At 42.6% G+C, this 72,089-nt stretch overlaps 1 long non-coding RNA gene across 1 annotated transcript; it reads right to left on the bottom strand.

Annotated features, from left to right (window-relative positions):
• Positions 1 to 13,945: 13,945 nt before the first annotated feature.
• LOC112847898 (uncharacterized) lies at positions 13,946 to 45,552 on the bottom strand. Its single transcript, XR_003221731.1, has 3 exons — positions 44,632 to 45,552; positions 17,251 to 17,324; positions 13,946 to 14,253 (listed from the first exon to the last, which is right to left on the bottom strand). It is a non-coding gene; the product is annotated as an uncharacterized LOC112847898 (long non-coding RNA).
• Between the last annotated feature and the right edge of the window lie 26,537 nt (positions 45,553 to 72,089).

Genomic DNA, 72,089 nt, shown 5'->3' on the forward strand with positions numbered 1-72,089 from the left:
TGTTTTGAAAAGTTGATTTAAGATTTGAACAGAAACATCTGTCCTTCTAAAAATCGCCCAAAGGCACCGAGACAAACTCAAAGGATGCAACCTGTAACTTTCTCTTCCTTCATGTCAGTACCATCATCGATTATTTATATTAAATACATATAGCAACAGTAACACTTTAGTTTGGATTTCATGATTTCTGTAACTGGAAAATATTATTTTGTTTAAAGACAGAAGTGACCGCATAATTACAACATTAAAGTGAAATATTTAATAGTCTAATAACAGATTAAATGCTGTGTTGAGGCTGTCGTTTCAGGAGGAGAGAAGCTGCAGAGAGGCGTGTAAGACTGCAGCTCTGCTTCCTGGTCCCAACTCTGGATAGTCATATTTTAGGAGGTTTAATAAATTTGTCCACATTTCTAGAAATGAGAGCTGCTCCATCCAAAGTGGGATGGAAGACGTCTTTCCTAACAAGACCAGGTTTCCTCCAGAAGGTTTGCCAATTATCTATGAAGCCCACATCGTTTCTTGGACACCACTCAGACAGCCAGCAACTTAAGGAGAACATGTGGCTAAACATGTCACTCCTGGGCTGTATCCCAATTCAGGGTCTGCAGCCTTAAAGGCCTCATTTTAAGGCCGATTACATCACAGCAACGCAACGAAGGCTGTCTCAATTAGAAGGCTGTTCGAAATGCGGCCCTCAAATGCGTCCTTCATTACCCTGAATTCTAAGGATGTGGCGGTGTAGACTTCGTGGCCCAACATATCCCAGATTGCATAGCGCGGCAGTGGGTGTGGATAATTTTGCTGAAAGAAAAAAAAAACAACGGTGGAAGCGGAGCGGCCAAAGAGTAAACGTTTAAAAGTAAGTACTGATATGTCTCAACAGGACCTGGAAAAAGTAGCTCATACATTCATTTTTAGTAGGCTTGATTACTGTAACAGCATCTTTACAGGTCTAGCTAAAAAAATCAGTCAGACAACTACAGCTCATTCAGAACTCTGCTGCTCGAGTCCTCACTAAGACCAAAAAAAGTGGACCACATCAGTCCAGCTCTGAGGTCTTTAGTCTGGCTGCCTGTCTGTCAGAGGATAGACTTTGAAGTTCTGATGCTGGTCTATAAAGCTCTGAATGGTTTAGGACCAAAATACATCAGTGACCTCCTGACCCAGTATTAACCTTCCAGATCCCTCAGGTCACCTGGATCAATTTTTTTTTTATCAGTTCCCAGAGTCAGAAGCAGACACGGAGAAGCTGCATTCAGCTTTTATGCTCCATATCTCTGGAACAAACTCTCAGAAAGCCTCAGATCAGCTGAAACACTCCGTTTATTTAAATCCAGGTTGAAGACTTGGACTCACTTATTTGTTACTTATTTATGCACAAATGTTTAATAATGAAGAACATTAAAACATTACTGTTGGCCACATGTCGGCAAAGTTATGTGACATTAGTGATGTTTGTACTAACGTGGTTTTAAAGCCTTTACCGTTGACAGGGGATTTCTTTAAATCACAAATAATACAAACATTTTTAACATACAATTGGCAAATTAGCCAATGCAAAATTTTATCTGCCTATTAAAAAAAGAAGATAATCTTCTCACAAACTGGTGTTTGATTTTGAAACAGGAAAAAAGTGGGGAAACAAATGAAAAGACTAACATTTGAATGAAACCTGAAAGCAAGTAAATACTTTCTATGCTGCCTTATGGTAAACTTTGGTAATATTGATGTATAAAGAACAACACTGGCTGATGATGAAATACAGTCAGCTGGCATGGTGACACTGCCAGTATTAACCTGCAGGGCTGGACTGGGACAAATTTTGACCAGAGACCAGCCCACCAGGTATTAAAGCCATAAAGCCTTTGAATGAAAACAAACGCTGTTGTGACAGTGATGTACACTGTCTTGTTGGTATATGTATGATTTCTATACATTTTACATCAGATAAAAACTTTGTTCGGAAGATTCAGATAATTATTTAATAAAAGCGAGATATTTTAAATGAGAATAAGTAAGAAAAGTATTTCTTTGTGCCCCCCTTTCCCTGTTAATGCCCTACCTGCCCCCCTGGCATAACTTTGCTAGATCCGCCCCTGCACAGTTACCAGCTGTCAGCTACTCAGAAAAGGATCCTGGTGTTATTTGTCTCTCAGAAACAGTTCATAACTTCCCTTCAACTCATTCATGTCACCTAAAAGGTAAACCTGTTTCTACATCACCTGTTCAGCTCTGATGATTCAGTAAGGACATCTCCTGGTTTCATCTTCATCTTTCCCTCTCACCACATATCCAAACCGATATCATGATCAGCAGCTTTACAGCTGTGGCTCCAGCAAACATCAGCTGATACTAGAAATTAATATTAAATAAATTCTAACAACAGCTGATCAAGCTTAAACGTGCTGCTGTTGTTCAGAGCAACATCCGCTGGTTTCCTCTTTATGGCGCAAAGTGGGTGATAAACAAACAAGAGAAAAGCCGATCAGGTGATCATTGATCAGTTTCATGATTGAAGTAGCAACAGGAGAGAGAGGGGGAGAGAATGAGAGAAGAAGAGGCAGCTGTGCAGCAAAGACACAGAATAACTCCAGCTTTGTGTCTTTTTCATTCTAGCTGAAGTCCGGGACAAACTGTGTCTCTTGTCAGCTCAATACCAAACCTGTAATATTGTCTCTGAATGAGGGACCATTCCATTTTTAAGGAGCGGTTGGCAACTCTACTAACTAACCTTGTGAATAAAATAAAGTTCGCCATCAGTAACATCATAGCACCCACCCAGCTGTATAGAAACTCCGTCATGCTAGCTAGTACGCAGTACGAGTTATTGTAACTGACTGTAAAAAGTCAGCACAACGAAAATAAACTCCACCTAAACTTGGTTTATATCTGACCCAGATAGACTGCAGGTCATAACTTCTTACCTGAAGTTCAGTTCACCTGACACTCGGACTGGCGGCTGCCTCGGGTCTCTCCTCCTCCTGCCTACCCTTCCCTCATCCACCTGCTAGCCGCCGTGGAAGCTCCGCCATGCTCGATGGCCAGTCCAGCTATGTTAAACTGTTAATCTTTCGCCGAAAAACTGTTTTCTTTGGTGCTGTCTTTCGTGCTTAGCTCTCCTACCTTTGCTAACATGATGCTCATAGCGCAGAAGCCGATGCTGCATTCACTTACACTCAGATATGTGAGCTTCACTGTGAAAACATAATCGTACATTTGATATTTCATTGGATTTTATTGTTTTGGCTTCGGGGTGGCACCTGGGGTGGCCAGTCTGGTTGGGGGGTGGCCTGTGCCAGGCCACCCCGCTGGACACGCCACAGTGTTTACGTGAAGTTACAGACTGTGGATTTAGAGGAAATTACACGACGCTGAATAACGCATTTAAGCCTTTATCTTTGTGCTAAATGTTAGCCGCGCGCTAGCCGACATCTAATGTATTACGCCCATTTCTAGTCTTTTCAGTGGCTACAACTGATGATTGCGACATTAGCAATTCATGTTGTAAATCCAGGCGCCCATGCACCTCGTCAGCAGGCCTGGTGAGAAGTATGGTCTTCACCAAACCTGCACAAAGCAGCTGCTCAGCCGAGCCGCTGCCTTCACTCACGCACACGCGCCTTCAAGTCAACATGGTGCTTTCCGTGGCTCGTTACAAACGATCTGAGATATATGAAGTAGTAAGTGTATTTAATATCATACTAGGCAGATTTACCTCACTGCCATTTACTACACATTTACCCGTGTTTGGCTATTGTCAGTACATCTCGCTCGTTGTAAACTTTCTTGTGTAACATTCACAATGATATTGTTGATGGTAACGTGTATGATTCCAGCCTACCTGATAGGCACTTTTGACTTTTTGTAGTTCAGTTCACTGATTGACAGTGCCGTTTTCCTGTATTCCTGTTTCATCCACTTTAATAAAGTGTCCTGTGTTACAGTAACAGTGAGTTGTGGATTTACTTAATGAATGCCCAAGTTGGGCTTTAATCTGCCTTAGACACGTAGACAACTATGTAGAAGCACATAACAGACCTGAACCAAAGCAGCAATGTGTACATGCAGGCAAAGACAAGTTTTGGAAGTATTTGTACAACACATGCCTCCGCAAAAACTTCAGTGTTTCCTGGAATTGATTAGGAAACACTAACAGAGCTATTATCTGTTATGTGAGTCAAATTTCCAGATAGTCTTGGTTGACATCAGGTGACTGTGAAAGCCATGGTGTATGATCACGCCGTTTTCATAATCAACTATTCAGTCTATTTGTCACAGGACAAACATAATCTCTCATAGCAACTTTGTAATGATTTTACAACTCTTTTACCTTTGACAAGTGAACCCTAACATGGCAGCAAAGTGCAACGTCTCTCTGTGTAGGGGTCAAGAGTTCAGGGCATGCCTTTAATTTCTTGCCTGTCTGTAAATGACAGTGTCATGGCATGAATAATCATTCAGATTTTACCAGTAGGAAAGTAAAACAATTACATCGTCTCATCAGGACAACCTAAAAGACTCCTCTTATGGCTAGTCTAAGCACATAATGATCACAGAAGAAAAGAAAGGAATTGATTTTCAATTGCTCTTAATTTCAGGGGACCTTCCAATCTGTTGGTTCAAAAGAGCCAAAAGAAAATCCTCATCGATGTTGGAGTAAAAACTAGATGCTTTTATTGGAATATACACTGATAATGCTTACTGTCCTGTCATTGTAAACCAGTCAAAATGCATAAATAACACATTGTGATCATGCTGAAGACCACAGACAGCAGTCCAGGCGTCAGGTGGGATAAAGGAGCTGGAAACATCACCTGTCAACGAAAAAACAGACAGACTGAATGGATGAAAGAAGTCTTTTTCATTGCACATTTTTAACCAATCACAAGCCTCTTCTTCCACTCTAGACTTTTGACCAATCACCGATCAGGATGAATTGCACTACTGTACTGTGCATCCCCGTGCGGCAGAGAGTGTGGCAGAGGAGTGCTTTTGCACTCTCAAAAGCATCTTGACACTCACTTGACCATATAAACTCAACCTTTGGGCTGAGTAGGTCAGTCAATGGCTTGACTACAGAGGAGAAATTTTTACAAGAGTTTCTGTAGTAGCCCACCATCCCTAGAAACCCACGCAACTCACGCCTGGTGGTAGGTGTGGGAAACTCTTTAATCACTGCCACTTTGGCATCAATAGGCTGGACCTGTCCACGTCCCACCTCCCTGCCTAAGTACGTCACTGTCAGGAGTTTTCCTGTATTGCAACCCAGGTCGGAATAAAAAGGCTCAGACAGGTTTACGTGTACACGGTCGAGACTCAGGGAGACTGCCACCGCCGCAGTAAAAAGGAAGAGTCTTTATTCAGAGAGCACATACAGGAAGAGAGAAAATAGAACTGCAGGCTTCCTGTGTAACTTCCCCATTTAGGAGTCTGCACAGAGTTGCAGAGTTTATGTTTAAGCTGAATACTGAAAAGAGCAAACACATTTAGATAATGAAACGTACTTTTAAGCATAACATAATAAAAATCCCAAAATCCTAAGAAATCTCTTAACAGTCACTGTAGCTTTGGCAAACTCACACTTAGCTAAGTTGAGAGTTAGAGTAGCTTGAGCCAAACGGTGAAATACCTGGCGTAAGGTTTCCAAATGATCTTGCCATGTTTCAGTGTAAATTACTAGATCATCTAGGTAGGCACTGCAGTTGGACAGGCCACGGAGGACTTTATTTACCAGCCTCTGGAAGGTGGCCGGAGCATTACACATGCCGAAAGCCATGACTGTGTACTGTAGAAAATCATCAGGTGTAACAAAGGCAGAGATGTTAGAGGCACGTTCAGTTAAAGGGACCTGCCAATAACCTTTAAGAAGATCTAATTTAGTGACATACTGAGCAGTACCAATACTGTCCACACAATCCTCAACTCTTGGGAGAGGATGCGAGTCAGCCACAGTCACAGAGTTCACCTTCCGGAAGTCTGTAATAAAACGGGGCGAGCCATCTGGCTTAGACTCCACTATACAAGGCGAGCTCCAGGGGCTTTGACTGGGCTTCGCTAAGCCATGTTGCAAGGTTTAGCTCCCTGGACATCAATATCATGCTCTAGCACCATAGTGCAAGTTGGCACATCCCCGAATAAACAGGTGTATTCCCTAATCAAGACAGTGATGTCTTCTTGCTGCTCCGAAGACAGATGCTCAAGCAAACTCGGCAATGCTTTCAGCATTTCTGAGTTTGACAGGCGGGGTCTAGAACAGGGGGGATAACTTAGCTTTAAACCACCAACCTCGTCCACCCCTCCTTCCTCTAGGTGGCTTGAGGCTACAATAGGAGCACAGACCCCAGCAGGCTCTGGTGTTGACCGAGGATGGTATAATTTCAACATGTTTATGTGGCAGACGCATGTATTGCGTCTGCGGTCGGGAGTGCAAATTACATAATAATAATAATAATAATAAGATAATAATAATAATAATAATAATAATCAGTGTTACGTCCCCTCTGGAGGGGTCTAGGCGTGCAAGTGAGGGGACCAGTAACAAATGGGTCCGGAAACAGAATGAAAAGGAAAACACACAGTTGTTTCTATGATAATATAGCTTTATTACAAATGAAATAGTTCTCTTACAAACAACATTAACTTAAAGAGCCGGCAACGCCGTTTTACCTTTAATGCCAAAAAAACAAAGGAAACACTCGCAGCAACAAAAGACGAGAAAACTACTAAACAAAAAAGGAAGGCACTTTCCACACTTCCTGCTTAACTCCTCACCACGAAGAAGAGACACTCTCTGGGCCCACAAGCCCGTCTACTCACTAACCAGAGGGAGGCTGTCTGTCCAAGAACCTAGCACCAAGAAACCATGTAGAGCCACCAAGGGAAAAAACCACCCTGCTCACAGCTCATCCCCAGTTTAAGTAGCCTCAGTGGTGATTGCTGTCACGGCTCAGGTGGCAAACGAGGCAAATCAAGGGCAGCTGTGTCCTGGGGAGAGAGGAGAGTGAGAGAGACAGAGGGGGTAGGAGTGGCAGGAGAGGAGGAGGCGGGGAGAGCAGGCAAAACACCCCACCCAAACACTCCCACAGCCTCACAGGATGTAACATTCCCCCCCCCTTACATTAAAGCTCTACCAAAGCTTTACAACAACACCTTATCGCGAGCTGCGTGAGAGTGCATCAGCCACTATATTGTCAGTACCTTTTTTGTGTTTGATCACCAGATTGTAATCTTGGGCCAGGAGTGCTCAGCGCATCAGTCGCTGGTTGTGGTTGTACATCCGGTTCAGAAAAACGAGGGGATTGTGATCTGTGAACACTGTCACCGGGGAAGCGCTAGAGCCCACATACACTGCGAAATGCTGCAGAGCTAGAAGCAAAGCTAAGGCTTCTTTCTCTATGGTAGAGTAGTTCAGCTGATGGTGTTTGAACTTTGCAGAGAAGTAACAGACTGGATGGCACACACCCTCCTCATCATCCTGCAGTAGAACTGCCCCGGCTCCGGTGGCACTGGCATCGACCTCTAGCTTAAAGGGCCGAGAGAAGTTAGGAGCCGCCAAGACAGGGGTGCTGCACAGGAGGGATTTTGCCGACTCAAAGGCATGCTGGCACTCAGCTGACCATTCAAAAGGCACCTTTGGGCTACACAGTTTGGTTAGTGAAGTCACGACCACAGAAAAGTTTTTACAGAAACACCGGTAATATCCAGTCATTCCTAGGAACCGCCTTAGTTCCCGTCTGGTGGTTGGAATCGGGTAGTCCAGGATTGCCGTAATTTTCGCCTCCACCGGGCGGACCTGTCCAAACCCCACCTGCTTACCTAGGTAAGTGACTGTTGCCTTACCAAACTCACACTTAGCGAGATTGAGGGTCAACGAGGCCTCGGCTAGCCGCTGAAACACTGTCCTCAGGAGGGACATATGATCTGCCCACGTGTCTGTGTATAGCACTACATCATCTAGATACACATTGCACTGGGGCACATCTCCCAACACCAACTGCATCAAACGCTGAAAGGTAGCTGGGGCATTTTTCATGCCAAAGGCCATTACTGTGTATTGCATGAAGTGGTCAGGGGTGACAAATGCAGAAATATGTGAAGCTCTGGAAGTGAGAGGCACCTGCCAGTAGCCTTTAAGGAGATCGAGTTTGGTGATGAATTTGGCAGGGCCTATGCTGTCGATGCAGTCTTCCATACGAGGAAGCGGAAACGAGTCAGAGACCGTTACAGCGTTTACTTTCCGATAATCTGTGCAGAAACGGGGTGTGCCATCAGATTTAGGCGTCAGTAGACACGGGGAGCTCCAGGGGCTACAGCTAGGTTGTGCCAAGCCGTTTTCTACTAAGTACTCAACTTCCTTTTTCATCACCTCACGTTTGGCGATGGGGCAGCGGTATGCATGCTGCTTGATTGGGGCTGCGTCACCAACATCAATGTCATGCTCACAAACATTGGTACGGGAGGGTACGTCACTAAAGAGAGACGGATAGGAGCGCAACAAGCCAAGTACATCCTTACACTGGGACGGAGGAAGATGGGACAGGTGGGTCTCGGCCTTAGCTATAAAAACAGAATTTGACAACCGCCCACATTGCTGTCCCTCAGAAAGATCATCATCGCCCTTAACTTCTACACTTAGCAGGGTAACAGGGACTGAACTGAGGACAGCCGTCCCAGCGGTGTCTGATGGTTCTGTCATGCCGGTGTCTCTGGCATGGTATGGTTTCAGCATGTTAACATGGCATAGGCGAGTCTTCCTCCTGCGTTCTGGGGTGTTGAGAATATAGTTGGTGTCAGACACTTTTCTCACTATCACATAGGGGCCTGAGAAACGAGCCATGAGGGCAGAATTAGGCACGGGCAACAACACAAGAACTTTGTCCCCAGGCTGAAACTGTCTTTCCACTGCTTTTTGATCAAATCGTCTTTTCATGTTTGCCTGGGATACACAGAGAGCCTCTTTAGCTAACAAAGCAGCCCGTTGCCACCTGTCCTTGCAAGTTTTCACAAACTCGACCACATTAGTTTTAGGCACACAACCACTGAGAAAACTCTCCTTCAGCACCTTTAGTGGACCCGCACATCATGTCCAAACACCAGGGTAGCTGGGCTGAACCCCAAGGACTCCTGCTTCGCATCACGTATAGCGAACAACACAAAAGGGACCCCCTCATCCCAGCTTTTTCCTGTGTCATGGCAATACTTACTCAACATTGCCTTGAGAGTTTGATGCCACCGCTCAAGTGCACCTTGTGACTCTGGGTGATAAGCACTAGACACTGAATGAGAAACCCCAAAGGACTGTAAAGTCCGTTTGAAATCCCTGGACATGAAATTGGTGCCCTGATCTGTCTGCACAGTTTTCGGGAGGCCAAAGGTGGTAAAGAATTTGACTAGTGCTTTGGTAATGTTTGCTGTTGTGATTCTCCGCAGAGGAATTGCCTCGGGAAATCGAGTGGACACACACATTATGGTTAACAGGAATTGATTCCCGGCCCGAGTCTTTGGTAAGGGGCCAACACAGTCTACCAGGATATGCTCAAACGGTTCACCGACAGCAGGGATAGGACGTAGAGGGGCGGGGGCACCGTCTGGTTTGGTTTACCCACAAGCTGGCAAGTGTGACAGGTGTTACAAAACTGCACTACATCTGCTTTCATTGCCGGCCAAAAGAAATGCTGCAGTATACGGTCGTACGTTTTAGTAACACCCAAATGACCTGACCATGCATGATCATGTGCTAACTGTAGTACATGCCGCCGCAGACTTGTCGGAACCACTATCTGCCACACTGTACTCCAGTCTTCTCCAGGCCTTGGGGTCCACTTGCGCATCAATAAACCTTCCCAAACGAAAAATGTCTGCTTCTTGCTCCCCTCACCACCCTTATCCTGAGCTGCAGTGGTAAAACACTTAATTAATGAAGGGTCTTCTTTCTGAGCCTTCACAAGCGCTCCGCGGGTAAGCAGAAAAGGAGCTCCAGACTCAGGAGCTGGCTCAACCACACTTTGAGCCGACTCTAAGGCTCCATTATCTCCCTCATCAGTACGGGGCATCACATCCTTTTCTAGAATAGAGCCAATCACTGAATCTGACAAATCAACCCCCCACCTTGTTGCTGGGCGCGTGAACGAGTCAGAACGCTCACCGGGAACACATCCGGGTGCTGCTGGCTGAGGGCATCTAGCACCGGCTCTATAACAGGATTGTTGGTCACCTCAGGGGTAGGATAAACTTTCCCACCCGCGATATCATTTCCCATTATAAAATCCACCCCATTAATCGGGAAAGACGGCCGCACACCCACTGAAAAGAAACCACTCGCTAGCTCACTCTGTACCCAAATACGATGGAGGGGAGCAGGCACAAAACTCATCCCAACACCTCTCACAATGATGCTAGCGTCACAGTCAGACTTCTCATCAAATTCAAGCACACTGGCTAGCATGAGGGACTGTGAGCCACCGGTATCACGCAGGATGGTCACTTCACGCTTGTCCTCGGGCTTACCAGACAGCGAAACTGTCCCCTTAAAAATGAAGGGCTTAAAACACTCATCCGGGGTCTCAGGGGAGGGGGGCCTACTGACAGGAGGCATGGTTTTAATCAGCCCCACCCCTTTTGGTTTACGTGAAGTGGAGACTGATTGTTTCCGTTTATAAGCTTCACAATCTGCGATCAAATGGCCAGACTTAAAACAGAAAAAACACTTCCGGTCTGCCTTGGGACAGGACACAAGTACCTCACTCCTCGGGTGCTGTGCAACTGGCATCTCGCTAGCCTTCACTGGGGCATCGCGTCTGTCATACCTGCTGACACTGGTTTTGTGGACGAGCGCGAACTCATCAGCCAATGTCGCCGCCTGCTGTAGTGAGGACACCTTTTGCTCATTAATATATACTGCAATGCGCTCAGCAATGCAGTTCTTAAATTCCTCTATGAGCATTAGTTCCCGGATCGAAGCCAGGTCAGTGGCTTTGCAGGCTGCACACCACCGATCGAAAAGAACTCCTTTTTCCCTGGCAAAATCAAGATAAGACTGACCCTGTCCCCTTTTCAACCCCCGGAAACGCTGCCTATAGGCTTCTGGGACCAGCTCGTAAGCCAGCAGGATAGCACTTTTCAGCTTATCATAGTCCAGGCTGTCCTCAGCTGACAGCGAGGAACAAACTTCCTGAGCCTTGCCTGCCAGCTTACATTGGAGCAAAATTGCCCACGAATCCCGTGGCCAGTGCAAAGCTGTGGCTATCCGCTCAAACGAGTCAAAGTAGCTGTCAACCTCAGTGTCACGGAACACCGGAACCAGACGACTGTTTTTTCCTACATCAAACGGTGTGTCTGCCTGGCGAATGGAGGCAGTCGGAGGAAGGGAAGCCTGCTGGAGTTCCAGCTGCCGCAACTTAACAGCTGTCTCCGCCTCCACCTCCATCTTTTTCAGTTCCACCTCCCTGGCTCTGGCAAGCTCTGCGTCTAAACGCCTAAGCTCCAACTCCTTCCTTAACTGGAACTCCCTCTCACGTTCCTCCTTTTCCAACTGGAGACGAGCCAGGCGTATACGGAGCTTAGCATCCTGCTTTGAGCCTACACTTGATTCAACGGAGAGGGGTTCAAAGCGAGGCAATGTCATGGGTGGGTCCTCAGGCAGCCCCTGAGCAACAGGTGTAGACACCGACGGACCTACAGCTTGAGCTGGCACCTGCGGAACAGGCTGAGATGCTACACCATGCTCAAGTGGGCTGGCAGACACTGGCAAGGCCACTATCCCTTTTTCCACCAAGCCAGACACAAGAGCAGCTTTCAGCTCAGCCTTACGCAAAGCCGTGGAGACAGAAATGCTATAAAACGACGCCACCGCATGCAAATCCCTCTTCCTACATGCGTCCAGCAGGACAAGCGAAGGGTTTTCCTTAAACACGGCAATATCAAAGGTAGCCATTAGATCCAAAACAAAAACTACCTGAGGCTAACAATAACAACAAAGAAGCACCACCTCCAACACACAAATGAAAAACAGGTGGGAAATATGTGTGGCCACAGGTTAACCAATAAATAAAAATACCACCGACCCTCTCCCCAGACCTACCTACTAAAAACTTAGCCTAGTTAGCTTCGGGAGTGTACCAGGCTCGAGGCAACTTTAAAGGCAAAGCATCAAGTGCACAAAGCACCGACTAGCCTACCCCCGACAGGGAACCAATCCCCACCCGGGATTACTCCGAAAATAAAAAGGCAAAATAAAAATGAGTGCCTGAAGGAGGAGCTCACGCTCAGCTAGACACTCCCCTGTGCTAACTGGAGAGAGAGCGCAGCAGATACAATACAACTAAACAAGCCACCGGCAAACAACTCACTAATAATCAATTGCCGTTCCTTCCATTCATATCCCGGACGAGCCCCACATTGTTACGTCCCCTCTGGAGGGGTCTAGGCGTGCAAGTGAGGGGACCAGTAACAAATGGGTCCGGAAACAGAATGAAAAGGAAAACACACAGTTGTTTCTATGATAATATAGCTTTATTACAAATGAAATAGTTCTCTTACAAACAACATTAACTTAAAGAGCCGGCAACGCCGTTTTACCTTTAATGCCAAAAAAACAAAGGAAACACTCGCAGCAACAAAAGACGAGAAAACTACTAAACAAAAAAGGAAGGCACTTTCCACACTTCCTGCTTAACTCCTCACCACGAAGAAGAGACACTCTCTGGGCCCACAAGCCCGTCTACTCACTAACCAGAGGGAGGCTGTCTGTCCAAGAACCTAGCACCAAGAAACCATGTAGAGCCACCAAGGGAAAAAACCACCCTGCTCACAGCTCATCCCCAGTTTAAGTAGCCTCAGTGGTGATTGCTGTCACGGCTCAGGTGGCAAACGAGGCAAATCAAGGGCAGCTGTGTCCTGGGGAGAGAGGAGAGTGAGAGAGACAGAGGGGGTAGGAGTGGCAGGAGAGGAGGAGGCGGGGAGAGCAGGCAAAACACCCCACCCAAACACTCCCACAGCCTCACAGGATGTAACAATCAGTCTCCCCTCTCTTTTCACAGACTTTAAAGGGGTCGCTATACCTAGCAGACAAGGCTGAGCCTGGAACAGGCAAGAGCACAAGAACCTGGTCACCCACCTGAAAGGTTCTTTTAACAGAAGCCTTATCATAATGGCGTTTCATCTTTCCCTGTGAAATGGCAAGGTGCTGTTTAGCCAGAGCGTTGGCTTGGTTCAAACGCTCACGGAAGTGTTTTATATACCTGCTTACATTTACTTTGGAAACCCCATGTGGGCTCAAAAACGCCTCTTTCAGAGCTTTGAGGAGTCCGCGTGGCCTATGGCCAAATACCAGCTCAGAAGGACTAAAACCAAGTGACTCCTGAACAGCGTCACAGACAGCAAATAACACAAATGGAACACCCTCATCCCAGTTCTTTTCGGACTCTAGGCAGTATTTGCGTAGCATCGCCTTTAAGGTCTAATGCCACCGCTCTAATGCACCTTGCGATTCAGGATGATAAGCAGAGGACACGACATGCTTGACACTTAGCGTGCTAGCCACTTGTCTGAATAACCTAGACTGAAAGTTTGAGCCCTGGTCAGTCTGTATGACCTTTGGCAGGCCAAACACTGAAAAGAATGTTGTCAACGCCTTAACAACTGATTTTGCTGTAACCTTAGGTAATGGGACAGCCTTGGGGAAACTGGTAGCTGCACACATGATCGTGAGAAGGTATTGCTTTCCTGATATTGTTCTAGGTAGTGGACCCACACAGTCTACTATGACATGGTCAAATGGCTGGTCCACTACAGGAATGGGATACAACGGAGCTGGGGGTATGACCTGGTTAGGTTTACCTGCAATCTGGTATACATGGCAACTGCGGCAAATTTTAGAAACATCACGCTTCATACCAGGCCAAAAGAAATGTTTTAGTAGTAGCTGGTATGTTTTTGTGATGCCCAAGTGTCCCGACCACTGGCTTTCATGGGCAAGAGTCAGGATATTCTGCCGGTACACAGAGGGCATGACAATCTGCTTAACTTTACTCCATTCTGCACCTTCTGCACCTGGTGGAGACCACTGACGCATTAGAACATCATGTTCTACAAAATAGGCTTGTTGCTCTTTATTGACTTGCTCAGCACTTACCGTATGTTTGAAACAGCTCTGCAGTGTTTCATCAGCTAATTGAGCTGCTGACAGCTGATCTCTAGTCAAGGGCAGCGAAGAGACCTTTGGAAATGGATCAGGCTCCTCAGGTTTCACTGAGTCTGGGGGTGACAGAACATTGTTTCTGTTAGTCAGTACATCATTCTCCTCTGAAAATGAGGACATCAACACCGAATCAGAGAGGGCAACAACAGTATCTTTACGAGCTTGTGCTCGAGTAATCACACAGGCTGGATACAACCCAGGGTGCACGGAAACATCAGAAATCTTTTGATTTAGGGGGTTGTCTAAAACCTCCAGACGAGGGAGCACTAACCCTCCTGCAATATCATTGCCCAACAACATGGCCACACCCTCTATTGGCAAGGCCAGGCAAACAGCAACAGGGAAAAACCCTGTTACAAGTTTTGATTTTATAAAAACTCCGAACAGGTCTGGGTAGAACAGAATTAAAACCACATTCACTTTCAGCAGAAAAAGTTAAAACACTCAAGACGATGACAGTTTGAGAACCTCCAGTGTCCCTTAAAATACGCACAGGTTTTAAGTCAGATGGAATGTCTGTTAGCGATACTGAGCCATCAAAAATGAATGGTTCGAAACAGGGGTCCGGCACCTTACCCCCACAACCAGGGACCTCATGACGGGCCTCAGCTCTTACAAAACCCACCCCTTTTGGTTGCTGAGCATTTGATGTTTTGCGTTTTAAGGCTAAACAGTCAGCAATCACATGTCCAGTTTTATGACAGTAAAAACATTCACGGTTTTCCCTGGAACCAGACACTTTAGCCGTGTGGGGCTGTTGCACAGTGCTAACCCGTGGCTTCTCACTGCCAGTAAACGAGGCTTTATGAGTGAGCACGAACTCATCAGCAAGAACAGCAGCAGATGCGAGTGACGTCACTTTCTGTTCATTTAAATATAGCACAACACGCTCAGGAATGCATTTCTTAAAATCCTCTAACAAAACTAATTCGCGCATAGCGTCATAGTCACTCGCTTTTGAAGCAACACACCACTTATCAAAGAGAATCCCCTTTTCTCTAACAAACTCCATATAAGTTTGGGTTGGCAATTTCTTTTGCTGGCGAAACCTCTGCCTACAGGCTTCGGGGACTAACTCATATGCCTGCAAAACAGCTGTTTTAACACACGAGTAATCTAAACTGTCCTTTAAAGAAAGCGCAGCCACCACCTCTTGGGCTTTGCCGGACAGTTTTCACTGTAACAAAAGAGGCCAAATCTCACTAGGCCACTGCAACGCGCCAGCGATACGTTCAAATGCTGCAAAGTATGTATCAACCTCAGTTTCTCTAAAAGTGGGCACTAAAGAAATGCACTTATCGATTTTAAAAGCAGAAGCGGACGAGGAGGTGGGAGAGGAATTGTCAGCAGAGACAGATGAGGCTTGAGACTGAGACTCCAGCTCAAGCTTTCGGAGCCTAACGGCTTTGTCTGCCTCTATCTCCAGCCTTCTTATTTCAAGCTGAACCCGCCTGTTCTGAGCCTTGTCCTCAGCCTCCAATTGGAGACACGCCAGCCGCACCTTCAGCCGAGCTCCTTCTCTGCCCTCTGAACTCCCAGAAGAGAGTGGATCATAGCAAGGAAGCATGTGCGGCGTTTTTCCCCGCTTATCCCCCTCACCATCCCCACAAGAACCATTTTGGCCCTCTTCAACTACGGCAGCTTGGCTTGGCACACCAGAGACCACAGGCGCTTGAAGCACACCAGCTCCCACCAATTTGTCCACCACTAAAGCTTTTAAATCACGCTTATGAAGGGTTTTTGAAACCTGCAGCTGAAAGTGATCCACAATTTGCAGCAAATCATTTTTGCGACAGCTACTAATAACCTCAAGAGATGGGGCATCTATAAAGTGCTGTAAACAAAACGCAGCCGACATAGCGCCTAAAGTGATAGAGATACTCTAAAACAAACACCCCCCCCCCCCCCTTTTTTTCCTCTTTTAACCCCCGTCCCAGGAACGGAGACCCCTATGAGGGATCCTGGACGAGCCCCCACTTATGTTACGACCTCCTCTGCTAGGCGTCAGGGGAGGAGTAACATACACAAGCCCCCAACACAAAACTGAGTAAAGAAAGGTTTTAATTTCAAACTTTAAACAGAAAACCGACAGGGCTGTTCAACAGACCGCTGGGCAAACGTTTACTAAATTAAGACCAAAAAAAAAAGACAAGAGTAAAAGTCAAAGGAGTTTGCAAAGAAAAAAGCGTCTGGACTTCTTTAAGTTGCTTGAAGACGTTTCACCTCTCATCCGAGAAGCTTCTTCAGTTCTAAGGTCAAATGGCCGAGAGTCCCAGATTTAAACCCAGTGGGAGTATCCCCCCACTGGGAGGGGGATACTCCCCAGTGGAGTATGCAAACTCCTTTGACTATGATGACCTGGATGACTGAGAACCTTCACAGACAAGAGTAAAAGCTAAAGGTTAACTAAGGCAAGCTGGCAGCACACAAAATAAAAGCTAAGGGTTAACTAAGGCGAGCCAGCATCACAAAATTCTACTCACAGCCAGCTAGCAGCTCAAAGCTCTAATCAGGCTAAGTTCAAGCATGCACCAAGGTTTGACAAAGTTCAGCAATATGAACAAGTTCAACAAAGATTGAAGAGGGAGGCACGAAGGGCAAACTGCATGTTCAGTCCTAAGCAGCCGCCACTGAGTGAAGGACCTCCAGCCTTTTGTAGCCACAGGTGGGCACGATCAACCACTGATTGCCTCTTGGAGCATCACGGGATCCCCGGGCAGCCAATCGTCCGTGTGGTCTGGCACACTTCATTCTACATAAAAGAGGGTTGGCACAGGTCCGGGCCAGCCAATCCCCCTTGAGTCCTGGAACACTGTGATTTCCATAGAGGAAGGCGGGGCCACCTGAGGCCGTAACAATTTTATGGATAATTAAAGTCAGTCATATATCCACAAACACAACAAGCTGAATATCACAGCACAAGCAAGATTCACTGCACTGTTAATGTTAGCTATGTTATACTGCTGCCTCTGTTCGGTGGTGTCGAGCCAAACGGACTTTAATGTGTGTTTGAACGAGCTGACGGTTCACTCATTAAGCTGAAAGAAAGATACCTCCGTGCAAGCTTGAACATGTTGCGTGTGCTGTCGGAACTGGATTTCAGTCTAAACTGATGTCCATGTTGGTCCTGCAGAGAATCAGAGTTGGAAAAGTTGTTAATGTAGCAAAAAACAAAATGTAATGCATTTTGTTCATAATCTCTTTAAAGCCATGATCTTTTTTTATTGCTGTCACTGGAGTGGGTAAATGAGTCTGCAAAGTTAAAAAAACAGATTTACATTTATTGTTTATTACTCTTATTGAACATCATCCCATCCCATTTATACACATTTAAGAAATAACGTGGAAAATATCCTTTTGTTTGCATTTGGAGACTCGGCATTTGAACCATCCCAAATATCTGCACCAGGGAACCAACTCCTCAAGCCGGTAAAAAGGTCAAGGACACAGTTACATGATCGCTAAACAAACCTGTTTTTGAATAAAACAAAACCATATAAGCATGAGCCCTGGAATCTCGGTTAAAAAAAAGAAGCACTACAAATTACTTTTCTTATGTTTAGTATACAGGAGTTGCTGCTCACACTCTGAGTTGCACTAATGTATCTTTCAGACGCCCCAACTAGACAGACCGCACGCGCACTCACGCCGGACACCTCCTGACCTTATTTCCACGAGCCCTCGACTCAGCTGCAAAGTGCTTACGGGGTCAGTTTCATCAGAATTATCTGCCGTCATTCAGACATAAGTTGAGCAATGGTTTAACCAATTTTCCATCAAACCATAAAGGGATGCCGGAATTAAACAGAACATAGGATGTAAGTTAAGGAAATATAAGTTTGACTATGGAGCACATCTCCTTCAGCGTTCACAATAATGGATTGCATTTCTCTCAGTCAACTGACTGTTTAGGGGGGAAAGCAGCTAATAGTTAGTGGGCTCTGTGTCTGTGGTTGTTGTTTTTTAATCATACTAGGAGTGAACAAAAGCAGAAAACAACCCTGTAAAGATGCAGACTGTGAAAGTCTGGTTTATACCATAAATCGTGCCAGCTGTTAGGGCTGGGCCATATTATACCGTTCACGGTAATACCGGTATAATGTTAGGCAACGATAGGAAAATGAAATATCGCGATAGAATATGGGTCAAAAGCGCATGCGCAATGCCTTTGTTTTCATACGCACATGGCCGATTGTTGAGTGAAACAGATGAACCAGAATTGGTTTGTAAAAATGGTGCCACTTCAATGATGTGGAACTGGTTTGGTGTTTGTCCGTCAGATACACAACAAAGCACATTTTTTTGTAGAACATGCAAGTGGCCGTCGTTATTGCCGTATTTGTCGGACTAAGATGCTCGTAAATCTGGGAGGAATCTGGGTCCTAAACTCCCTCACTTCAGGTCCCAAAGTCAAACAAACACTGCAGCATCACTAAGAGTTAAAAACGGTCTAAATTCTTTCATCTTTAATAAAATGATCAGCATTGCTGCTTTACCAGGTGTAACTATGAAGTTTAAGATCCAGGCACCCATGAAAACAGAATTTATTACATTTAACGGAGTTAGAAGTTAGCAGGAAGCTAGCGGAAGTTAGCTCGCTAGTTTCGCTAGTTACCTAAGCATGATATAGCATGTTCTGACTGAGAGATTTCTGAAAAAATTCAAACGTACAGCTCTGCTATCACTTCCAACATAAATGAAGACAGGAAGCTACACAGCAGTGAGGTTTGTAAGGTTACTGAAGTTGGGCTAGCTGGTATATAATGATGTGCTACGTGATCGCTAGCGACACAGCTATGTTAGCATAACATAAACAGTGAAGCTGGAGGATGAACGCTAACACTTTTCCACTCAATAAAAGTTAACGTGAAGTTTCCTGATGGTTAGAGACAAATGCAATCGCATAGCAGGATGCTGTAGACGGACCAAACTTTAGTCAGGAGAACAACTGAGATAATCCATCTACAATAGAAGGTTAGTCATTAACATACTGCAACAACATGGGAATAGAGAAGCTGTGATAGAATACAGCATTAATGAATCAATGGTACAGAAATGGAGGAAGCAAGAAGAATAAGTTGAATAAAGTTTGATTTATCTGACTGCTTTGTTTCGCTTAATGTGCTTTATAATCCCGTGCACCTTATGGTCCGAAAAATATGTATTTGACTTTTTTATTTGGCACACTGCAGTTTAATGTTGCAAAGTAACTCTTTTTAACTTAAGTGGATATTATACATGGTCATGCTCAGGATATGTCAGCCCATTTCTACTGGAAATGCCTTTTGGTTAAACTTTCGGCAAGGAATTTGCATTTGCACTGTTAAGTTTTTATATAGCTTTAATGCACATAAAAAAAACAGCTGCTTGTTTAAGTGAAAATAAATGGATGGTGTTTTTTTGCGCTAGTAAAGTTGTGGAGTTGTATTTTGTCTCGCATCAATTATATCGTCAGTTATATCGTTATCGCAAATTTTCAAATATATATCGTGATAAATATTTTTGGCCATATCGCCCTGCCCTACCAGCTGTAACTGAGTTTTTTGTGTTTTAAGTTATAAGCATGTGTCAAGACTTCTGTCTAACAGCAACATTGCCGATGTGATCCTTCTTTTTTGTTCCCTATTAATGATCTACGGTAATTTGTGATATTGCCCCCATAAAATAATAAGGCTTTAATGAAATCATTGTGATACAGAGATTTGGATTCTTGTGCATGCAATGTGCATGAAGTAGATAAACAAGAAATTTTGTCAAGATCGGATGTACTTATGTGTCTACCAACTGCTCCTCAGTCCAAACTGACTTTATGGTTCATACGTGTCAACTCAGGGAACTCCTGTCGTGACCTCCCCTCTGTGAGAGCGCGCACACACACACACACACACACACACACACACACACACACACACACACACACACACAGAGACACAGAGATCATTATTGCAGAGGATTGCAGCAGCTCTTGGATTTTCACTCTCTGCTGGATTTTAGATGAACAGTCACATAAATTTCGCTCCAAATTTTTCGCCTTTTCTTCAGTTAAGATGTGTCTTTAAATCCTTTCTAGTTCGAATAGTTTATTCACATAGTAAAAAAGTAGCTTGGGAACTCAGTAAGTAGGAACAGCGATAGTTTGAAGACATTTTCTAAAATAAAGAGGATTTCATCATCCACAGTTCGTGAAAACTGCAGTTAAAAACAAATCAGTAAATTCACAAATGATGGAGTCTTTTCAGAGCTACGCTTCATGTACTGATTAACATACAGTTCAAAGATGTACATTAGGGTGCAGACTGGTTATGTGGATTTGCTATATGAATATGCTCAAGAGTCTGTTTGAGCTAAAAAACTTGAAATATATACATATATTTTAAATCAGTAACATAGATAAAATGTTTTTGGATAACAAACGAGTCACATTTTAAACACTGTTTGAATAATCAAAGAGACAATTATAAAGCGCAGGCTACAACAGACATGCTTACCAGGGGCAGAGAAACACGCTGTATTGTCTCTTTTGCATAAGCCACACCAGAAACGCTCTGTGCGGATAACAAAGTCTGCGCTGTGGGAGTGTCTGGACCCTCCACGCCGGGATCTGCCGCACAACAAACTTGTAAGCCCTATTTCAGCTCCTGAAAAATATGCTCGAGTCGTTCTTATGTCCAACAAAAATGAGTTCTGGTATGTTTGATTTTTAATGTTACTGTGTTGAAGTTAGCACAATTTAAATTCAAAAAATTATTAAACTCTTAAATGAATGGCATCTTGACGTGGACTCAGTGAACGGCTTAAAAAACTAATACATTGTTTTACATCTTGTGATGTAAAAGTAAAAGTGGGATAAATCCAGACAGATTATGGAGATGATGACTCGGCATTTGTTAGGGAGGAGTGTAAGTATAGAGAGGAGGAATTCCTACTTCCCAATCATGTACTCTGCACTGGGCATTGCGTCAAAACTGTCCTTGTAACACGTTTAATTTTTTTCAGAATAAATCGCTGTGAAAAAACCCCCCATCAAAGTTGAGGTAAGTGTTCACCACAGTATCGTGTTTTTTTATTAGGCTCAAATTTCTCTTTGGGCAAAAATTAAGCCAACATCCAAGTGTCAAAGGTTGGTTAACATTTATAACGTGTATAACGTTTTGTAGAAAATTTTGATCGAGTCTCCCTCTCTCTCTCTCTCTTTCTCATTCTTACAAAAATAATAAATTCTCTGGGGTTTTTTTTTCCCCTCATACGTTTATGGTACCCGGCGGAGGAAACATTGACAGGGATGAACCGACGGTCGTCTGACTCCTTCTTGATGTGTGTAAAACAAGGACATTTTCTTTTAGGGTTTCTGTCTATTTTCTGTTAATGAGAAAACCCGTTGTAAAAGTAGCTATAAAAATGAAGAAAAACTCTTTACTTTTATGGAACGCCAGGACTGCCATAATGAATTAATTAAATACACCATTAAATAATTAGTTAAATGTGGCAATAATTAATTAAAATCGGAAATAATTAACTACATAAATATTTATGACACATGTAATTAATTAATTATTGACACATTTAATTAATTGACACATTTAATTAATTAATAACACATTTAAATAATTATTGACAGTTTTAATTAATTATTTAATGATTTATTTATTTAATTTATTTTGGCACTTTTGTCCCCTTCATCTCTCTCTTTGAAATACTTTTATCTGTCACCCTCACCCATCAAACTAAGTGGGCGGGGTTAACGCTGCCATGCAGCTTCTCTAACATTTGATTGGTTACCGTGCAAAGTAATTCAAGACAGGTCGATCCTAGATAATCGATTGCTTGTGTAGACTTGGGGCAGCCAGGTATCCCAGAATGCATTTCAAATCACAGGCAGCAATGGTGGTGGTGTAGTTTTAAAATACCCCGTTTTTCTGTCACCAACTAAGTTCAGTTCTGTTAGTTTTATTTTCTTTTGTACTTTGATGAGCTAATAATCAGCTCTCTTTTTTCTCATTTTTGTTCTAAGCAGGCCTGGAAGAGAGTGAAGTAACAGCGCTGACAAAATTTCCGAGAACAAATATAAGGTGACCTTTTTCAGATTACAACTGGCTGAGGAGAAAGGCGACCTGTGGAGACCTGATTGGTTGTGAGTCTCTGTCTAAAAGGATTGTAGCGACTCAATCCAGTCAAAAGCATAAAGAACTATTTTTCTAAAAAACAAAATAAAACAAATGAATGAGCTCAATTTGCTATTGTGGAGTAACTGATTATTTGCACAGAAGGCTCCACTGTCAGCAAAATATCTTGTGTGAATGTGTGTGAATGTATGCATGTAACTGGACTGTGATGGACTGACGACTAAAGGTTTTAACTGACTTGATACTGAGGACAACGATACTGACGTGAGGATTAATAAATGTCCACAGACAATTCACCCAGGCGGTAAGGGAAGAGTGGATGTTTTGTCTTGGCTTGTTTTTGTAGGAAGATAACAGAGACTGGAGGGTGAGAAGGTAGCTTAACATAAGGGTGTGGAGCTGCAGACTTAACCCTTTGGTTGCTAATTTTGAGTTACTGATGTTTGCATTAAGAAAATTGTGTTGTATTAGCTGTGTTTCGACTAATGTATCACATTATGTTGTTGGGAATGTTAAATGCTACAGTGGAGAAAAGGTTTGATTTTACTAATGACTGAACATGTTATTATTAACCATAGCAGGCCACCGTAAAAAAAAAAAAAAGTCAATTAATGTTTATAGTGAAAAAGCAAAAAACTTTAACAATATCTGTGAATAACAGGGAAATTGAAGACTTAACATTTAAAATGGAGATATGTAATAACAAACACTGGTCCATGTGAGTTAGGTTCTTTCTTGAAACGGTTAGGAATTTAATAAGTAGAATTTAGCCGACAGGGGCATAGGTAGGATGATAGGATGTGATACTGGGAAAGGACAAGAGCAGAGTGAAGAAAGGCAACCTATTGTGTTTCGTGTATTTTAGAAATTCAAATTCAAATTAAATGGTACCACTACACTCTGAGGATCAATATGAAAACATGATATATGCAAATTCTGTATGAAACACATGACTGATAACTGTTCTGTTTTAAGTTTTCTTTCTTATAACACAGATTGGATCATAAGGGGGAAAACGGAGTATGAAATGTGAAGTTCGGGTTAATATACAGGTTTTGTTTCCAGGAAGTTCCATGGATGCAGACTCTGGAGGAAGCCAGGAGTCTGAAAATATCTGACATGATGATTAAACTGATTTCATTCCTAAGTACAGGTTTCGGTCTCGGAGCAGAGAAGAGGATTGCTGAGCTGTTCTAAGAGATGATATGACTAACTTTTTTTCCTTTAATTTCCTAAGCTTGGGTGGAGCATTTGGAGTTTTTTGCCACATGAGATGTGTCAAAAATGAGAGGGATTTAAGGTTTAATTTGTTTAATATGAAATGGGTTTTAGGATGATTTTATAATTATTGGGGGTTTTTGATCCTCTCCGTGAATCGCTACCTTATCGTGGTGGAGGGGTTTGTGTGTCCTAGGGATCCCAGGGGCTATGTTGTCTGGGGGCTTTTGCCCCCTGGTAGGGTCTCCCATGGCAAATTGGTCCTGGGTGAGAGACCAGACAAAGAGCGATTCAGAAGACCCTTATGAAGAGAAAATCGAGGGAACGGTTTACCCTGCCCGGGATAGGGTTACCGGGGCCCCGCCCTGGAGCCAGGCCCAGGGAGGGTGCCCGAGGGCGAGCGTCTGGTGGCCGGGCCTTAGTCCATGGGGCCCGGCCGGGCACAGCCCGAAGAGGAAACATGGGCCCATCCTCCCGCAGGCCCACCACCCGCAGGAGGAGCCATAGGGGTCGGGTGCATTGTGTGCCGGGGGGCGGCCAGGAGCGAAGGCCCTGGCGGACTGATCCCTGGCTGCCAAGACTGGCAATAGGGACATGGAATGTCACCTCTCTGGTGGGGAAGGAGCCCGAGTTAGTGCGTGAGGTTGAGAGGTACCGGCTAGATATAGTCGGGCTCACCTCTACACATGGCTTGGGCTCTGGAACCAGTCTCCTGGAGAGGGGCTGGACTCTGTCTCAGTCTAGAGTTGCCCCTGGTGAGAGGCGGTGGGCTGGGGTGGGTATTTTAATATCCCCTGGGCTTGCTGCCGGTACGTTGGGGTTTTTCCCGGTGGATGAGAGGGTTTGTTCCCTGTGCCTCAGGGTCGGGGAACGGGTCCTGACTGTCATCTGCGCTTATGCGCCGAGTGGCAGTTCAGAGTACCCAGCCTTCTTAGAGTCCCTGGGGGGGGGTGCTGGAAGGTGCCCCACCTGGAGACTCTGTTGTCCTGCTGGGAGACTTCAATGCTCACGTGGCTAACAACAGCGAGACCTGGAAGGGCGTGATTGGGAGGAACGGCCTCCCTGATCTGAATCCGAGTGGTGTTTTGTTATTGGACTTCTGTGCATATCACAGTTTGGCCATAACGAACACCTTGTTCGAACATAATGCTGTCCATAAGTGCACGTGGCACCAGGACGCTCTAGGCCGCAGGTCTATGATCGATTTTGTAATCGTATCACCAGACCTGCGACCATATGTTCTGGACACTCGGGTAAAGAGAGGGGCTGAGCTGTCAACTGATCACCACCTGGTGGTGAGTTGGATCAGGTGGCGGGGGAGGATGCTGGACAGACCCGGTGCACCTAAACGTGTAATGAGGGTGTGCTGGGAACGTCTAGCAGAGGCCCCAGTCCGTGAGATCTTCAACGCACACCTCCGGCAGAGCTTCAACAGCATTCCGAGGGAGACTGGGGACATTGAGTCCGAATGGACCATGTTCAGCATCTCCATCGCCGAAGCTGCTGCATTGAGCTGCGGCCGCAAGGTGGTTGGTGCCTGCCGTGGTGGTAATCCCCGAACCAAATGGTGGACACCAGAGGTGAAGGGAGCCACCAGGCTGAAGAAGGAGTCATATCGGGCTTGCTTAGCCTGTGGGACTCCGGAGGCAGCCGACAGGTATCGACAGGCCAAGCGGAATGCGGCTCGGCAAGTGGCTGAAGCAAAAACTCGGGTGTGGAAGGAGTTCGGAGAGGCCATGGAAAAAGACTTTCGGACTGCCTCGAAGAGATTCTGGCAAACCGTCAGGCGTCTGAGGAGGGGAAAGCGGTGCTCTACCTGCACTGTGTATAGTGCTGGCGGGGCCCTGCTGACGTCGACTGAGAAAATTGTCAGGCGGTGGAAGGAATACTTCGAGGACCTCCTTAATCCCACTGACACGTCTTCCGAGGAGGAAGCAGAGTCTGGGGATGAGGGGAATGACCTGCCAATTTCCGGGGGCGAGGTCACTGAGGCAGTTAAACAACTCCTTGGTGGCAGAGCCCCTGGTGTTGATGAGGTCCGCCCCGAGTTCCTGAAGGCTCTGGACGTTGTAGGGCTGTCCTGGTTGACACGCCTCTACAATGTTGCGTGGAGATCAGGGGCAGTACCCCTGGACTGGCAGACCGGGGTGGTGGTCCCCATCTTTAAGAAGGGAGACCGGAGGGTGTGTTCCAACTACAGGGGGATCACACTCCTCAGCCTCCCTGGGAAAGTCTATGCCAGGGTGCTGGAAAGGAGAGTTCGTCCGCTAGTCGAACCTCGGATACAGGAGGAACAATGCGGTTTTCGTCCTGGTCGCGGAACACTGGACCAGCTCTTTATCCTCTCAAGGATACTTGAGGGTGCATGGGAGTTTGCCCAACCAGTCTACATGTGTTTTGTGGACTTGGAGAAGGCATTCGACCGTGTCCCTCAGGAGTGTCCTGTGGGAGGTGTTGCGGGAGTATGGGGTGTCTGACCCATTGCTAAGGGCCATTCGATCCCTATACAACCGTTGCAAGAGTTTGGTTCGCATTGCCGGCAATAAGTCAGACTCGTTCCCGGTGGGTGATGGGCTCCGCCAGGGCTGCCCTTTGTCACCGGTTCTGTTCGTAATTTTTAGGGACAGGATTTCTAGGCGCAGCCACGTGGCGGAGGGCCTTCACTTCGGTGGCCTCAGAATCTCATCTCTGCTTTTTGCGGATGATGTGGTTCTGTTGGCTTCATCAGGTGAGGGCCTCCAGCTCGCACTGGAACGGTTCGCAGCCGAGTGTGAAGCAGTGGGAATGAGGATCAGCACCTCCAAATCTGAGGCCATGGTTCTCAGCCGGAAAAGGGTGGAGTGCCCACTCCGGGTCGGGGATGAGTTCCTGCCCCAAGTGGAGGAGTTCAAGTATCTCGGGGTCTTGTTCGCGAGTGATGGGAGAAGGGAGCCGGAGATCGACAGACGGATTGGTGCTGCGGCTGCAGTGATGCGGACGCTGCACCGGTCCGTCGTGGTGAAGAGGGAGCCGTGTGTAAAAGCGAGGCTCTCAATTTACCGGTCGATCTACGTCCCTACCCTCACCTATGGCCACGAGCTGTGGGTAGTGACCGAAAGAACGAGATCGCGGATATAAGCGGCAGAAATGAGCTTCCTCCGAAGGGTGGCTGGCCTCTCCCTTAGAGATAGGGTGAGAAGTTCGGCCATCCGGGAGGGGCTCAGAGTAGAGCCGCTGCTCCTCCACATTGAAAGGAGCCAGTTGAGGTGGTTCGGGCATCTGACAAGGATGCCCCCTGGGCGCCTCCTGGGTGAGGTGTTCCGGGCATGTCCCACCGGGAGGAGGCCCCGGGGCAGACCCAGGACGTGCTGGAGAGATTATATCTCTCGGCTGGCCTGGGAACACCTTGGTCTTCCCCCGGATAAGCTGGAGGAGGTGGCTGGGGAGAGGGAGGTCTGGGCTTCTCTGCTTAGGCTGCTGCCCCTGCGACCCGGCCTCGGATAAAGCGGATGAAGATGGATGGATGGATGGATGGATGGGTTTTTTGATAATTTAGATATGTTAAAACTGAGGCAGGAATTGTTATTTTCATGTTTAAGTTAAAGGATTAAAATGAATTGAATCCTGTTTAGAAGATAAAATACCATGTTCATAAGAAGCTGTATATAAAACTTGAAGGGAAACTGTGGGAATAAGGATATGCTTTGGGGGAAACTAGTGAAGATTTTAGGAGTAGAAAATGTTTGATTTCTTTTTGATTTTCTCTTTTGTAGGCTTTATAAAATAGATATTAAATAGAATTATTTCTAGGGTAAAGGAGAGCTTGTTATGAGAATGTAAAAGTGCCGCTGTCCCAAATGAATAGATTATACACATAGAAATGATTTCATACACATTGCATTTTGTGCCTATTAAAGAAATGTTGCTCAAGTCAATAACTGAAGGTCAAAAGTTTTGGTTAGCGCTATGATTAGTCAATTTATTGTGCAAGACGACAGAGCTTGGAAGGATTGCACACGCTTACAGACATATAGAGTCCATAAACACACATGACAGTATTGATTCCAGGCAAAAGGCCTGAAATTCATTTAGCTTTTAACTGAATTTGAGCTGGCCCTGTAACAAGTGACAGAAAAGAGGAACTGAATAGGAGTTTCGCTTGTAACTAAACTGTGTGACATGTAAAATATTGAGATAACACATGCAGCTCTACATGAGTCTTATCATATAAAATGCAGTTACAGAATAAGTGACCAAGGTTTCTTGATTTAGAGCAGGAGCAAAGGGAGGAAAGCATAAATTTTGGTTGAACCGGATAAAGTATAATTAGAATGTATTGTTACATTAAAAGGAGCAAAAAGTCAAAAACTGAATACGTAATTAGGTTCATGTTTTGAGTAATATTAGGTTGAATCAGGTTTGAATGAAGAGAACAATTGAGGAACATAAGGTAGGGAAGCCGTAGTAGGGAGAAAGTGTTTTCTATCCTTTACAGGAGTAGATTTCCACGTGAGAGGGATCCAGAAGAGGAGGACCAACCACTCAAGCGTGAGTGTTCTCAAGTTGGAGCTGGTGTTGTATTACTGGACCACCTAGATGACATGAGGTTGTCTGATTTGCTAAGTCAGAGGATGGCTAGAGAGGGTTAGAGCGGTGACCGCGATGTCCATGATGTCATGGATGGACATGGAAGCAGCTGAATGGGTCGAGGAGTGACCCAACATAATGTATGGCAACCTCTGGTGGTCCAGAGGTCGTGGGAGGGAGTATTGGGATTAGAGAAATTATTTCACTGCTATTGTTCATATTACCATGGCATTAATCACATAATCTCCAAGTAGGGATATTGCATTTAGATGTTTAAACATATTGGCACCCAATTAAGCTTTTATTACAGGTCCAGTAAGAACCACTTTAAACTGTTGAGTTGAATTTATAATTTTAAAGGCTTTTGAATGTTTTTATATTCTTACACTGAAGTCCAGACTTCAGTGGGTGAGAGACTGAGTTGCAGGCTGACAGGAAACGCCATGCTTTTGCAGAAGTGAAACTGAAAGCAGAGTCAGATTATAAGGTGTTTTGAGCAGGCTGTTTTATTATGCATTAATATCTCTGATTAAGCTTTGATTAAGTTTTAAGTAGTAGTATCAGATTGAAACATTTGTTTATTACACACACATACAGACACATATAGTTAGAGAGGTCAAATAAGGTGCAGAGCGAGGGCAACACATGCACACTCATACATGCACACTCATACATGCACAGACATACACACACACACTCACATACAGGCAGGGGGTTTATTTTGTAGGTGAGAGTTTAAGCATAACTACGTGACTGTTTGATGAAGAAGCAGGTACAGGATGTTCCAGAGCTAAGGCGGTTGTTAAATAGAACATTTGTGGTTTTGAAACTGATGCATGTACTGACGTAGAGAGGGCGTCACTAAAAATACCTCGATGCATAAAACTAATGCTTTGTTGTTGTTGTTGTTGTTGTTATCCAGAGATCAATGCTGTCTGCGTACAGGATTGGGCTCTCCGCATGCGTCAATAAATCTTAAGTCTAATTTCACCTGGCCGGATCAGTGGTCATTATTTTGTATTCTCTCCTTCAATTTCTGAACCCAACAGTTTCCACATGCCCGTTGTTGTGTGCTAAAAACAATGGCCACCAGGCCAAAGCAATGGTTTTGACTCGATCAGCGTTAACCCCGCCCCCTGAGTTTGATGGGTGAGGTTGACAGATAAAATTATTTCATGGTGAGACCTGAAGGAGTCAACTGTGCCAAAATGAATTAATTAAATACACCATTAAATAATTATTTAAATGTGGCAATAATTAATTAAAATGTGAAATTAATTTAATTAAATGTGTCAATAATTAATTATTACATGTGTCGTAAATATTTCTGTAATTAATTATTTCCGATTTTAATTACCACATTTAATTAATTATTTAATGGTGTATTTAATTAATTATGTGTGCCTATGACAAGAGGCACACATATTACTATTCGTCGGATTTATTATTATGTGTGCCTATGACAAGAGGCACACATATTACTATTCGTCGGATTTATTATTATGTGTGCCTATGCCAAGAGGCACACATATTACTATTCGTCGGATTTATTATTCTTATTATTATTATTATTATTTTCCTTTTTCCGCCTGAAATTTTGCAGTGTATCTCGACCCGCAGTTTTTGGACAAGCTTCATATATGTTACCTCATTTTGTGCGGCTGGATCTGGAATGGTGTGCTATGACTTTTGGTGTTTATGAATATTATAGTTTTTTAAATATTAATATTTTAGTGAAAATTTTCCCGCGCTCCTCTGCCAAACAGTTTTGACAATAGGGGTACATATGTTACATCATTTTGTGCGGCTGGAGCTGGGCTAGTATGGTGTGACTTTTGGTGTTTATAACTTTTATAGTTTTTGAAATATTTAGATTTTAGTGCAAATTTAGGCCAATTTCTAGGCTCCTGAGAAAGATTCTGCTTTTGGCACCATAGAAACAGACTTCATTTGTGGTGTCTTGGCTCTCTCTAGTGGTATACCGGGAGTAGTACAGCCGAAAAGATTTTATCCTTGTGTTGAAAACTCCATATCCCACAATTCATAGCACGCCTCTACAGAGTGAACAATGGCGGCCACCACTTCGTTTTATATGTCTTTTATTCGTGTTTCTAGGTCACAAAATAAACTTTTAAGATATTTTCAGGCGAGAATGTAGGTGTGTAAACTTCAAATATCTGCTTGTTTTATCAAGACATCCCATATTTAGCGACAGTGCTCTGACGACGTCGGTCCTGCCTGACAGCTAGCCGGCTACCTAGCTAGCTGCCGCACTTGGCTGCAAATGGATAGCGAGGGGACTCTCTCTGTCGTTTCACCTCCCCGGTCTCTCGCAAATGCTCGCATAGAATCGGAGTTACAGCTGGATGTGGAAAAAATAACTGAGTTGTTTGGTGGTGCTATAACGCGGAGCTACAACAGTGGGCAGCTATCCACCGGTGTATGACAGAAAGGACATGCCGCGACCGCCGATCGACCGGTGTTTGCTAACGCGGAGGTCAATCGTGGATCAGGGAAAGCGAAGGCAGGAGCGTGAGGTGAACTGAATTTCAGGTAAGAAGTTATGACCTGCACTCTATTTGGGTCAGATATAAACCGAGTTTAGGTGTAGTTTATTTAGCAGCAGTTCTCTTATGTGTTGCTGATAGCCGGCTAGCTAGCTAGCGCCGCTAGCATAGTTAGCTAGCACCGCTAGCGACCCTTCGTGAAAAAGCACCCAGGCTTGGCTTATATTGAGGCGGGTGAAACTCGTGTCAGCACCCGGTCGCTCGCCGACAGTATGTGTTTTAGCTGGACTTATTTTTCGTTTATATGGACCGATGACTTATTTATTTATTCATTTTAGTAACGGTATAAACAGTGAAAGGTGGTGGATTGGCCAGATGTAAACTTCAAATATCTGCTCGTGTTACCAAGACATCCCATATTAGCTCTGATGTTTTCGGTGCCTGCAAAGAGCTAGACAGGTAGCTAGCTAACCCGAGCTGGCTGTCTTTTTGACTCAGGGTCATAGCTGGACTTATTTTTCGTTTTTATGAGCCGATGAGGGTTTTCTTTTTAGTAACGGTACAAACAGTGAAAGGCGGTGGATTGTCCAGATGCTGGTCGATGTGGAAAAAATAACTGAGTTGTTTGGTAGTCGCTGACGCGGAGCTACAACCGAGGGCAGCTATCCACCGGTGTGTGTCAGAAAGAACATGCGGGGAACGAGGCGGCGAGGCGACCGCCGATCGACCGGTGGTAGATCGTGGATCAGGGAAACCGAAGGCAGGAGAAGCAGGCGGCTGCCGGTCGGAGCGTGAGGTGAACTGAATTTCAGGTAAGAAGTTATGACCTGCACTCTATTTGGGTCAGATATAAACCGAGTTTAGGTGTAGTTTATTTTCGTTGTGCTGACTTTTTACAATCAGTTATAATAACTCGTACTGCGTGGTAGCTAGCACGATGGAGTTTCTATACAGCTGTGTGCCCGCTAAGTTACTGATGTTGAACTTTATGACAGCCTCCCCTGTCATTCTCTCACCTGTTCAAACTTCAGTCATGAAACTGATCAATGATCGGCTTTTCTCTCTTGTTTGTTTATCGCGCTAAACAACAGCAGCACGTTTAAGCTTGATCAGCTGTTGTTAGAATTCATTTGATTTTAATTTCTAGTATCAGCTGATGTTTGCTGGAGCCACAGCTGTAGAAGCGGCTGGTCGAAACCAGGAGATGACCTTACTGAATCATCAGAGCTGAACTGGTGATGGAGAAACAGGTTTACCTTTTTTTTAGGTGACATGAATGAGTTGAAGGGAAGTTATGAACTGTTTCTGAGAGAAATAAACACCAAGCTCCTTTTTTTATTTAGCTGACAGCTGGTAACTGTGCAGGGGCGGATCTAGCAAAGCTTTTGCCAGGGGGCCAGGTAGGGCATTAACAGAGAAAGGTGGACACAAAGATATACTTTTCTTTCTTACTCTCATACAGGGAGTGCAGAATTATTAGGCAAGTTGTATTTTTGAGGAATAATTTTATTATTGAACAACAACCATGTTCTCAATGAACCCAAAAAACACATTAATATCAAAGCTGAATGTTTTCGGAAGTAGTTTTTAGTTTGTGTTTAGTTTTAGCTATTTTAGGGGGATATCTGTGTGTGCAGGTGACTATTACTGTGCATAATTATTAGGCAACTTAACAAAAAACAAATATATACCCATTTCAATTATTTATTTTTACCAGTGAAACCAATATAACATCTCCACATTCACAAATATACATTTCTGACATTCAAAAACAAAGCAAAAACAAATCAGCGACCAATATAACCACCTTTCTTTGCAAGGACACTCAAAAGCCTGCCATCCATGGATTCTGTCAGTGTTTTGATCTGTTCACCATCAACATTGCGTGCAGCAGCAACCACAGCCTCCCAGACACTGTTCAGAGAGGTGTACTGTTTTCCCTCCTTGTAAATCTCACATTTGATGATGGACCACAGGTTCTCAATGGGGTTCAGATCAGGTGAACAAGGAGGCCATGTCATTAGTTTTTCTTCTTTTATACCCTTTCTTGCCAGCCACGCTGTGGAGTACTTGGACGCGTGTGATGGAGCATTGTCCTGCATGAAAATCATGTTTTTCTTGAAGGATGCAGACTTCTTCCTGTACCACTGCTTGAAGAAGGTGTCTTCCAGAAACTGGCAGTAGGACTGGGAGTTGAGCTTGACTCCATCCTCAACCCGAAAAGGCCCCACAAGCTCATCTTTGATGATACCAGCCCAAACCAGTACTCCACCTCCACCTTGCTGGCGTCTGAGTCGGACTGGAGCTCTCTGCCCTTTACCAGTCCAGCCACGGGCCCATCCATCTGGCCCATCAAGACTCACTCTCATTTCATCAGTCCATAAAACCTTAGAAAAATCAGTCTTGAGATATTTCTTGGCCCAGTCTTGACGTTTCAGCTTGTGTGTCTTGTTCAGTGGTGGTCGTCTTTCAGCCTTTCTTACCTTGGCCATGTCTCTGAGTATTGCACACCTTGTGCTTTTGGGCACTCCAGTGATGTTGCAGCTCTGAAATATGGCCAAACTGGTGGCAAGTGGCATCTTGGCAGCTGCACGCTTGACTTTTCTCAGTTCATGGGCAGTTATTTTGCGCCTTGGTTTTTCCACACGCTTCTTGCGACCCTGTTGACTATTTTGAATGAAACGCTTGATTGTTCGATGATCACGCTTCAGAAGCTTTGCAATTTTAAGACTGCTGCATCCCTCTGCAAGATATCTCACTATTTTTGACTTTTCTGAGCCTGTCAAGTCCTTCTTTTGACCCATTTTGCCAAAGGAAAGGAAGTTGCCTAATAATTATGCACACCTGATATAGGGTGTTGATGTCATTAGACCACACCCCTTCTCATTACAGAGATGCACATCACCTAATATGCTTAATTGGTAGTAGGCTTTCGAGCCTATACAGCTTGGAGTAAGACAACATGCATGAAGAGGATGATGTGGACAAAATACTCATTTGCCTAATAATTCTGCACTCCCTGTAAACACCAAGCTCCTTTTTTGTGTAGCTGACAGCTGGTAACTGTGCAGGGGCGGATCTAGCAAAGCTTTTGCCAGGGGGCCAGGTAGGGCATTAACAGAGAAAGGTGGACATAAAGATATACTTTTCTTTCTTACTCTCATATAAAATATTTAGCTTTTATTAAATAGTTATCTGAATCTTACAACCAAAGTTTGTATAATAATACACAAGATTGGCTGTAGACCATTGTTCATCATTCAGAACACTGTGTAAAAATAACAAAAAACAAAAAGTGAATGCGAAAGTGCATAAATATTTATTTTATGTGTTTGATGTGTGTGTCGGGGCGTGGTCTGCAGTGCCGCTGCAGGGGAGGTGGACCCACGGGTGTAAAGTCTGTGCTCTCTTGGCTGTTCTTTGGGTGTGTGTTGGGCTATGAGTTGAAAAGCTACAGCTGCCTGTGTGGGTACACCAACCATGTGTGAAAAGTGGTCCATAACGTAATGCTTCAAAGCGTGTTCATGCAAACATTGTCGGGTCTGCCGTGGTACAATGGGACTTCTGCTCATGAACCTGTGTGCACAGCGTCTGCAAATCGGCGCTGTATGAAGTAACTTCATCTTTACACAAAACTGTAAGCTGTTATCTGTGAAGCGTGAGCGGTGTTTGTTTTTACCATAGTTCATGGTGGAGAATGGCTGCTCTTCTGAGTTTTGCTCTCTGTAGCCGTATGAATGGCAAACTACAGTGATTAGCAGCGGCATAGGCACACATAAAATTTCTTCTGAAATTTTCGCTTTCTAGTTATTATTATTATTCTTCAGTTTCCGCCTGAAATTTTGCAGCGAAACTCGCCCCGCAGTTTTGAGACAAGCTTCATATATGTTACCTCATTTTGTGCGGCTGGATCAGGAATGGTGTGCTATGACTTTTGGTGTTTATAACTATTATAGTTTTTTAAATATTAATATTTTAGTGAAAATTTTCCCGCGCTTCTCTGCCAAACAGTTTTGAAAATAGGGTTACATATGTTAGATCATTTTGTGCGGCTGGAGCTGGACTAGTATGGTATACACTTTTGGTGTTTATGACTTTTATAGTTTTTGAAATATTTAGATTTTAGTGCAAATTTGGGCCAATTTCCATAGAAACAGACTTTATTTGTGGTGGGTTGGCTCTCTCTAGTGGTATACCGGGAGTAGTACGGCTGAAAATCTGTATGCTTGTTACAAAACTCCATATCCCATAATTCATAGCACCCCTCTGCCGAGTTAAACAATGGCGGACACCACTTCGTTTTATATGTCTTTTATTCGTGTTTCTAGGTCACAAAATACACTTTTAAGATATTTTCAGGCGAGAATGTAGGTGTGTAAACTTCAAATATCTGCTCGTTTTATCAAGACATCCCATATTAGCGACAATTCTCTTAAGTGTTGCTGATAGCCGGCTAGCTAGCTAGCGCCGCTAGCTTAGCTAGCTAGCGCCCCTTCGTGAAAAACCACCCAGGCTTGGCTGATAGTGAGGTGGCTAAAATGTGTTTAATCGCCTGATCGCTCGGCAAGGGTCTGTGTCTTAGCTGGACTTATTTTTCGTTTATATGGGCCGATGATGCTGGTCGATGTGGAAAAAATAACTGAGTTGTTTGGTGGTGGAGCTACAACAGAGGGCAGCTATCCACCGGTGTGTGACAGAAAGGACATGCCGCGAACGAGACATACAAGGCGGTGAGGCTACCGCCGATCGTCCGGTGTTTGCTAACGCGGAGGTCAATCGTGGATCAGGGAAAGCGAAGGCAGGAGCGTGAGGTGAACTGAATTTCAGGTAAGAAGTTATGACCTGCACTCTATTTGGGTCAGATATAAACCGAGTTTAGGTGTAGTTTATTTAGCAACAGTTCTCTTACGTGTTGCTGATAGCCGGCTGGCTAGCTAGCTAGCGCCGCTAGCTTAGCTAGCTAGCGCGGCTAGCGACCCTTCGTGAAAAATCACCCAGGCTTGGCTGATAGTGAGGTGGCTAAAATTTGTTTAATCGCCCGATCACTCGGCAAGGGTCTGTGTCTTAGCTGGACTTATTTTTCGTTTATATGGGCCGATGATGCTGGTCGATGTGGAAAAAATAACTGAGTTGTTTGGTGGTGGAGCTACAACAGAGGGCAGCTATCCACCGGTGTGTGACAGAAAGGACATGCCGCGAACGAGACATACAAGGCGGTGAGGCTACCGCCGATCGTCCGGTGTTTGCTAACGCGGAGGTCAATCGTGGATCAGGGAAAGCAAAGGCAGGAGCGTGAGGTGAACTGAATTTCAGGTAAGAAGTTATGACCTGCACTCTATTTGGGTCAGATATAAACCGAGTTTAGGTGTAGTTTATTTAGCAACAGTTCTCTTACGTGTTGCTGATAGCCGGCTGGCTAGCTAGCTAGCGCCGCTAGCTTAGCTAGCTAGCGCGGCTAGCGACCCTTCGTGAAAAACCACCCAGGCTTGGCTGATAGTGAGGTGGCTAAAATTTGTTTAATCGCCCGATCGCTCGGCAAGGGTCTGTGTCTTAGCTGGACTTATTTTTCGTTTATATGGGCCGATGATGCTGGTCGATGTGGAAAAAATAACTGAGTTGTTTGGTGGTGGAGCTACAACAGAGGGCAGCTATCCACCGGTGTGTGACAGAAAGGACATGCCGCGAACGAGACATACAAGGCGGTGAGGGTACCGCCGATCGACCGGTGTTTGCTAACGCGGAGGTCAATCGTGGATCAGGGAAAGCGAAGGCAGGAGCGTGAGGTGAACTGAATTTCAGGTAAGAAGTTATGACCTGCACTCTATTTGGGTCAGATATAAACCGAGTTTAGGTGTAGTTTATTTTCGTTGTGCTGACTTTTTCAATCACTTACAATAACTCGTACTGCGTGCTAGCTAGCACTACGGAGTTTGTATACAGCTGTGTGCGCGCTAAGTTACCGATGTTACCGATGTTGAACTTTATGACAGCCTCCCCTGTCATTCTCTCGCCTGTTGAAACTTCAGTCATGAAACTGATCAATGATAGGCTTTTCTCTCTTGTTTGTTTATCGCGCTAAACAACAGCAGCACGTTTAAGCTTGATCAGCTGTTGTTAGAATTCTTTTGATTTTAATTTCTAGTATCAGCTGATGTTTGCTGGAGCATGAAGATGAAATCAGGAGATGTCCTTACTGAATCATCAGAGCTGAACTGGTGATGGAGAAACAGGTTTACCCTTAGGTGACATGAATGAGTTGAAGGGAAATTATGAACTGTTTCTGACAGACAAATATACACCAAGCTCCTTTTTTTGTGTAGCTGACAGCTGGTAACTGTGCAGGGGCGGATCTAGCAAAGCTTTTGCCAGGGGGCCAGGTAGGGCATTAACAGAGAAAGGTGGACATAAAGATATACTTTTCTTTCTTACTCTCATATAAAATATTTAGCTTTTATTAAATAGTTATCTGAATCTTACAACCAAAGTTTGTATAATAATACACAAGATTGGCTGTAGACCATTGTTCATCATTCAGAACACTGTGTAAAAATAACAAAAAACAAAAAGTGAATGCAAAAGTGCATAAATATTTATTTTACGTGTTTGATGTGTGTGGCGGGGCGTGGTCTGCAGTGCCGCTGCAGGGGAGGTGGACCCACCTGAGCGGCACCTGCAATCACGCCTCTCAGGCGTAGTCTGTGCTCTCTCGGCTGTTTTTGGGTGTGTGTCGGGCTGTGAGTTGAAAAGCTACAGCCGGCTGTTTGGGTACACCAACCATGTGTGAAAAGTGGTCCATAACGTAATGCTTCAAAGCGTGTTCATGCAAACATTGTCGGATCTGCCGTGGTACAATGGGACTTCTGCTCATGAACCTGTGTGCACAGCGTCTGCAAATCGGGGCTGTACAAAGTCACTTCATCTTTACCCAAAACTGTAAGCTGTCATCTGTGAGGCGCGAGCGGTGTTTGTTTTTATCATAATTCATGGTGGAGAATGGCTGCTCTGCTGAGTTTTGCTCTCTGTAGCTTTATGAATGGCAAACTACACTGATTACCAGCGGCATAGGCACACATAAAATTTCTTCTGAAATTTTCCCTTTCTAGTTATTATTATTATTCTTCAGTTTCCGCCTGAAATTTTGCAGCGAAACTCGCCCCGCAGTTTTGAGACAAGCTTCATATATGTTACCTCATTTTGTGCGGCTGGATCAGGAATGGTGTGCTATGACTTTTGGTGTTTATAACTATTATAGTTTTTTAAATATTAATATTTTAGTGAAAATTTTCCCGCGCTTCTCTGCCAAACAGTTTTGAAAATAGGGTTACATATGTTAGATCATTTTGTGCGGCTGGAGCTGGACTAGTATGGTATACACTTTTGGTGTTTATGACTTTTACAGTTTTTGAAATATTTAGATTTTAGTGCAAATTTAGGCCAATTTCCATAGAAACAGACTTTATTTGTGGTGGGTTGGCTCTCTCTAGTGGTATACCGGGAGTAGTACGGCTGAAAATCTGTATGCTTGTTACAGAACTCCATATCCCATAATTCATAGCACCCCTCTGCCGAGTTAAACAATGGCGGACACCACTTCGTTTTATATGTCTTTTATTCGTGTTTCTAGGTCACAAAATACACTTTTAAGATATTTTCAGGCGAGAATGTAGGTGTGTAAACTTCAAATATCTGCTCGTTTTATCAAGACATCCCATATTAGCGACAATTCTCTTAAGTGTTGCTGATAGCCGGCTAGCTATCTAGCGCCGCTAGCTTAGCTAGCTAGCGCCTCTTCGTGAAAAACCACCCAGGCTTGGCTGATAGTGAGGTGGCTAAAATTTGTTTAATCGCCTGATCGCTCGGCAAGGGTCTGTGTCTTAGCTGGACTTATTTTTCGTTTATATGGGCCGATGATGCTGGTCGATGTGGAAAAAATAACTGAGTTGTTTGGTGGTGGAGCTACAACAGAGGGCAGCTATCCACCGGTGTGTGACAGAAAGGACATGCCGCGAACGAGACATACAAGGCGGTGAGGCTACCGCCGATCGTCCGGTGTTTGCTAACGCGGAGGTCAATCGTGGATCAGGGAAAGCGAAGGCAGGAGCGTGAGGTGAACTGAATTTCAGGTAAGAAGTTATGACCTGCACTCTATTTGGGTCAGATATAAACCGAGTTTAGGTGTAGTTTATTTAGCAACAGTTCTCTTACGTGTTGCTGATAGCCGGCTGGCTAGCTAGCTAGCGCCGCTAGCTTAGCTAGCTAGCGCGGCTAGCGACCCTTCCTGAAAAACCACCCAGGCTTGGCTGATAGTGAGGTGGCTAAATTTGTTTAATCGCCCGATCGCTCGGCAAGGGTCTGTGTCTTAGCTGGACTTATTTTTCGTTTATATGGGCCGATGATGCTGGTCGATGTGGAAAAAATAACTGAGTTGTTTGGTGGTGGAGCTACAACAGAGGGCAGCTATCCACCGGTGTGTGACAGAAAGGACATGCCGCGAACGAGACATACAAGGCGGTGAGGGTACCGCCGATCGACCGGTGTTTGCTAACGCGGAGGTCAATCGTGGATCAGGGAAAGCGAAGGCAGGAGCGTGAGGTGAACTGAATTTCAGGTAAGAAGTTATGACCTGCACTCTATTTGGGTCAGATATAAACCGAGTTTAGGTGTAGTTTATTTAGCAACAGTTCTCTTACGTGTTGCTGATAGCCGGCTGGCTAGCTAGCTAGCGCCGCTAGCTTAGCTAGCTAGCGCGGCTAGCGACCCTTCCTGAAAAACCACCCAGGCTTGGCTGATAGTGAGGTGGCTAAAATTTGTTTAATCGCCCGATCGCTCGGCAAGGGTCTGTGTCTTAGCTGGACTTATTTTTCGTTTATATGGGCCGATGATGCTGGTCGATGTGGAAAAAATAACTGAGTTGTTTGGTGGTGGAGCTACAACAGAGGGCAGCTATCCACCGGTGTGTGACAGAAAGGACATGCCGCGAACGAGACATACAAGGCGGTGAGGGTACCGCCGATCGACCGGTGTTTGCTAACGCGGAGGTCAATCGTGGATCAGGGAAAGCGAAGGCAGGAGCGTGAGGTGAACTGAATTTCAGGTAAGAAGTTATGACCTGCACTCTATTTGGGTCAGATATAAACCGAGTTTAGGTGTAGTTTATTTTCGTTGTGCTGACTTTTTCAATCACTTACAATAACTCGTACTGCGTGCTAGCTAGCACTACGGAGTTTGTATACAGCTGTGTGCGCGCTAAGTTACCGATGTTACCGATGTTGAACTTTATGACAGCCTCCCCTGTCATTCTCTCGCCTGTTGAAACTTCAGTCATGAAACTGATCAATGATCGGCTTTTCTCTCTTGTTTGTTTATCGCGCTAAACAACAGCAGCACGTTTAAGCTTGATCAGCTGTTGTTAGAATTCTTTTGATTTTAATTTCTAGTATCAGCTGATGTTTGCTGGAGCATGAAGATGAAATCAGGAGATGTCCTTACTGAATCATCAGAGCTGAACTGGTGATGGAGAAACAGGTTTACCCTTAGGTGACATGAATGAGTTGAAGGGAAGTTATGAACTGTTTCTGACAGACAAATATACACCAAGCTCCTTTTTTTGTGTAGCTGACAGCTGGTAACTGTGCAGGGGCGGATCTAGCAAAGCTTTTGCCAGGGGGCCAGGTAGGGCATTAACAGAGAAAGGTGGACATAAAGATATACTTTTCTTTCTTACTCTCATATAAAATATTTAGCTTTTATTAAATAGTTATCTGAATCTTACAACCAAAGTTTGTATAATAATACACAAGATTGGCTGTAGACCATTGTTCATCATTCAGAACACTGTGTAAAAATAACAAAAAACAAAAAGTGAATGCAAAAGTGCATAAATATTTATTTTACGTGTTTGATGTGTGTGGCGGGGCGTGGTCTGCAGTGCCGCTGCAGGGGAGGTGGACCCACCTGAGCGGCACCTGCAATCACGCCTCTCAGGCGTAGTCTGTGCTCTCTCGGCTGTTTTTGGGTGTGTGTCGGGCTGTGAGTTGAAAAGCTACAGCCGGCTGTTTGGGTACACCAACCATGTGTGAAAAGTGGTCCATAACGTAATGCTTCAAAGCGTGTTCATGCAAACATTGTCGGATCTGCCGTGGTACAATGGGACTTCTGCTCATGAACCTGTGTGCACAGCGTCTGCAAATCGGCGCTGTACGAAGTAACTTCATCTTTACACAAAACTGTAAGCTGTTATCTGTGAAGCGTGAGCGGTGTTTGTTTTTACCATAGTTCATGGTGGAGAATGGGTGCTCTTCTGAGTTTTGCTCTCTGTAGCTATATGAATGGCAAACTACACTGAATAGCAGCGGCATAGGCACACATAAAATTTCTTCTGAAATTTTCGCTTTCTAGTTCATTATGTCAATCCTGGCATTCCATATACCTCCACCCGGCTCTATAACTATAAATGCAATCCGTTACTAGTCAGATAATCTTAAAGCAGGGGTGCTTCAGCTGCCAGAGCGATAGTGGCTTAGACGCAGCGGAGCGCAGGTGTAAGTGCGTGGCTTAAACCAGGACAAATTAGCTGCATTTAACCTTCAGTTACTCTTTATATATTTAAGTAGGAGGCAGTCCATGTTTCTTTTTAACTGAAAAACATTACACCAGGTAACCTGCTGTGTTGAAAACGTGTTTCCCCGACTATGTTTGCTACCCTACAATCCGTCCTACTCTGTAGTAAAATTTATAGCCTATTTAAAATCTAAAACTTAACATTGTCCGTAGCCTGCTGCTGTTACCACTGTCCTGTTTGAAATGTAATGAGAGAAACTGGTTATTTTGTCATATTGCATGAGAGAGGGATATTATACCCCTTATGTCAAACTGAGTGATTTATGGCCCCCAATAAAATATTCATGAGCCCAGGAAGTAATAAAGTAATAGAGGAAGTAATAAAAATATGATATTCATAAAAAATATGATATTCATAAAAAATTATGATATTCATGCAAAATATGCTAGTTCATAGGTCATTGCTTTTTTCCCCCCAAATAATAAATTATTAGATTATTTAGAACGTTTATATATCAAATAGCATTCTTTTATTTTTAAGCTATTAAAAAAGTTTTTACTTTTTTTATGCTTAAAAAACGCCATCTGGTGGTGGGTCAGCGCGTGAGCGTGCACCGCGTGCGCGCCCCCGCGCCTGTGTGTCTAGGCACGCCCGTGCGCGCGCCTGACTCGGGACCGGGCCTGTGTCTCGGGGGACCGTGTTTATGTATTAAAATGTGTTAAATCATAGTATAAGTGCTTAGTTGTGCTTTTGTAACGTTCAGTATGGCCAGAGGGTGCATGCCTTTGGGGAAAACTTTATTTCAATTTATATGCATTTGTTTAATCCGAACAAGGAGATTTAAAATCAAACTCAGAATCGCAAAAAACTCTCGCAATCCCCGTTGCTCCCACTCCGAGCATAAACGCACCGCAGCTCCCACCCGATCCTTAGGCAAAATAAGCAGGAAACCTCCTGAAAAAACCCTCCATCTTTCTCCAAAAACGCACAACAAAAACCCCCCTACAATAACTTGATAGGGACCCCTCTATCCCCAAGCCTTGGGTGCGATAACAGGGGAAACCCTTAAAAAATCCTTAGTCTTTTTTCTTCAAACGATCCCTCTACCTCACATCCAGCGCGCAGCCTAAATTTTCCCTTGTTACTCGTTCTGTCTCAGTACCCCAAATGATTCTTTCCCTTCGTTCAAAGTTTGCGCCGGAGACCAACTCCACCTCCCAGGTAAACCTAACTGCCCTGCTGCCAATCACATATCAAATGGGCTGCTCCCGCGGCACCCCGGTTAGCCAATGGCACTCAGCTCGGATTTTTATTATCTCCCGCAGAGGTTAAGACTTGCTTCGGTCTCTCACAAGCCATCTGACTTCAGAAGCATGGACAGCTGCCTCTCACTCAGGTTAAATAATTTAAAATTTAGGCCTAAATGTAACTCTTCTTTTTCTCCCAGAAAAGCAAAAAAAAGAAAAAGACTTTTCTCTCTTTTTCTTAAAACAACATGGACGCCAGACCTGCCAACCTGACCCTGCTCGCTCAGACCCCTGTAACCAGCTACAGCGCTTCCGTGGCTCCAGCGCAACTCACACGAATAGGGTTCAGCCAGCACCCGCTAACCCAATGTAGGACAGAATTCGTCACAGCTCTGGCGGATTTTGGGGTTATGCCTTCAACCTCACAGAGAGCGAAACCTATTTCTATCAACTAAAAGCAGGTGAAAGTTTTGGCCCGCTAACACCTTGGATCGCCTTTACTTCGTCTGACTGGGGTGTTTTGAGCCTCATCGCGACGCCCGAAGTGCAGAAGAGCCTGCGGGAAACGAGCTCGCAACAACTGCGAACCAGGGATCGTCAACTGCCGTTGCTTTCCCTATGTGCATATCATTCGGTAAGTGTTAATCTTCCTTTTTACCATTCTGTCAATCCTTTCATTTAAAAAAAAATATCACAATGGTTTGTAACACGCACAATACATCATCCGTCCATCCATTCGCTTCCGCTTATCCTTTTTTCAGGCTCACGCGTTGCGCTGGAGACATATATACACACACACACACACACACACGCTCGAGTTTAACTCCCGTGAAAGTTTATACATTACATCTGTACATCACCTATCATCTCCTCATCAGGTATCTCATATCATATTGTTATGTTATGCTCCTTTGATATTTTGCTAGTTTGCGTGTTTTAAAACTCTTTTTGTTTTTCTTTATATTTTTAGACTCTGATTTAAGCCTGATGTGTTAACCTGATCACTGCGAAACACCAGCTCTGCGTGGATTTTGACCGCGAGTGACCGGATGTTGTTTCCGGCCTGAGGTTGCCTGAAATGCCGTGAGGCTCGTTTGAAAGATTGCGCCCGAGACCAAACTCCGCCTCCAAGGCGTGCCTACCTTTAGCTGCCACCAGTGAGATATCAGACCCGGACTCCACATATCCAATCAGGAGCACAACCATACAGCTTTTGCAGACTCTCCAGAAATATACAAGTCCTCACGAACTGCTCTGCAACCCAGTGTTTCTGGTCCCCTCACTAACATCGCCTTTTTGAGATATTTTTCATGAACCACCAAAAAGAGCCATTTTACCCCCCAGTACAGAAGACTGGATCTGAGGGCAGCAGCGGGGACAAATGATTGCAATGTGTAATTATTTATCTTTGATAAATAAATAAAATATTAATTCTTGTATTTGTGTAGTTTCTGCTGATTTAATAAAAACTTAGTCACATATCGCTCTGATAAACACAGATGGCTGAAAGAAATGTTTGATGGAACAAAGGAAACAAGTGTCTCGCTGCTAAACTTTTAAGTCACCATGGTTTAAATGAGAAAATGCCCTAGGAAACTAGCAGCCCTTAGTCTTTGTGTAAAACATGAACAACTCCATATCAGTGATATCTACAAAAGGTGTACTCGTTTCTTTGTGATGGTACTTTACTGTTCCAATGAAACAAAGAAAATCTCATTTTAAAGTACATTTTTCGGCCATCTTGGCCCATTTTCAGGGGCAAGAATGTTTTAAATCAGGTTTTGACCTTAAACCAACTCTCACAGCACTGATTTTACTGATTACAGTTGTAATCTCAATTAGAATCCCAAACTTGTAACACGGTTAAAAGACCAGGGCGCCTGACTGCAGCTTCATAGACAATGAGCTATCAGAAGTAGCTTCGACTATGGAGCCTGAGTGTGTGAATAAAACACAGGAAACAAAAATAGAGCTCAAAAATATATATATTATGTTATGAGAAATATATAGACCGATGTACAAAAAAATAAAAATATATGCATATATATATATATCACAAACAAAAATAATGTTGACAATGCAAAACAGCTTATTCGGTTCCAAAAAGAAGTGGCATGAGGTTTAGTTCAGTATAAGATCAGTTTAGTTTTATTGACCTGTGATAGGTCATGTGGAAACAGTTCAGTTTAGTCCAAAGGTTCGCAAGTCCTACCGCAATGCAGCGGTGGTCGGGTGGCTCGCCATCCCGCGCTGATCAGGGCTGATCGCGGGGGGAAAAAAACCTGACTTAAACAAGGTCAAAAACATAAATTATCATTCACAGAAGAAAATGAAACAGCATTCTACTGCTATGACAAAATAAATAAATAAATCCATAAATAACAAAGTCAAGTAATTAATGCCATGTTTCATACAACAATCAATAAACCAAAAACCAAACAAATCATAACATCATCTATTATAATGAATTTCATTCAAAATACTATTATAGAAAAACATTCTCGTGGGTCCCATCAAAGTATATTAGCAATAAAGCTAATAAACATTATCCAAAGCTAATCAAATATTTAGAAAACAAAATTCAATTCAAGGTGTTGCGCAACAAGTTCAATAATCTAAAGGAGGTTTAACTCAATACAAAAGTCTCATAGGCCGTTTTGGCATTTAATCAGAAAAGTAACAAAAAACATCCAAAACGGACAAAACTACAAAAATCAAATCACTCATTCTACTCTTGATACGTTAATTCAACATTCGGCCATAGTGGAATAAACAAAAACAATATTCGATAAATAAAACTAGAATTGCACTTTCAGTCACTAGCCTAGCATTAGCTTACCGGCGTTTTAGAATGCGCGACCGCGGCTCCGTATTTTCATTCATTGTGACAAAACAAAATAAACAAATAACTCACCGTTGAGTCGATTGTGAGACGGTGTAAAGATGAATGAATCGGCCGGGTTATTGCACGCTGTCAACTGGTCTGTAGTGTATAATTTGTCGATATCTGACAAGTACGCCAACCACAGGAACAACAGCAGCCAGAGGAGCAGGGAACATGCAGCTGATTGACCCGGAACTTATACAGAGTTCATTCCCGCCACCATAAAGGGACTGGCGGAAGTGGGGTCAGAAGTTACCGTGGTTACACTTTTCTCCATGTGTTATGGTAAAATTTAACTTGTTCTTTTGTGTAATTGCACATGGCCCATCAAAGGACCCCTTAGTAAGCTGTACAGCAGAAATTTTCAATTCACTTTTGTCAGAAAACTTCACAGTATGAGAAGTTACAGCACAGTTTTCTCCAAATGTGTGCTTCTTTTTCAGTCAGCGTGCTTTTAGAGCATCTGCATTAGCTCATGTAGTAAAAGTACAATCAGTAAGTGTACTTTAACATTTGAGATTCCGAGCGACTCTTGCTTAGATCATGTGAACTATGTCATGAACCTTTTTTTTTTGTATAATGCATCAAACCTGTTCAAATCACTTTATTTTCAATTTATATTAACTAATCTAGAGACAAGGAACTCCTTTTTAGCTTCTGTGAAAAGATTTTGTTTATTATTCAAATATGCTTTGCTTGTGATTGTGTAAACTCTGAATGACGATTCACCCTGATAAAACATGAAACCTTGCCTATGCTTATCAAATGCCTGTGAAGACAAGTTCCTGTGCAAAGAGCAACGGAAAATGCCACTTAAGCAGACGTTTAGTATAGTACGGACAGAATGTTTAGTAAGATATGCATTTGTCAGTTAAGCAATATATTCTGAGAACAGGCGGAGACTGCCTCCGTCTGCTGTGTAACCTACATGCCTATATAACCTGCAATAAAGAAGAGTACTGTGTGACTCTCCCGAGAGTTCACCCATTGTACATATGATTTTTTATATTGTCTCATTGTGTCTCTGTTTTACTTTGGCAGCTTTCTATTTGGGAATTTTCTCCTGACAGCTTCTGTGATGCATTTACCTCTCGCACGTTAAACTAAATGTTAGTGTTCTCAGAGTTAACATGTCTCATGTTACCATCAGAGGTGGGTCGAGTATCCAAAAATTGTACTCAAGTAAGAGTATCATTACTTTAAAATATTATTACTCAAGTAAAAGTAAAAAGTAGTCGTCAAAAAAGTTACTCGAGTAAGAGTAAAAAAGTACTTGGTGAAAAGGCTACTCAAGTAAGAGTATCTAGCGAGTAACTGTTTGAAATGTCCGATTTATTTTATAAATAAATGCTATCAGACAATCAAAAATATATAAATATACAAATTTTAGTATTTTCAAAAGGAATATATGTAAAAAGATCCACAAAATAAGGCACAACAATTCTAATTTCAAGATTTCAGTTTTTCACAACGTAAAGCTTTTTCAAGCAAAACCCACAGGAAATATATTCGCATTTACAGCAGCCTCAGAGAAAACATTAGAACGAGGCAACTTCAACATAACAGACTACAGCTGATGCGCCAGAATGTCATACTAGGGGTGGTTCTTTTAAATACAAGGAGGGATTAAGTAAATCAGAAACAAATGACACAGAGATGCAACAGGTATAATCAGGAAAAGTTTATTCCCAAGGCGGACAGCAGGAATAAAAAAAAAAAAAAAAAAACACATCTGTGCTATAATTCCATAAGAATAGACATTCTAACAAAACTTATTCTGTATACTAAAATACCCTGAAGTATAGACAGTGGATTAACACAATGTATTATGTAAAAATGTAAAAACTACACTCACAAATAAACACTGAAATCAGAGTAAAACTAATTATAAAAGACAAATACAAATTTCCACTATGTGGATGTTCATATGTGTATGGCTCACTTTACCATAAATTGTTTCTTCAGTGAAATGGTGGTTCAGCTTCAGCTGACAGATTAATTGCCTCTGTTTTCAGTTTTGTTCAAAAAAGAATGACTTCATATAGGGAAAAATATATATCACATATGCAGGACACCTTAAACTAGTTTTTAAATTAAGCAGCAAGGCAGAACAAAGTCGGGGCTGTATCAAGACACAGGGACTAAACCCCAATTCAACCAGACCCAGAACTGATCTGGAATTAAAACAGGACTACAACAGTTCAAAATCAGGACTACTTAGGATTTAACCAAGACAGAACTAGAACCAGAACTAGATGATAGTAGCACTAAAAACTATCATAGACCTGCACTACACTTATTTTTGAATTCTACCAAAGTCCACTATTTAGATTCAGAAAAGTTTATATAATTATTTAGCCTTGTTGTGCAAACAAGCCTGCATAACTTAATAAATATAGAATTTGAAAAATAACAAACCTAAAAAGAAACACTAGGTACGAGATACATGAGTACCTATGATACGGTGATACTTTTGGTAAACAACCATTTGACTAACATGTGTGTCTCACCTGCTCTTGTTCCTCTCTCTCCCTCTTTGTGCTGACATTCATCAAATATACAGTGGAAACCAGATATTTATAAACTCTTCAGATAATACTCTCTCAAGGTTCTTGCTGTGAAGCTGTGACCGTTTGGCAGTGAACAGGAGTCCTGCATGACTATAAAGTCTCTCATAGGCTGCAGATGCAGGAAGAGCTGTATTGACTTTGATCAACAGCTTCTTGATCTGAGGAAAGCCATGCAATAGATCCACACCTCCAGTGAATGGACATGAAAGGTACCTCTCCAGTTCCTCTGCTTCTGGCTTTCCTGACCCCATGGATCCATCATCTTCGTCGGTTAGGCTGCTGTTTGTCCTGGCCTCATCCAGCTCTGTGTCTAGGTGATGTCTGATGAAGTGGAGACCTGTGGAAAGACGTAAGGTTTTCAAAAGAATTAGGTCTGGTCATCATAGTGCTGTATACACTGCCAAGCTGCAGATTAGTGATGCGCGAATCATGAACGAATCGTTCAATACTCGAGAATCACTTTACTGACTCGTGAATCATGATTCACAAGCGCAACTGACTCACTGACTCATCCCTGTTGCTGTTAGCAAACTAATTTCATTAGTAGAAATATATCTAGCTTATAATTCAAATTGTGAAGAAAAACACAACATCCAGTATCTTAACAAAAACATTTCTGCTCTGAACGGGAAGAAAAAACCCTGAGTAGAAGCTCACACCAAGACAATAGCTCCTCAGTTCACTGTAGCATCGCTCTGCTAACATGCTAACAGCACATTTGAGCTACTCACCCCCTCCCTTCCTGCGCTGAATCGTAGGGGAAGCAAATCACTGATGACTCACTAACCCCCTCCCTCCTGTGCTGAATCGTAGAGCGAGCGAATCACTCATGACTCGCTCACCCCCTCCCTCCTGTGCTGAATCACAGAGTGAGCGAATCACTCATGACTCGCTCACCCCCTCCCTCCTGTGCTGAATCACAGGGTGAGCGAATCACTCATGACTCACTAACCCCCTCCCTCCTGTGCTGAATCATAGGCTATGTCCACACGTACCCGGGTATTTTTGAAAACGCAGATTTTTCTATGCGTTTGCACCTTTCGTCCACACGTAAACGGCGTTTTTGGTCACTGAAAACGGAGATTTCTAAAAACTCCGGCCAGGGTGGATATTTTCTAAAACTCCGTTTTTGCATTTACGTGTGGACGAGAAAAACGGAGAAAACGCAGTGTCAAAGGTGTGCGCCTTTTTTGACGTCACAGTGTGCGCCACGTTGTTGTTTCGGTGAAATGAATTTCTACAATACTGTTACTGTTAATTGTACTCTCTGCAGTGTTTAAATGCTTACATATACACACACAGTTACTGTCCCTTCATATATACGACTCGGTTCTGCTTCTATGCCCCATCTTTGTTTACTTTTTCCCACCGAGTCTTCTAGACTTCTGATTGGCCAACATTTCTACACGGTTAGGAATATAGCGCCACCTGCTGCTTTGGCATGTTCCTAGCAGCGTTTTCCTTCATTTCTGCCTTTACGTGTGGACGGGATTATTTTTTAAAACGAAAACGGAAAATCTCCGTTTTCAAAAATACCCGGGTACGTGTGGACATAGCCATAGAGCGAACGAATCACTCACTCACTCACCCCCTCCCTCCTGGCTCGCAGCTACTTCTTCTTCTTGGTTGGCAACCAATGTTAAGGCGTACTACCGCCCCCTGGCTCACAGCTCAGTGGACATTTAGATGAGAAAATATATATTTGACACATGTAAGGAAAATACTAATAAAATAAAAATAAACAAAAGAAATGTTCCCTTTAGAAATTCTTTTGCTCTTTTTTGCTATATAAAATAGTTGTTTTCTTTAAGAATCACTCATCTTAGCAGTAGGTTTTACATTAAAAGAGAAACAAATTAAGTTTGAGTGAAAATGTCCATTTTTTGCACTCTCTGGTCGACTGACTCAGTGACTCAAATGACTCAAAAAACCCGATTCACTTTGGTGAGTGACTCATTAAAACTCAATTCAGTAAAAAGAATCAAATTTACCATCACTAGTGCCCGCTACTTTGAAACGCTTGGGCCGCTCTGCCCGCCACGGGTTCAAACTGGTCATGTGACTGTATGGCCACGTCTCATTGGTAAAAAAGTTACCGGAAACTCCACTGACGGCATGTTATCTAATGTGTTTAATTATTTTTTTTAAAGTAACGAGTCGAATTTTGCAAATGTAGCGGAGTAAAAGTACCGTTTCTTCTTCATAAATGTACTCAAGTAAAAGTAAAAAGTATTGTGCAAAAAAGGTACTTAAAAAGTACATTTTTTTCAAAAACGTACTCAAGTAAATGTAACGGAGTAAATGTAGCTCGTTACTACCCACCTCTGGTTACCATCATGTATTTCTAAAACCCAGCCTCAGTCTATGCCCTATAGACTCTCACATGGAAACACCATTGATCTTGATATTCACAAATTTCATCAGGAGATTCTTATGGTCTTAAGTTTTTGTTGCTTTTATGTTTTACACAAAAAACTTCACATTTTTATATTTTTAAATGAAAGTGACATGCAAGGATATTTTTCTTTAGTGATGTTGCTTCAGCAATCTCAAATACTAATTATTCTGGGAATTTTTATGGTCAAACTATGTGATTTTCCAAATGTGTGTGTGTGTGTGTGTGTGTGTGTGTGTGTGTGTGTGTGTGGAGTAAAATGACCTTCTTCTTATGATGTTGTCACCATCAATCATTCAGGATTAACAACACAAATTGTATCGATAGCAGAAACAGTCTGTCTTACAGTTCTCATACGTTACCACTAGTTTTACAAACACAGTCTTCTTCAGCTCTGTTTATGTGGCTTTTATGAAACTGATTTTCCATAGTACAAGTAGCATTTAATTTTTCTTTGCTCTCCAGTATAAATGCAAGAATTTGCAGGCTTTATCGAAACTGTCACAATGTAACACTCACACTGTCAAAACAGGGTTGATCCATGCTTCTATGAACACTGATTCATATATTAACAGCTCTGAAAATCCTTTTTTTTAAGTAATGCAGAACAGGATCTCTGTGACTCTCTCTGTCTCTAAAAATCCCAACAAAACTGGCAATCACCTTGTAGAGGAATTTCTTTCATTTATATATTGATCACTTTGTTTATTGGTAATGCTTTTAGGTCACTGTTTTAGCATGTCTGCCTCATACTCCATTTCAAACAGTTAGACAGACAGTGGGGGTCTGGTAAGGAAGTTGGGGGGAAGCAGACAACTCCACAGGAAGAGTCTTTTTGTCTTTTCTCCACTGTAAGAGATAGCAAGGGAGTGTGAAACTTTCTTTTGGGGGAAAGACCAAAGGTGTGAAAACAGCTGTGTACCGCCTTTTGTTCCTGTAGGAGGTATTTAACTGAGAGCCATGCTAGGCTCAGTGAGAGCCTCTGCTCATCGTCTGCTCCAGCGATGGCAGTCCCTCGCCAAGCTTGGTTTCTGTGCTTTGTCTTGATTTTAAAGAATGTTAGCTACCACTCATCGCTTGTCTGCAGGCTTTATTAAATGGAAAACTTCCACAACAACCTCTAAACAATGGTTTATGGCTTTTTGTCACCTGCAACACCATGTAACACTTGGATGTTAGATTCTTTTACCAGTCAGTGTTGTTAGCCCCAACCCCCAGGCTCCAGGTGTCTGAGCTCTAACCCTGGCTGCCAAATGTCCCCCTGAGGTCTTTGTGCCTTTTACCACCAGACTAAGTTTGTAGTCCTATCTACTAATATTATTTAATTTTTTTTATTATAGCACACGGTGCAGTTAGGTTACTACTTTGACTTTCTCACTTTGAGCACATTTCTGACCCGATACTTTATCAAACTTTTTGCCCGAGTGTTTTTGACACTAACAGCTGTACTTCTACTTAAGTAAAAAATTGCCTACACTTTTCTCACCTCAGTTGCCACTTTTCTGGAGTTTGTACAATTTTTATATTTCAACATTTTACGTGTTATCCTTGATCACAGTTCTAAACAAGTTAACTTTCTTGACTTCAAAGTAACCCAAAAAAGCAACTATATGTACAGTTATCTTTACTCCAAACCTGGTTTAAGGCTATGCTGTTGTTTTGATATGGCCATACAAATAATATTAAGTTGAATTAATCTTAAGAAAATATGGTTGCTTCATGGCTACCTGTTCAGAGAATTTGCAGGCTTTTATAGAAACTGTCACAATGTAACACTCTCACTGTCAAAACAGGGTTGATCCATGTTTCTATGAACACTGATTAATATATCAACAGCTCTGAAAATCATTTTTTTAAAGTAATGCAGAACAGGATCTCTGTGTCGCTAAAAAACCCAACCAAACTGGCAATCACCTCTAAACAAATGGAAGTAGTTTATGGCTCTTTATCACCTGCAACACCATGTAACACCTAGATGTTAGACTCTTTTACCATCACATTTTCAAGGGTTTATGTGTTATCCTTGATCACAGTTCTAAACAAGTTAACTTTCTTTTCTAAACAAGTTAACTTTCTTGACATAAAAGTAGCCCAAAAAAGACAAATATATACGTCCAGTTCTTTTTACTCCAAACCTACTGATCGGAAAACATTATGTGATGCTGGAAGTTTTCATCCTATCCACCTCCAAAACAAGTTTACCTGTAAGCCAACACATTAGACTTAAGCAAATTTGTGAAATTCCTGAACAAATATGCTTTGTGCAGTAGCAGTAGTACTAGAACTAGCACTAGTAGTCCTAGTATTGTGCAGCAACCAGGCTTCAAGAGTGATCACTATTCTGGCTTGCAAATGTCACAGCTGCAAATCAGAAATGTTGGTAAATTTAAAAAGGAGTTTAAACGTCAGGTTTGGCATAGACACAGACTTTATTAATGCCACACTCGGGAAGTTCACATGTTACACATGAATTAGGTCACCTGCTAAATCCCCAGAGCAATAACCCCATCAGCATCATTAGCCTGAGTGTTGATCCTCCAGGTGAGTGGAGTTGAGTGTGTGTGTGTGTGTGTGTGTGTGTGAGTGTGTGTGTGTGTGTGTGTGTGTGTGTGTACAGAGAGACAGCCAGGTTCATAATGGATATGAGGAAGTTTTTTCAAAAAAATAAGCCACATTTAGGTAAAAGTGTAAGTTCAAATTATCCCTTAATAAAAGATAATGTTGGATCAGTGTTTCAATATTTATATCCTTTATTAGATGTACATGTGGTTTGGTTATTTGTCTTTTGGTTGAAAGTACATTGAGAGAGGACTTTCTGTTAGTGCTCTTAATAGTATTTTTGTTAATCTAAATGAATACAATCTATTTGTGTATGATTGTCAGTCCAAAGAGGGAGAGAGGAAAGAGGGGAACCTGAGGAGAAAGTACAAAGTCAGGAAGAACCAGGTAAGAAAACAGACAGGGAATATTAACAGGCAAAACAGAAACTGTTAAACTGGCAAAGAAAAAAAAACCCAACTAATTTTACTCATACAATCTAGAAGTTGTGTTCTCCCTATATTAAAGCTGCTCTACAGAATCTGCAAAACAAACTGGGTTGTCAGCCCTGGCACTGCATTACAATATTGAAATTCTGTCAGAGGAAGTCACGGTTGCCAAAAACTTTTTGAAGCTCAAGAGTGAGGCTGGTGCCATTCCAGATATGTTAACATTGTACAATCTTCTGGATAATCGGATCTTCCCCACACTGAAAACTGTTATTCAGGTTGCCCTAACAAACCCAGTTAGCAGCTGTAGCTGTGAAAGTTCTTTTAGAGTCTTTCATCAGCTCCATAACTGGCTGAGAAGGACCATGGGTCAAAGCAGACACCAGCACCTGGCTGTGATGTCAGTTGAGAAAGAGATGCTTGAGAGACTTGACCACCAAAATGTGATAGACAGATTTACCAACCTCAAGGTGAGGCGACATAGGTTAAAAGAAAAGAAAAAATCTGCAGGGCCATAGTAGTATCTGCAGTAAAGATCTTTTAATACATTGTATACATACCATAGGCCAAGGTGTCTCAATTTTTCTATTTTTTTAATAATATTTTGTACATTTCAAGGACTCTTCTATTTTTGGAGTGTATTTTTTTTTTTTATGTATGTCTGTATTATATTATACATAAACTTTAAAAGTGAATCTCTGTCCAAAAAATGCACCCAGTTTACCTTTTACTGACTATGAGCATCATTCATTATTCATTATTCAATATTTCATATATCGAATTATATTCGAAGTGGCAGTAGCGGTTTTTGATACAGGCGACACGGGCGGTTGCTCGGGGTGGCATCGTGGTGGGGGGCGGCATCACGGGCATCGGCAAAAAAAAAAAAATGCATGTACTCAAGCTGCTCCGACATCAGCCATCGCATATTGGGAATGTCGTAGGCACCGATCGGTTTTCTATCGCCCATTTGCTGGGAGTAAGGGCGCCCTCCGTTTGTGAGGTGCGCCTGCTGCTTGCGGCACAGGGAGGAGAGGGCGGGACGGCGGGGCAGTCTCTGGCTGGCTGGAGCAGCATCTAATAACCAACTCACAAAATAAAACAACACGAAAACGAACCAACAAACACGAAAACACCAGACATCTTGATACAGACTTCTAATTTGCACCGATCTTTTTTCGAAATTCTATACGCGAAAAGTGAGCGTGAGAGCCCTCGGTGCGCCTGCTCGCTGCTGAAGTCAAAGTAAACTTTATTGTCATCTCTGCTACATACAGTCCAGTATATAGAGAGACGAGAGGACGAGGCTCCAGTTACAGCAGTGCAAGTAAACAAACAAATATTAGAAGAGTAAGAAAATAAATATACACTTTAGGACTCGGGGTAAAGGGATCAATAACAATTTAAGATTTATAACTTACAGTTTGATGACTTAATGTCTTACACACAACCCGTGGAAAGGGGGGTGAGAGGCGGCGTCTGCTTCCAAATAGAGCACATTTCATTCATAATGTTGTAAATCCAAGCCCATTATGTATTGATGATTTGAATCCTGGGTTGTGTGAAATCCCAGAAATAAACCCTAGACAAAGTGAATCTGTGAACTAAGGTGTAGGTCTATTAGGTTATGTTGTGGTGATCCTCGAGTTGGGGGATTTGTGTTCATACTGGAGTCCAAAATTAAAGCCAATGGAAGATGGACAAGAAAAGTTCAAAGTCATCAGGTGCTCAGTTTAGAAAAAACAGAATAGAAGAGGACTAGAAACGAGCAAAAGATAAAGGAAGCAGATGTGCCATTGGATAATGGCAGGTCATCCTAACAATCAGAATCAGAATACTTTATTAACCCCTAAGGAAGTTATATGGGTTACAGTTGCTCCAAGAAGAAATGGTAAAAATAGTAACAGTAACAGACTAAACTCCAAACAATACATTATGTTACAGATTTTAATATTAATTAGTCATTGTGAATTGTTGACTGTTCGCATTGTATGATGAATTATGATGGGTGTTTGGTAGCCATTTGCATACGATGCATACTCTCTCTCTCTTCATGTGTGTGTGTGTGTGTGTGTGGGGGGGGGGGGCGCCACACAGGCTAGGACCGCCACTGCGAATTCCTGATATGTTGTGGCGAACAAAGACCAAATGGTAAACCATGATTTAAATCAAATCTCAACCGACACATCAAATTCAGCAGGAAGGACATGAAAAGTGGCAGCTTAGCCTTCTTAGACTGTGAGATTTCCATCAGTAATGGGGGACATCTAAAAGCTGACGCGTACAGGATGCTACAACACAGAGCGAACACCATCCCCACTGACACAGCGGCCCAGGAGGCAGAAGAACAGCACATCAAGAAGGCCCTGAGTAAATGTGGTTATCCCACCTGGACTTTTGTCAAAGCAGGAAAGGCACCTAAAGAAAGCTCCAGCCGATCCAGGAGAGAAGGACAACCGCTGCCCAAGCGAAAACCTGTAGTGATCCCGTATGTGTCAGGAGTATAGAGCAGTTGAGACACATTTTTTCTAAACACCGGGTCACTGTGGATTTTAAACCTCAAAACACGCTGCGCCAAAAACTGGTCCACCCCACGGATCGGGTCCCCCGACACAAACAGAGTAACATAGTGTACGCTGTTAAGTGCCAGGAGGATTTCCAGGATTTATACCACGGGGAAACCAAACAACCTCTGGTGAAGCAGATGGCACAACACAGAAGAGCTACCTCGTCAGGCCAGGACTCTGCAGTCTATTCACACCTACAGGCCAGTGGACACTCTTTCAGGATGTACACATCCTGGTCCAGTTTTGAGTTCCCTCCCCAGACGCCTTAACGCCCACTCACACCCTGGGCAATCTGACCTCAGGAATTCACATGACAAGGTGAGGCCAGGTTTCACAATGAGCTCACCCGAAACCCTGGCTGATTAGGTCCCACACCAGCTTTCACACCTTGGTGCATGTGATTAGAGGATCACCAGGGGGTCCTTTGTCCCTCCTTGGGGGGATACTCCCACTGGGTTTAAATCTGGGACTCTCGGCCATTTGACCTTAGAACTGAAGAAGCTTCTCGGATGAGAGGTGAAACGTCTTCAAGCAACTTAAAGAAGTCCAGACGCTTTTCTTTGCAAACTCCTTTGACTACGATGACCTGGATGACTGAGAACCTTCACAGACATACACAGTCAGTAGTTTACACTGTTAAGCTATGTGTATGTGTGTGCTAGCATGAAACGAACAATGCTAAACAACATGAGTGTGTTATCATGATGGTAATTAGACACTTTTGTATTGTTTCGTAGTCTCAAATGTGTGGTTGTGAGATAATCTCGAAATCCTTTTAACAGTTTAGAGGGGTATTCCACTAAGCGAGCTCTACAAGTGAAGGCTTGCGGAAAAAATGCTGAGGTCAACTACATCACCAACCTGCCGAAGGATCAAACCCCAGCCACTCTGGAAAAAATGAGAGAACAGATCATGCATGAAGTCGAAAAGACTGAGAGAAACTACTTAGTCATAGGCAAGCTCATGGACACAACCTATGCCCTACATCGCCAAGAAATTGTTGGAGCTGTTGGAGCTCCACGAGTGAGGGACGTCGTGGACAGATGGCCAGCCCTACTTATGGAGTCACAGGTAAAAAGAAAAAATGTATATGTCTGTCTCTTTACTGTTCTCCCAGTTTTTAACAGTCTAGATTTTCAAACAATTTACCAAAAAGCAAATGGCAGATGTAAAATGACAACACATCACTCTGTGATGTTTTTTTTTTCCCCCATTCACAGTAAACAAAGTCTCTAGAAGTTTATTTAAATTTCCTTTTGATAACATTACAAAGAATGACAAATAACTTTCTATTTTGGCCTTGGTTCTGACTAGAATTGCTCTGGTTTTGCTAACCTGAGAACTTTTTAAAATACATTAACAATTCTGTTCCTAATTCATCTTTGTTCATTTCTGTGTATTTCTGTTCATGTACAGGTGGTTGCAGAGTTCCACCAAATCAACAATGTTAACCTGCGCACTCAATTCTACAAGGAGCTGGACAGACACACGCCTAGACTCATCACTTTGTTCCGAGACAAGGCCATCAAGACTGGCAAGATTGCAGAGGAGCTAGCAAAGCTCATGAGAATTTATGACATTCAGGTAAAGTTTTCGTTTCACATTATTCAGAATTACATTAACAGATGGTTTGTACACAGCTGTAAGAAGCCATAGTGTCAATTGCTTCAGCTGTGCCCTAAGATTAAGTGATTATAGAATAGAATTCAACTTTATTGTCATTGCAAATGTCACAGGTACAAGGCAATGAAATGCAGTTTGCATCCATCCAGAAGTGCTTTAGCTATGATATAGATATATTACAATATATATTAGCAATAATATAGATATGTAAGTATATTACAGAAATGGGTCTATTATGGTATGTTATAATGTACACGGATGCGATGGATACAAGGTTGTCATTTTAGGAGAAGGACATCTTGACAAAATCTCCAAAAGTTGAATCTGTTCATCTGGACGTAGCGTTTTGTGGGAGAAACATTTCGTCACTCATCCAGGTGACTTCTTCAGTCTCAGCTGACTGCAGGTTTCCCCAAATCTTATAAACAGTACATTTGCATAATGACTGAAACCAGCCCACTGAAGGAACAATGGGCTGGGAGGTCAGTTCCTTAATCATAATTATGCAAATTCTCATGAACATTGATCAACAACCACTGATCAATGGCCATGAGTACCATTCATAGAGAGTTGGGGAATGGCTGCAATCACAGAACACACCACATTTGGAGATTTACTTTCCTGGATGATTGAGAATGCATCAAGACATCTTGACAAAATGTATCCTATCAAAAAGTGTTGTGTTAAAAAGATTTATCAGCTTCAATTTAAAGAAGTCCAAACAAGTACTGTTTTTGTAAAAATTGGTTTATATTTGGAAGTTTTTCCTTTGTGAGTTGTTGAAGTATTTACAATGGAAACTTATTAATTTAAAATGTGTATTACTAAAAATACGGTTATCTATGGCTAGGGTAGGGTAGGGTTACCCTTCTAGATTGACAAGTTTAGCCCGTTACACAAAAATTTTGGACCCCTGATCTATAACAATGACAATCAGAATATGGCTATCCAACACTTTGTTTTTACTCTGCATTTGTGTAAATACTATTCTAATAGATATTGTATGTTCATCTAGGAACAGCGTGATGTAAATACAAGACGGGCCCTCATCCTTCGTGCACTTCCTGTGTACCTGTGTGAAGATGCCTCCACGTTATTCAGGACTTGTGTTGTAAGTGTACTGGCCTCAGTATCAACCCCTTTGCCTAGCTGTTCAGTCGAACATATGACATCACTCAGAACTCAAGGAGAACCAGGGTGTATATCAGGAAGGAGGTTCAACACAGTCCTCATCTGACTTGTTTTCTCCCATATATCAACTATTGTTGAATAAAATTGCAAGAAGATTGTTACGCATAGACCAGAAAACATGAAAATAGTTGAAAAATTATTATACAAAAACAAATCCGCAGATAAAAACTATCTCCCTTTTAAAATTCAAGTGTTCTATTTTTTTGGAGGTGCCATGTTGTGGTCAGAGAAATGTTTGGTAAATAACAAAAACAAATATCTTGACATATATTTATTATTGAAAACATTTATTTAAACATATGTTTTGAAACCAAACCCAAATTAAGATTATTGTTATGCATCATGATGTATCGCAATATCAAATTAAATCGTTGACATTATAATCCTAAAAGAAACGTGCAACTTATGAAGATTCACACCTCTAATCAATAGCATGATTTGTGTCCTTGAGGGGCTGAATTTATTCTTGTATTATTTGTGTTTTGCAGTCAGCAGATGGTCCAGACCTCACTGACACTCCTGTGGCTCTGCTGACAGTTGTCACGGATGACACTACTGATTCGGCCCTCTTCAATCCCGAAAGCATCTGCATTGTCGTTGAGGATGAAATACTTGTGAATGGTCACACAAATCTGGCTGACTCATTTCTCCTGCTCTTTGGGTACATCTATGCACTAGACCTACAATACCCAAAGAAACTTGAGCTTACATTCACATTTATCCAGAAGGTTGTGATGTGCCTTGAATACAACAAACCACTGTTAGGCGGACAAGTCGTTAAGCTGAGTATTGAAGGTTTTTCTTGTTTTGTTTTATTTATACCATTTTTTTACCTTTTTTTTTTTTTTTTTTTTTTTTTTACCATTTTTTACCATTTGCCTCTTCTACCTCACATTTAAGATGAATGACTGTTCAGTTCATGCACTATTCATGTTTAATGTTCTGTTGCCTAATACCTAATACCTTAATGCACTGCCTTGATGTTTGTTCCCTATGAAGTACGGCAGTGGAAACCAGTACTGGTTTTTTTATGTATTTTTAAAAAAGAAAATGAGCTGCAGCTGTCAAGGTACAGTAAGTGTTAAATGCCTCAATGTTCTAATAGCTGCAATTGCTGTTAATACTGAAAATGTTATTGAATTTTAGAATTGAGATGGAGACCCTTGGAGTCTTTTTCTTTTGTATTATTTATGAAGCTCTTTGTTATGAGTGAGGTCTGTTATTTGTGCCTTTTTAAAAGCACATTGTGTTGAATAAAAAAAGTTGTTAAATTGTTAGTGTTGTTACTTTCATGTTTTCTAACACTTTTGGCTGATTATAATTTAGTGGGCAAACAGTTTAGAATTATTTGTAATTGTATTTCCCACAGTATTTTAAAAATATTGAAAATTTTAAGTGTTATTTCCCACATTATAAGTTAGAAAATATCAAAAAGTTTGAGTTTATTTCCCACAGCGTATGAGTTGCAATATGTAAATTTTTTTGAGTGTATTTCCCACCTTAATTAAGTTGAAAAATGTTGAACATTTTGAGTTTATTACTCCCTAATTATAAGTTGAGGCATATCAACATTTATAAGTTAACATTGAGATAATTTAAGGCAACTGCAACTGTAATTTTTTTTATTTTAGTTAAACTTAAAACTTTACACAACAATTTTTTAGTGATGTTTTTAAATCTGATACACAACAATTTTTAAGTTCTGTGAACTTATTAGGCTTTACAGTGTATGAACATAACGCTAACTTGGAAGAATATTACATGGATATTTATTTGATAGCAATAAAGTAAATAACAATAACAATTAAACAAGAATATTTCAAATACACAGTATGTAAAGATGGAAAAACAATATTTACAGTTGTTCACACAGGATCAACCTGTTCCTGGACCGTTACTTGAACAACTGTAATAAATTACAGGAAGTCTCTGGCAGTGTTGCTGAATCTGCCCGAGCAAGATCAGACATGGATGGGGTGCTGCATCCTGCGGTTTGTCTTTTCTGGTCTGCGAGTGGAGAATCACACAGTCTGCAAAGAGAGCTTTAGGATGCTTCCTCTCACTGTCCACTGCATTGTCCATCCACAGGGTTTGCAAGGCTGGCTCAATCGTGGCTGCCACACCACTAAGATGTTTTCAGAAATATGCAAGCAGGAGTGTCACGGCTGGGGCAGCAGTCGTGTGGTGGATTGAATGAGGACCCAAGATGCAGATGGCAGTGGAGATGCAAGTGGAGATTTACAGGGAGTGCAGAATTATTAAGCAAATGAGTATTTTGTCCACATCATCCTCTTCATGCATGTTGTCTTACTCCAAGCTGTATAGGCTCGAAAGCCTACTACCAATTAAGCATATTAGGTGATGTGCATCTCTGTAATGAGAAGGGGTGTGGTCTAATGATATCAACACCCTATATCAGATGTGCATAATTATTAGGCAACTTCCTTTCCTTTGGCAAAATGGATCAAAAGAAGGACTTGACAGGCTCAGAAAAGTCAAAAATAGTGAGATATCTTGCAGAGGGATGCAGCAGTCTTAAAACTGCAAAGCTTCTGAAGCGTGATCATCGAACAATCATGAGTTTCATTCAAAATAGTCAACAGGGTCGCAAGAAGCGTGTGGAAAAACCAAGGCGCAAAATAACTGCCCATGAACTGAGAAAAGTCAAGCGTGCAGCTGCCAAGATGCCACTTGCCACCAGTTTGGCCATATTTCAGAGCTGCAACATCACTGGAGTGCCCAAAAGCACAAGGTGTGCAATACTCAGAGACATGGCCAAGGTAAGAAAGGCTGAAAGACGACCACCACTGAACAAGACACACAAGCTGAAACGTCAAGACTGGGCCAAGAAATATCTCAAGACTGATTTTTCTAAGGTTTTATGGACTGATGAAATGAGAGTGAGTCTTGATGGGCCAGATGGATGGGCCCGTGGCTGGATTGGTAAAGGGCAGAGAGCTCCAGTCCGACTCAGACGCCAGCAAGGTGGAGGTGGAGTACTGGTTTGGGCTGGTATCATCAAAGATGAGCTTGTGGGGCCTTTTCGGGTTGAGGATGGAGTTAAGCTCAACTCCCAGTCCTACTGCCAGTTTCTGGAAGACACCTTCTTCAAGCAGTGGTACAGGAAGAAGTCTGCATCCTTCAAGAAAAACATGATTTTCATGCAGGACAATGCTCCATCACACGCGTCCAAGTACTCCACAGCGTGGCTGGCAAGAAAGGGTATAAAAGAAGAAAAACTAATGACATGGCCTCCTTGTTCACCTGATCTGAACCCCATTGAGAACCTGTGGTCCATCATCAAATGTGAGATTTACAAGGAGGGAAAACAGTACACCTCTCTGAACAGTGTCTGGGAGGCTGTGGTTGCTGCTGCACGCAATGTTGATGGTGAACAGATCAAAACACTGACAGGATCCATGGATGGCAGGCTTTTGAGTGTCCTTCCAAAGAAAGGTGGCTATATTGGTCGCTGATTTGTTTTTGTTTTGTTTTTGAATGTCAGAAATGTATATTTGTGAATGTGGAGATGTTATATTGGTTTCACTGGTAAAATCATTGAAATGGGTATATATTTGTTTTTTGTTAAGTTGCCTAATAATTATGCACAGTAATAGTCACCTGCACACACAGATATCCCCCTAAAATAGCTAAAACTAAAAACAAACTAAAAACTACTTCCAAAAACATTCAGCTTTGATATTAATGAGTTTTTTGGGTTCACTGAGAACATGGTTGTTGTTCAATAATAAAATTATTCCTCAAAAATTCAACTTGCCTAATAATTCTGCACTCCCTATATTTACAGTGAAAATAACAGAAGACTCACAGAGAAACACAGACAACACGACGAAGAGCACAGGCAGACACGCAGTATAAATACACACACCAGGTAATTAGGAAATGAGAGACAGGAGGGCAACACACCTGGGAGAAATCGGAACAGAACAGAAACTTAACAAATGGCAAATCATAACACAATACATACTCAGAATAAACAAAAGCATAAAGAAACACAAAACACTGAGTCGGCAGACTCAGGACCATGACAAGGAGATGGTTGGATGCTATATTATTAGTATAATAATTGTAACTCTGGAGCAGACAAAAGTCGGATAAAGTGCTATGTAAAAAACAATCAAACAAAAGATTATATTCTATACGTTTCAAAGATATTTAGTTTATATATTTTTGTTATTATTTTTATTATTATTATCATCGTTATTATTTGGTGATGTGTGTGTTTTTCTGCACAATGGTGTTAGTCTGTGTTCCACTCATATGTATAGGCAGGGTGTGGGCGTGTACGTGTGTGTGTCTGCGGGCGTGGTTGGAGGATGGAGCACAGCCACCTGCAGGCCTGATGGGTGTGGCCCTGCGGGAGGACTGGCCACACCTGAAGTTCCTGCCACACCTGTTGGTGATCAGGGCACGTCGGGGGAGCTAAGGAGAGTGTTGGAGCTCCCACTGGTGCGGGATCATTGAGTTGTCTACCCAAGTTAGTGTGTGTCAGCGTACGATGGTGCAGTGCGTGTATGCCCGCCGGGGTTGGTGTGGATGGCTGTTTTTGTGGTTGTCCCCCCAGGTAGAGGAGTGGACCAGAACGGCAGCACGCACAGGGTGTGCGAGAACACAACAGCGGGGAGCACGAGCACAGGCGTCGGAGGGGAGCACACACACACGGGATTCAAGGGAGCAACGGGGAGTTATTGTGTTTACAGCCTTCACTGTAAATAAAGTGCACTGTTTGCATCGCACAACCATGCGTTTTGGGTCCTCATTCCCCCATATCCCCATGGTCTGCCAGCCAGACCGTGACAGTAACAAGGTAGAAGCTGCAATCAGTTTTTGGCAGTGACCTTTATATATCCTTTATTTATCCAGTTCAAAAACAATCTTGGTGACATTATAAATGTATTTTTTATAGGTAATCTGGTCAAGAGGACAGCAGACAGTGCAACAAATATATCAGTTGTACCTACATTATAACCAGAGTTAAACCAAAAGTGACTTTCTAGCAAAAGTGTGAGGATTATAATATAGGTAATAAAAAGACACTGTGTATATCTGTCTAATGGTGCTTCTTCTTTTTCTTTTCATGTCACCTTCTCTCTTTCACCACCACAGGGAACTCTGCTGTGTCCTCCAGTGATTTCTAAATGATGATGATGGAAATGATGAAGCAAAGTTGAAGTAAATTAGCAACTGGAACCATTTCTGCTGATTTATTAGTTCAAACCTTTGCAGAAATATTTGTTAAGAAATTTTGATTATTTTTGTAAATTATTCATTTAACTTAAAAATAGTCTTGTAGTAATATTTATTAAAAATGTAATTAAATATGAGTGTTTGAAGTTTTCTTATTTTGTTCTTCAATCTCAGAAGAAAGATAAATCAATAAAAGCCTTTAAGTTCAGATGTATAATGGTGTGTGTGATTATTTAGTATTTGCTGTAACAACATATTCTCATGATGATGTCATGATCTCAGGACACCAGGAGGCACAGACGGCAGAAATCACTTGGAAAAGTTATTCATGAATACATAAACTATCAACACAAGGACACATAAATGGATGCTCTACAAACTAGAAACACAGAGATGTTCAACTAGAGGCAAAAACACAAAGATCATGAATTAAACTGGATAAAAGATTAAAGTAATGAGAAAGATGCAAAACTGTGAGGTGCTGTGTGTGAGATGTGTATAAAATGTAGCTGTATATATAGCCCTATATTTTCTATATATAGCCGAATAACACAATGATATTTGAGAAGTGAAATGAAGTTTATAGGATTTACAGAAACATAAACTAAATTTTCCAGGTGCATAAATTTGGGCACCCTTGTCGTTTTATTGATTTGAATACCTTTAACACTAATTACTGAAACACAAAATTTAATTGGTGAGCTCATTGACCCGTGACCTGCATACACAGGTGAATCCAATCATGACAAAGGGTATTTAATGTGGCCGATTGCAAGTTTCTCTCCTGTTTGCATCTTCTCTGAAGAGTGGCAACATGGGAGCCTCGAAACAGCTGTCAAATGACCTGAAAACAAAGATTGTTCAGCATCATGGTTTAGGGCAGCGGTTCTCAAACTTAAATCTGCAGATGCTCTAGGGAGCCCTTGCTTAGACAACTGAACAGTGAATTGCAGTAGTCCAAACGTGATGAAATGAATGCATGACTAATAATCTCCAGTTTGGAAAAAGATACAATAGGGCTTAGTTTAGAAATGTTTCTTAAATGATAGAAGCAGGACTGAATGTGAGATGTGACATGAACATCCAAAGTAAGAGCTGAGTCACAAATTACCCCTAGGTTCCTGATAGATGATTTTACAAATGTTGAAAGAGGACCAAGAGCATTCATTATCATAAGTACGATCAGATTGATTGATTGATTGATTGATTGATAATACTTTGTTCATCCCATGGGAAATTGGGTTAAGGCTGCCAGCCTTGCCAGCACCATCTTACCCTCCCAACATACATTACACAAACATCACATGATTCCAGTCAGTATCAGCAGATTCTTGAGAACAATGTTCAAGAATCAGTGACAAAGCTGAAGTTGTGCCGGGGCTGATATTTCAACAAGACAACAATCCTAAAAAGTGCTCAAAATCTAGTAAGGCATCCGTGAAGAAAAACAAGTACAATGTTCTGGTATGGCCATCTCAGTCCCCAGACCTGAATATTATTGAATTATTGGCTTAAAGTGGGCTGCTCATGCTCAAAAACCACAAAAACTGGCTAAACTGGAGATGTTTTGGAGATGGTCCAAAATACCTTCAACCAGAATCCAGACTGTCATTGGAAGCGATGGGAATCAATTAGAAGCTGTTATTTCTGCAAAAGGAGGATCTACAAAATATTGATGTAAATTTTCTGTTGTGGTGCCCAAATTTATGCAGCTGGCTAATTTAAGATTACAAAATGGTAATTGTTAGAGTGAATTGTTAAATGTTGTCATTTTTATGCTTAAATGTTGTCATTATGGAATTCACAGAAAGTGAAATTCCTTTCTGTGATGAAAGGAATTCCACTGTCTCCCTCCCCAGATTCTCGAGGTTCTGGGTGAGGGGCTGTAGTCTTTTATTACAGACATCCTTGTGAAGGTCTTTTTGATGTAAGCTTCCTGCCCAGCAGGAGGTCACACACACACACACACACACACACACACACACACACACACATGCATATGCATACAGTGCCTTGTCTTTGTAACCAAGGGGGGTTATGAGGGGAGATACTATTGTTTTGTGTGAACTGTGTTCTCAATAAATGGCAGTGAGAGGAGACCGGATTTGGGGTCATTTTCGTGGTGGACACAGATGAGGCCTCCCTTGCGCAAGTAATCGATCGATCGCTGACTGTCTTGTTTTCTTTCATTATGAATAAGTCTCTAGAACTAGCGGGTCTGTGGGAACACAGACACAACAATAATCATAATGGTAAATCTTAAACCTCTAGATTAAGGTCTATTGTCAACTACTAAGTGAAGAAGCAGTTTTTGTGAAGACCACTCATTAAACGCTATTAAAGACAAAGTCACAGGGAGAAGTCCTTTTGAATGTGGCCACAAATTAATTTAATTTACAGGCGCTGCGCTGCAGTGGTTTGAATCATATCTATCTAATAGACTCCAATTTGTGCATGTAAATGGAGAGTCCTCTTCACACAATCCTGGTGTTCCACAGGTTTAGTGCTAGGACCAATTCTGCTTACAGTATACATGCTTCCCTTAGGCAGTATCATTAGAAGACATAGCATACATTTTCTATGCTATATCTGTCCATGAAGCCAGTTAACGAACACCAATTAGTTAAACTACAGGAATGTCTTAAAAACATAAAGACCTGGATGGCCACTAACTTTCTTCTTCTTAATTCAGATAAATCTGAGGTTATTTTACTTGGACCTAAAAAGTCTTGAAATATTGTCTGATTCTTACTCTGGATGGCATTATCTCAGTATCCAGTAACATTGTAAGGAACCTTGGAGTCATTTTTGACCAAGACAATCACATATTAAACAAATATGTAAGACTGCTTTCTTCCATTTGCGCAACATCTCTAAAATTAGAAAAATCCTGTCTCAGAGTGATGCTGAAAAACTAGCTCATGCATTTATTACTTCCAGTCTTGACTACTGTAATTCATTATTATCAGGATGTCCTAAAAACTCCATGAAAAGCCTTCAGTTAATCCAAAATGCTGCAGCAAGAGTACTGACAGGGACTAGAAAGAGAGAGCATATTTCTCCTGGACAGCACGGTGGCACGGTGGTTAGCACTGTTGCCACGCAGCAAGAAGGTCCTGAGTTCAATTCCACCATCAGGCTGGGGTCTTTCTGTGTGGAGTTTGCATGTTCTCCCCGTGTTTGCGTGGGTTCCCTCCAGGTACTCCGGCTTCCTCCCACCGTCCAAAGACATGCAGCTTGTGGGGATAGGTTAATTGGATAATGGAAATTTTCACTAGGTGTGAATGGTTGTCTGTCCCTGTGTGTTGGCCCTGCGACAGACTGGCGACCTGTCCAGGGTGTACCCCGCCTCTCGCCCTATGACAGCTGGGATAGGCTCCAGCGCCCCCCCGTGACCCTGAAAAGGATAAGCGAAAGTGAATGGATGGATGGCTATTTCTCCTGTATTGGCTTCCCTTCATTGGCTTTCTGTTAAATCCAGAATTGAAGTCAAAATCCTGCTCCTCGCATACGAGGTCTTAAATAATAAATCCCCATCGTATCTTAATGACCTTGTAGTACCATATCACCCTATTAGAGCACTTCGCTCTCGCTCTGCAGGTTTACTTGTTGTTCCTAGAGTATTTAAAAGTAGAATGGGAGTGAGAGCCTTCAGTTTTCAGGCCCCTCTTCTGTGGAACCAGCTTCCAGTTTGGATTCGGGAGACAGACACTATCTGTACTTTCAAGATTAGGCTTAAAACTTTTCTCTTTGGTAAAGCATATAGTTAGGGCTGGATCAGGTGACCCTGAATCCTCAGCCAAGGGATTCCCATGATGCATTAAGTTTTTCCTTTCCAGTCACCTTTCTCACTCACTTTGTGTTAATAGACCTCTCTGCATCGAATCATATCTGTTATTAATCTCTGTCTCTCTTCCACAGCATGTCTTTATCCTGTTTTCCTTCTCTCACCCCAACCGGTCTCAGCAGATGGCCACGCCCCTCTCTGATTCTGGTTCTGCCAGAGGTTTCTTCCTGTTAAAAGGGAGTTTTTCCTTCCAACTGTCGCCAAAGTGTTTGCTCATAGGGGGTCATATAATTGTTGGATTTTTCTCTGTATCTATTATTATAGGATCTACTGAGGCTGTCTGTCTCCCAAATCCGACTGTTGTGATTTGGCGCTATATAAATAAAATAAAATTGAATTGAAGAGATGTCATCGTGGATATCCCTAATCACGGCACTAGGTTAACTGAAGTAGAACAACGTGTGAGCAAACTTGAGACAGTAACTGTGGACCTGAGAGATACGCTAATTCGGTATCTGGACCAGCAGAACACTCTCCAGACCAAAGTCAGGGACCTGGAAGGAAGATTGCGTCGCAACAATCTCTGTATATATGGAATTAAAGAAGGTGCTGAGGGGAATGATATGATGGCATTCAGTACAGCTTAAAGAAAGAACTTGCCCTTCTGGAAAATGAGGGTTTGCAGATTCCGCGTGCTCACGGATCACTGGGACAAAAGCCGCAAGACACAGTGATTGCAAGGTCTACTCAGGTTAATGTTCAGAGGTATGACATAAAAGACAAAATTCCGAGAGCAGCTTGGGCTAAGAACATTTCTTATGAGGGCAAAACTAGACTATACAGCCTTGTTGAGCACTCAGATCGTCTTCACACTCACTTTTGGTACAGCCGAGTCCCGGCTGAAGACTAGAGGTGACCGCACGTTTGCCTTGGCTGCACCTGATCTGTGGAATAACCTCCCCATTGCCACCTTTGAGTCCGATTCCATTCAATCTTTCAAATCGCGGTTAAAAATCTATTTATTTAACCTCACCTTTCCTACCAGTTAATGCTTGTTTGTTAGTTAGTTTAATGCTTGTTGTTACCTTCATTCTATTCTTAACCTCTTTTAATTATTTTACATTTTTCTTGACTCTTTTATATTTTACACACAATGTTCTAATATGCTTTTATATGTATTTCTGTGTTTTTTAATGCCATTAACCTGCTAGCATGTTTGGTACTTTGCCATGGCCTTCATCTCTTTTACTTACATCTGACCCTCTCACATGTTCAGCACTTTGGTATACCACTGGTTTTTAAATGTGCTATATAAATAAAGTTTATTGTTGTGGTTGTTGTTAGTAGGACAGAGATCAAGAGTATAATACGGCACAAAATGAAGGAAAGGTGGCAAAAGCAATGAGAGGAAGAGCGGAAAGGGCGATGGTTTTACGGTGTGGTCTCTCTTTGTTTGTGACTTCTTGATGTTGGTAGATAGTAATATCTGAAAAATACATATAATATACACATTATAATGTACAACACATTAAGGAGTATGCTTCTGCTGTGAGGCCCTGCCTCCATGTACTAATACAGCTGAACAGGTATGTTTATTAATAATATTATATTTGGCCAATATTCTTATACATATTTTTGACCTGGGGGCAGAATTGATTGTGCACTGGAAAGGGAAAATGCTTATGAACTTGCAAATTAAAAATATGATGCTTTTAAGGTAACCCTTTTTCATTTAAGAAGAGAATTTGTTCCACTGTGTGATGGCCGAGTCTGCTTGTTTTCATGGAGTAATTTCTCCTGCCTTAAAAAAAAAACCCTCTCAGAAGAGGCTGAAGTGCACAGAAACTGGTAGAGATGCAGGTATCTGGTCATCCTGGGTTCCACAGACTATCAGCTAAAAAGAATAAACACATTAAATTGCTGCACATTTGTAGAATAACATTTTAAGATTACTTTAAAAATAAAATATATTTTTATTACATTAAATGTAAAGAGTCAAATGGAAATCTTTCTAAAGTTATTTCATGATATGTACATTATGAAAAGCAGATTTTTGACAATTTAAGTTTTTTACGTTTTTAGATAAAATAAACATGCAAAAAACAAAAAAACAAGAACACAAAACTGGCAAACCCAACCAAAACTGACCAAAATCAACTGAAAATACTCCAACATGACAGAACCTCTTCTCTGCCTCTCTGGCTCCATATCTCTCAATAGAACGATCTGTGGTTTGCTATCTCTCACCATCCGAACACTCCACAAACCCTGCGAATTATAGCACCGCCGCCACCGCTACTGTTTTGCGCAACCATGACAATAAACTAATTCACCATCACTGATAGATTCGTCATTACTTTGCATAACTTGAGCTATTTGTATAAGAAACAGGTCAGGGTCATATTGATCATCAGGATTTAAAACAGCTTGACCATCTGAAGCCAACGAGGGTCCACGCAGGACCACATTTAGAACACGACCCTGCTGAGATCCAGCCACAGCTCTATCACATTGGCAGCTTCTAACTCTTTCTGACACTTGTTCTGGATCATCAAGACTTATGTCCCTAAAATCAAGGTGCTCACGCAATTCTCAGGCGTTGAAATTAGGTATCTCCCTAATGCTACGCTGACTAACTGCCCGCCCCAGACTGAACAATGGGCTCGAATACTGCAGCACCTGTTTGTGAATGGTTAACACTTAAGGAATTTCCATTGTTTGAGGGGTTGTGTGGTGATGCGTCAGCAGCAGCAGCTGCAGCAGCACCCAGATACGCATGTACTCCAGGTGCACACTCCCGATCAGCTGTGACAGAAGCCTCAGCAATAAGACAATCAGCGGTAGCCTGAGTAACAACACTCCCTACAGCAGCGGCAGCAACAGCCGTGACAATAGGCATATCTGGATGTGAATCGGTTGCATGAGCAACAGCATCGATATAAACAGCATCATCAGCAGCAGCTTCAGAATGAGTTGGACAAGGACGATCATTAGACACAGGACTGTCTGCTACAGCGACACTACTAAGTCTTGCATGCAAAACTTCGCATTTGTTTATTATTTGCGCAGCCCACTGGTTAAAAGCCTCAAAGTGAAACCATTTAGCTCGAGTGGAGGTACCATCATTGTGTTTGAATAATTTACGGGGTGGGTCCATGGTGTAGACTTTAAAAGTCAGCGATTTAACAATCTGGTACTAATGAGATCTAATAAACCCCAGGTATTGTTTATTGCCTGCTGGGTACTAGTTAGAGCCACTGCTACTAATTGCAAGTCCCCCTGTGCTGCTTCTTGATGTTGGTTGACTTTAGCTGCTATTTCTTGCACATCCCTCTGTACTGCTTGTTGATGTTGGCTGAGTTTAGCATCGATCAAAGATAGTATATCGTTGTTTGAAGCAGAATGGCTCTGATCAAAATTAGAGGTGTTTGCTGCATTTAAGTATGCGTCATATGTCTGTGATATTTGCGAGTCTGTTATGCAGCCTTCTTCAAAACCTATGTCTGTATCACTGTTGTTTCTGAGACATTCTGGCGTGGTGGGTATGTCAACTATATTGAAATCTGATAGGCTGTACTCAGAAATATCACTAAAATCACAAGGCAGGCACTCGCGTGTATGTATGGTCCGGTGATGAAGAATGGTTCTTAGTCTCCATTGTTGCACAAAGCTTGTGGTTTTTCTTGTTGTTCTGGGAGTTCAATATTGCGTATATATTCCAAAAGCATCAAGGGGTCGTCATGGTCCGCATCGTGGGAAGGGGTTGTGTGATTGCTGTGGACGGACGAACACACACACACACACACACACACACACACACACACACACACACTTTATTCTGGATGGCCCTGGTTCTTGACAGGCTGCGTACACTGTCTGAGGTCTGGTGTATTAGAACATTTGTAAATATTTAAACCTTTTTTTTCCTTTAAATTGGTTGTCATGTATACATAACTTTTTTGTGTGAGCGAGTGACTTTTTTTTTTTTTTAAAGAAGAAACACAAACCTTGTGTATGTGAAATGTATGCTGTCCCGTTGTGACGAGCTCCTAAAAATCAGGCTTTGGTTTTAGAAAAGAAAACACATGAATATCTGAATATCTTATGATATGCTATGATATAAATTTAAAAATACATTAACAGTCTTGTTTTACTTACCAAATATGAAGTCCATGTTAAAAAAAAGAACACTGTTAGCTTTGCTGTCCATCCTGCTGAACGAAGTGTTGGGCTCGCAAGGGCTGATGTGTAGTAGTGAGGAAAAATACAGGGTGTCTGTGTCATGTCTGTTTGTAGGCAGGCAGGAAGAGAGGACCCAAAATGTAGAACTCAAGGAGGCAGAAGAAACTTCAAAATACACAGCTTTATTGCTGGGAGGAAGCAGAACAGAAAAACACTAACTAGTGATGGCCGCATGAAGCTGACGCTCCGGAGCGTGTGTCGAAAAAACAACACACT

This window comes from Oreochromis niloticus, linkage group LG9 (assembly GCF_001858045.2).
Source record: "Oreochromis niloticus isolate F11D_XX linkage group LG9, O_niloticus_UMD_NMBU, whole genome shotgun sequence".
NCBI lineage: Eukaryota > Metazoa > Chordata > Actinopteri > Cichliformes > Cichlidae > Oreochromis > Oreochromis niloticus.